Here is a 71,685-nt window from a genome sequence, read left to right on the forward strand (position 1 = left end):
CCGTGAACCTCTTCGTCTGGTCTGGCAGTGTCAGGACTGGCGCCGTAGTCAACCTTTTCTTCAGCTCATCAAAGGCCATCTGACGCTCATCAGTCCATATGAATGCCACATTCTTCTCTAGCAAAGAAGTCAAAGGCTTCGCGATCTTGGAGAAATTCTCAATGAACCTCCGGTAATATCCTGCTAAGCCCAAGAAAGATCTGACCTCCTTCATTGTCTGCGGTGTCTCCCACTCTAGCACATCCTTCACCTTGCTCGGATCAACAGCAATGCCTCCCTGAGAGATAACATGACCGAGGAATGGGACCTCGTCAATCCAGAACTCGCACTTGCTGAACTTGGCATACAACTGATGCTCTCTCAATCTCTGCAATACGAGTCTCAGATGCTCCTCATGCTCTTCTTCTGTCTTGGAGAAGATTAGAATATCATCAATAAAGATCACCACGAAGACATCCAGATAATCCATGAAGACCATGTTCATCAGATGCATGAAGAAAGCCGGGGCATTAGTCAAGCCGAAGGACATGACTGTATACTCATATAGCCCGTACTTGCAGGTGAATGCCGTCTTCGGAATATCCCCAGGACGGATCCTCAGCTGAAAATAACCCGAACGAAGATCAATCTTCGAGAATATACGAGCACCTCGAAGCAGATCGAAGAGATCCTCAATACGGGGCAGTGGATGCTTGTTCTTGATAGTAACTGCATTCAGCTCCCGATAATCCACACACATCCTCTTCGAGCCATCCTTCTTATCTACCAGCAACAACGGAAAAGCCCAAGGAGAGAAGCTGCGACGGATATAGCCCTTGGCTAGCAACTCATCAATAGTCTTCTTTACTTCTTCATGCTCTATAGGTGCCATACGATAGGGCCGCTTTGCAATAGGAGCTGTGCCAGGCAAGAGATCAATACAAAACTCAATGGCGCGTTCAGGCGGCATACCTGGCAGATCATCCGGAAAGACATCCGGGAATTCAGACACCACGCGAATACCGTCCGTGGGTCTAGCCTCCATATGGTGAAGAAACCCAGAAGGCTCTGAAGCACTAACTGTCACCTCTTGGCCATCAGATGCTGTCAGGTGAACTGCTCGATGAGCACAATCAATTCTGACTCCCCACTTGGCAAGAGTATCCATTCCCAGAATCACATCGATACCCTTGGTGTCCAGCACCCTCAGATCAGCACTGAACATTGCCCCCCTTATGGCTACACTGACTCGGGGGCAAACAATATGGGATCTCAACTCCCCTCCCGGTGAAGAAACTAGCAGACAGTTCTTTAATGCAGTGGTAAAGAAACTATGCTCCTCAACAAATGACTTGGTGATGAAAGAATGAGTAGCACCAGTATCGAAAAGCACTGAAGCTGGATGGGAGTTGACCATGAACGTACCAATAACCACGTTGGGAGCCTCGGCCGCTGACTCGGCCGTCACGTGGTTCACCCTGCCCTGTGCTGGCGCCCTGGGCTGAGCTGGGCGCCCCTGCTGTCCCGCCTGCGCCTTCCGGGGGCAAGTGTTGGCGTAGTGCCCCGGCTGGCCGCAGTGATAGCAGACGCGAGGAGGTGCTGGAGCCTGCTGTCCGGTAGGAGCTGCCGGACGTGGAGCCTGCGGTGCCGGTGGAGCTGGTAGAGCAGCACGAGCCGGAGGTGCCGGTAACCTCGGGCCCTGACCTGCCTGCTGCTGTCGAGGCGGGTACTGCTGCGGTGGCCTCTGCTGGTACTGCTGAGGAGGCCGGTACTGCTGCTGGTACGGCTGAGGCTGCTGGAGTCGTGGACGAGTGTTGCTGCCGGAAGCAACGGGGACAACCTTCCTCTTCTTGTCCTCCATCTCCAGGTGCTTACGCTCAGTGTTGAGCGCACTGTCAACCAGATGGTTGAAGTCGTCGAAGCGGAGGTTGAGCAGCGCGTACTGGAGGTAGTCCTCAAGACCCTCCATGAAGTGCTCCTGCTTCTTGCGGTCATCCGCAACCTCGGCAGGGGCGTAGCGAGCCAGCTGAAGAAAGCGATCACGATACTCCGTGACCGACATAGTCCCCTGAATTCACAAAGACAGATGGATATCGGAAGATTAACTCAAGATTCATAAGGATAGAACAAGGGGCATTAGCTCAAAAGAAAACGCTGAATGATTATACTTAAGATTACCTGCTTCAGTGCAAGGAACTCCTTCTGCTTCATCTTCATAACGCCCGCGGGGACGTTGTGGCTACGGAAACGCTCCCTGAACTGGAGCCAGGTGAGAGCCTCGCGGTCGTGAACTGGGTGGGACTCCCACCAGTCCAGAGCTGCCCCTCGCAGCTGTCCTGCTGCGTACAAGACGCGCTCACGGTCATCGCACTGGGCGATGTCCAACTGACGCTCCACTGCACGGAGCCAGTCGTCAGCCTGAAGAGGGTCGGACGTGTGAGAGAACGTCGGTGGGTGACCCCTCAGGAACTCAGCACGCCTGTCGCGAGGCTGCGGCGGTGGAGGAGGCGGAGGCTGAGTGTGAGCCTGCTGAAGAGCCTGAACAGTGTTGTTCAGGGTAGCCATCATCTGCATCTGGAGCTGGAAGTACTGCTCCGGAGTCAAGGGTGGAGGCATCGGGATCCCAGTACCCTGGTTGTTCTGACCCTGCTGCTGGCCAGAACCTGAACCGGTGCTCCTGGTGTTCACCATCTGATTTGACCAAAAGATTTCACGAGTAAGGATATTGCAGGAATAAATTCAGATGGATATGATAACTCTTTGCGGAAAAAGACTCAGCCATGATAAAGTAGACAGGATAGAGTTGACTGTTTTACCCCCAACGATCTAACTCATTTTATTAATTAGTTAACTTTAACATCTGAGTGATTTTCTTTAAGCAAATTTAAACTACTAAGCTATGCAATCATTCAAAGATCCAAATCAAACATGTAGCATAATAACAAGCAGACAATTTTCACGACTTAGCCGAGTTTGAGCAATAGACTCGACTAACACAACGCGTCGCGGAACGTGCTATCGTATTATTATAAAAAGGGTCACCTAGCTAATACTCATGGTGGTCAGATGATTGATTCAGGCCAAATCTACGAAAACTATTCTTCAGAGAGAGAAATCAAGGCAAGAAGGGTAAAAGTCATAGAAGTCAAGGGGTATAATAGTAAAATAGTTTCAGCAGTCAAGGATTGGAGAGAAGAAGTCCTAAAACTCGACCAGTTCTATCTAGGCTTCGTCCTACAGTCGATACGGCTCTGATACCACTCTGTAACACCCGGTTTATAAAAGAACATAAACCGAGTAATCATATACGTGCCAGGATCAAGTCACACGTATATACAACAGAATGAACAGTATATCATAGCACATATCACGTAAAAAGATATAATAAAGCGAATACGAATGTTATTTATTACAATAATGACAAAATGTCTGATACAGCGGAAGCGAAGTACAAAATACGATAAAGCTCTCTGAAGCCGAAGCAGGGCGCCACAGGGACGTCGACTGGGAGACGAAGCACCTAGAAGTCCTCGTAGTCCTGGTAGCGCTGGACGAACTCCCTCGTGTCGGCAGGAACTGAGCAGCAGTAGCGTAGCCAAGAGGAAAAAGTAGAGAAGAGGCAAGAGTGAGTACACAACTTGTACTCAACAAGTATAACACAAACTATGAGGCTCTAGGCTGGCTGACTCAACTGCATTAGCTTTTAAGTGTTGGCAAAATTTTATTAAAGCTATTTACTACGAGTTGATGAATCACCATTAACCCAGTTACATAGTAATTAATCAGAATTAATTATGATACTACTGAGAAACATACCAAAACCAAGCCACCAAGGTAAACCCCGAGAAGCACCTCCCTCGTCGGAAGAAGATAACTTCACTAATCAAAAGGAGGATCTGGGCCGCTCATAACCGTGAGCACGGCTAGTATACCAGTTTTACACTCTGCAGAGGTTGCACATCTTTACCCACAAGTCGTGAGCTACGCCAGTTGTTCATCACACTTCCTTAGGTGAGATGACTAGCGACTCACTACGAGGCCGTTACAAAGGACACGTTGGTAAGGTGTAACCGCTAAGGAATCAGGCTCCGCAACGATGGTAACCACCTCGAGGGGGTACAAGACACACAGACCAGCCTCGTAGCCTGGCCACCATTGAAGCTCACCACCCCCCATGCCCCGTCGGTAAGTTACTCCCGAACCAACATGGCCTAATTAGTAAGCCAAGACCGTCCCATTCCAGTCTTGTGGTAGCGCTGTTGTCCCAGGTTGTCGCTCTATGAACCGGTCCTTATGGAGAGTGGCCAACCAAGCACTAAGCACCGTGCTGGCCCCCTAAACCATGTTTCTAAAAAAAACATCTTTTAACGAGAAGTGAGCCACTCAAGCCACACAGAGTGCCACTCTCAGAATTAAGTTCAAGTCAACCATTAATCAAATTAATTAAAAAGGACCAGAGTGTGTTATAGCGCAGCAACCTAGCACAACTAACCAAAATGCAACCCAAGGGTATATTTAAAGGATATAAACTGGCTAGGAAATCCTTAAAGGCATACAGTATTAAAATGCAGTATGGAATTGTATTTAAAAGTGATAGGTTGTTCATGTTATACTTGCCTTCCTCGTACTGCTCCTGCTGCTGCTCAAAGTGCTCGGAAGACGGCTGCTCCGGGTACTGGTACTGGGGCTCCTCAACTGGATCAGCGTCTACTCACGAACACATGGCCAAAACAATGCACAACAATAAGCATACAAGCAAACTCTAACAAAAAGCTAAAGAACAGTACATCAATACATAACAACAGCAAGAAAAACTAAGCTAAAACTATCCTACTCGTTACAACGATCGCGTGGACATAAAGAACGCTAAAAACGGAGCTAAAACGCATTTTCTGGGCTAAAAACAAGGTTCAGGGGCTTATTTGCGAGAAAACTAAGGTTCCAGGGACTTTTCTGCTAAAACCGAGGGCTAAAACATAATTAAACTAAAGATCTAGGGTCCAACGTGCAAAAACTACAACTCTGGACCGCGGGTTCGATATTTAGAAAGATCAGGGGCTTAAGTGAATAAAAACAGGACCTCTGCGTAAATATTTCTGAATAAGCTCGGACTGCGGGTTGATTTCAACAGAACCGGGGGTCTCTTTAGAAAAACTCCAGGCCGAACCGGTATCCACGCACGTGGGCCGCTGGATCTGGATCTAACGGTTTAGATCGGATCGGGCCACGATCTAATCGTGACCGCTGGGCTCGGATCGGAGGGCCCAGGGTAAAGGGGGCGCTGGGCGGCGGCGCTCAGCCGCCGGAGCAGAGCTCCGCGGCGGCGAGCTCGCCGGAGTTGGCTAATCGGCCGCTCCGGGGCTCGATTCGGGCGGGGCTTTGGCCTGGGGGGTAGCCCGCCGCATGCGTAACCCACTGGGAGTGGTTGCGCGGGCTATCCAGGGCCGGAGCAGCGGTTTCGGGTGGTGAGGTGGCGCTATGGCGGCGGAACCCGCCGGCGTGCGGTGTTCCAGGGGCTGGGGTGCGCTACGGCTAAAACAACGGGCGCAAAAACGTGGTGAGGAACCGGGGTGCTCACCGAGCTGTGTATTGAAGGAGGTGGCCGGCGTAGGGTGCTCGGCGGCGTCGTCCGGCGGTGGCGCGTCGGTGGAGCTCGCGGAGGGAGGTTGAACCGGGGTTGGTGTGGGTCGCAGCGGAGGGAAACGGCTCGGGGAAGACCCGAGCGTCGAGGCGGAGCCGGCGTGCTGTTCGGCCGGAGCTCCGGCGTAGCAGGGCGGCGCGGCCGTGGCGGAGCAGAGGCGCGGCTCGGCGGGGGTGAGGCGGCTAGGGTTTGCGGCGCTGGAGTAGGATGGGGGGGTCCGGCTTGGGCGTTTAAAGGGGCCGGGCGGAGATCGCGGCGGGGCGCAGCGGGATAAGGATCCCGGCGTCCTCGCCGGTGATCTCGGGCTCTGTTTCGCGGCGGGGAGGAAGGAACGGGGGAGAGGGAGCTGGCAGGCGGGCCCGGGCTGCAGCGAGACGGGGTCGGGCGAGCGGAGCGCTGGTTCTGGGCCGCGCGGTTGGAGGGGAAAAGGAGGCCAGGCCGCTACTGGGCTGGGGCGGTAGCGGGCTGAGAGAGAGGAGGGAGCTGGGCCCGCGGGTTGGGTTGCTGGGCTGCCTGGTGGATTTGGGCTGGGTTCTAGGGGGGAGTTTGTGGGCCAACTGGGTTTGGGTTTGGGTTGCTTTGGGTTGGTTTCAAGTTTGGGGTTTTGGGCCGGGTGGCAAGAGTTTGGGTTGGGCTCACATGCTTGAGTTGGGTCTTTCCTAATTTCAAACCAACACAAACTTAGATGAATTCAAATTCAAATTTGAATTCACGACTAGCACTCAACCAACAAAAGCAATGCACCAGCATGTATGCAACAACACAATTAAATCTAAGGAAAATTTTAATTACTTATGCACCAAAATTAGATTAAATGCATTACTAGCACAATAAACCTTAGAAATTTGAATAAAGCCAAATTAAATTTATTAATAAATGCTGAAATTTAAATTAGGGTGTTACAGTGTCTTAGCAAAGCCCACTTCCCAAGAGGACCGGGTTATACCCCGACAACCGCCGCCCCTCTTGCCCTTTCGGTAAGACCGCTTCAAAATAGAGTCTCTAATTAATCAGCCAAGACCAGAGCCATGTGGTCCTTGTGGTTGTACTGTTTTTCTGGGTGGTTCTCTATGTTTCAATTAAGTCATATGATCTTGCAATTAAAACAAGTATAACAACATAAATAAAGCATGATTAAGAATTCTTAAAAGATTATAAAATAACCATTCCCAAAGTTAACCAACTAAGCATTTCTACCCAACAGATATATTAAACCCGGTGTTCAAGGTTTTGGGGTAAAAGACTATGTAAATCCTTAATAGGTGTCCCATCAAATTTATGCAATTCAACAATAAAGTAAAGTGAATTATCATGCTATTATTTGAACAAAACGGAATATGCAGAGGGAGAAGTCCACTTGCCTTCCTTGCCAAACTGCTGATTCTCTTCTTCGAATTGTTGCTCTTGATTTCCCTTGAACGGCGTGTCGTTTACACGATCACACAAGAAAAACATACAACAAAATAAGGAACAACACAAAAAATAGTAAAAATAGAGGAATATAAGGTGATAAAGATATTGTACGCGTTGCAAGGATCGCGTGAGCGCGAGAATAGCTGAAAACGGACTTGAAACGAGGAAGTTATGGCCAAAACAGGGTTCTAGGGACTTATTTGTGAATGATTAGAACTTCCAAGGGTAAGTTCTGAAGAACCAGGGCTAGAATGTAAATAAACCATAAATATAAGGCTTAGATTGAAAAACAAAGGCTAAAGGATAGCGGGTACAATTTTAAAGAAGTTCAAGAGCTAAAACAGAAAATAAAGGACTTGTTTGTAATTATTTTTGAACTGAGGTGGAGTGCAGGTTGATTAAGGAAAAGTGGAGGGGCTCTTTAGCAAAAGTGCCACTGGTTGACCGGTACTGACTTGGTTTAGATGGCTCTGATCCGTCGGATCTAAATCCAACGGCTCGGATCAGGTAGTGGCGGCTCGGGATGGCTTGGCTTGGCTCAAGCGGGGTGACGGCTCAGCTGCCGTGCTGGGCGGCTCTGCAGCTGGTGGCTCAGCTGCGAGCAGGGCTCTGCTTGGCTCTGCTCGCGCGGCTAGCGGCTCGGCTTGGTGGCTCGGGCGGAGCTGGTGGAGGCACTGTGCGCCGGCGACAAGCGAAGGGGCCGGCGGATCACCGGAGTTCGCCAAAAACGGCGGTCCGGCCTCGGTTCGAGCTGGGATTTGGTGCAGAAGAGAGCGGAAGCGACGACGAGTGTGATGGCGTGAAGCGCCCCGACCCGAAGATCAAGGCTAAACCATGTATTAATTACCGAATAAGGTCTCCGGCATAATACATGTTACATCAAGTAGAGTCCAGAGTCATATAGAGCTTTATTCAACACGTACACGAGGGGTAAAGTGACAACACAGCGCTACACAGAATAACCACAGGATCACAACTAGCATAACGACATGCAAGACTAGCTCTTCGTCCATCCCGGCTCCACTCGATCACCTTGGGTGCGGACGCGATCTACTCGTAATCTTCAGGCACAAAGTCAGGATCCTCTGAAAAAAAATGATCAACAAGGGTTGAGTACGAAAGTACTCAGCAAGTCCCACCTCACCCTTACGGGGAGGGAGTTACAGATTAATATGCGAAGGTCCATTAATCAACTAGAATAAATAACAAATATAGTATTAAAGGTAATCCAACCAGTCATCCATCTCATAGGCTAGGTGGCTCAACTAGTTGAGATGTCCACACTGTAACCTGTCCAACCCGTGGACACGGACCATTCGAATGGATTGTACACTCTGCAGAGGTTGTACGCTTTACCCACACGCACTTCACCGTGGCTCAACCCCGACTAGTCGCCCACAAACCCCCGGGGTCTTGACCAATCCGAGTATCACCCCAAAATATATCCACCACGGACGACTATCAGGTTAGCCAGTGGGATTAGACTAATGTTTGCCCATACAAACTCATGTGGTCGTACTGAAAGTAGGTTTGGTGAGATGGCAACACAACACACGGTCCTTAAGGTTCATCAGGGCAGCCACAACCATAACCAACCAAACCCGAGATGTCACCACGACAGAGCTCGGTCGCATGTCTACAACCACGGTAGCGCATGCACCAACACATCCCATACTGCCCTGATCTCATTATCAACCCAGTTTCATCATTTAACAAGATCTGATAACATGCAGGTCTGGCAGTAAATCAACATGCAACATGGCTTCATTCAGTGGTTTCTCTCATTCTCTCAGTGTTTCATCTCATGCCATCCCTATGTCTATCAAGTTTTATTTAACCTCACTTAGGATCAAACATGGTCAACGTAAAGGATCGATGAGACTTGCCTTCGCTTTCGTACGCGTCGGTGGCGGCGGCTTCCTGGTCTCCTGGTTCCTCCGGACTCTCCTCCGGAATTGATTCTATTTCGACAGAGTCGTGCGCAAACAATCATACAAGCAAAGTAAACATACATCAATACATCTCACAAATATTGTTGTATTAAATAGAGTTTGATTTTAAATGAATTTAGAAAAAAGAATTAGATTAATCGGAGTTACTATGTGGGAGTAATTGATTTTACAAGTTTGATGATTAAATTAATTACGAAAATAATTAGTAATCGGTGGCTGGATGGGTCACGTGGGCTGTTATCATTTTAGGCTTCCTGCAGGCGTGGTGTGGGATTGGAATTGGTATTTATTGGGTCCTAACGTGAGAGGCTTGGGCCATATCCTTTAATCACCAGAGATAGCTTCTGTTTAGAACACAATACAGGGAGGTCAGGGGCAGAGAGCTCGTGCCTCTCCCTGGCAGCTGCCATGGTAGAGCTCGAGGCTCAAATCCGTTCCTCTAGAGGGCAAAGGAGAGGTCATGGGGTGGGGAAAAATAATCCTCAGGCCACGGCACATCTCTCTCGGGTGGAAAATTTTGGGGAGGAGCGCGGGGAAGAGGTGCTGCTCTGGCGCCATGGCCATGGGTGACTGGAGCTCGAGGAAAGCTACTGGAGGTGGGAGAAGGGCTCAATTGAGTCTAGAGGAAGGCGATTGGTGTTGGGGTCATGCTCACCTGCAGCTTAATCGAGCTGGGGACGAGCTGCGGAGGGAGATCGATGGTGCTCTGTTATTTGGCTAGAGGAAGAAGAAGGGTTTGGCCTGGCTATGTGCTGCAACGGCAGTGACTGGGAGTTGAGCGGGGCGCGACGGCGAGACTCAGCTCGATTTATAGAGAGCCAAAGGCGGTTCGCACGGGAGAAAAATCTCGGCGGTGCACTGTGCTCGACGACCGCCGCACAGAGCGTCCACGGCTTCGACGCTCGGCAGGACGACGCGACCCGTGGTGAGGTACCCTTCCGGCGTTGATTGCGGCAGCAGTACAAGCGACGGGGCGGCTCGGGCAGAGGCCGAGCGGCGCGCCGAGCATCCCGCGGCGCGCCGAGCATCTCGCGGCGCGTGGGCATGGCACAGGGGTGTGCTGCAACGCAGCGCACCCCACAGGGGAGGGGCATGCGTGAGCAGAGAGGGAGAAGAAGGAAGAAAGGAGAAGGGAAAAGAAAAAGGGAAAAGGAAAAGGAGAGAATGGAAAAAGAAGAAAAAGAGAAAAAGAAAAAGTGATGCCGGCGGAATTCGCGGCGTTGGTCGTGAGCTGAGCGTGGCGTCGATGAGAAGCGACGCGCACGAGAAATGAGGAGAACAGGGAAAGTTTAAACGATATTTGATTCCGGTGTCGGGACGGAGATTTGATTTTTGGTGTCCGGGCGACGAATTGCCGGATAATAATCGAGCTCGGCGATGAAAATATTTGAAAACATCTTTAGCGAGTAATTTATTTTGGGTGAATCATTTTGGGATGTTACAAACCTACCCCACTTAGGTTGAATCTCGTCCTCGAGATTCAGCTTCACTACTAAAGAGACTGGGGAACTCGGCTCGGAGCGCGTCTTCTCTCTCCCAAGTTGCTTCTGCTTCCGAATGCCTGCTCCACTGAACTCGGCAAATCCTAACTTCTGAGTTGCGGGTTCTTCGTGTCACAGTGTCCAGAATCTTTACTGGTACCTCTTGATATCTGAGATCATCCTGCAGGTCGATTGTCTCTGGGGCCACTTGTTCTTCTGGTACTCGTAGGCACTTTCTGAGTTGGGACACATGGAATACATCGTGCACGTCTGATATCTCTATTGGCAACTGAAGCTTATAAGCTACCGCTCCCACTTTTTTGATAATTGGGAAAGGTCCAATGTAACATGGGGCCAACTTCCCACGCACTTGGAATCTGCGTGTGCCGCGAATTGGGGAAACTTTAAGGTACACATGGTCTCCAACTTCAAAGCTGAGGGCTCGTCTTCTTTTATCAGCGTAGCTTTTCTGACGTGATTGAGCTGCCCTGATATTCTCTCTAATTTCTGCTATCTTGTCTTCTGCCTTTTTAATAAAATCTGGGCCTTCAATAATGCGGTCACCGACTTCGGTCCACATGAGAGGTGCGCGACACTTCCTCCCGTAGAGGGCTTCAAACGGTGACATCTTTAAACTTGACTGGTAGCTGTTGTTGTAAGAGAACTCTGCATATGGCAAACTGTCTTCCCAATTTTTACCGTACGTAAGAACACAGGCTCTTAGCATGTCTTCAAGGATCTGATTAACTCTTTCGATCTGGCCATCAGTCTGAGGATGATAGGCCGAACTAAAGTCCAACTTTGTACCAAGTGCTTCATGTAACCTACTCCAGAATCTTGAAGTGAACTGGGTGCCTCTATCTGACACAATCCTCTTAGGTACTCCATGCAACTTCACAATACGCTCAATATATAATTTGGCTAATTTATCACCTCCATAAGTGGTACGCACTGGGATGAAGTGTGCCACTTTAGTGAGTCGGTCAACAATCACCCAAACTGAGTCATGACCGTTCTGGGTCCTTGGTAGACCGGTGATAAAATCCATACTAACTTCATCCCACTTCCATACTGGGATCGGCAATGGCTGGAGTAATCCACTAGGCTTCTGATGCTCTGCCTTAACCCTATTGCACACATCACAATGAGCGACAAACCGAGCGATATCCCCATTCATACCATTCCACCAATACTTCTCTTTAAGGTCCAAGTACATTTTCGTAGTGCCGGGGTGAATGGAATAGGCTGAGTTATGGGCTTCATCCAAGATGGTCCTGCGGAAATGACCTTGCTTAGGCACACATAATCTCTTCTTGAACCACAGGACTCCGTCTTTATCTACTCTGAAATCTGGGGCTTTGCCTTCACTGTTGCGATCTTTAATCCATACCAATCTTTTATCCTCCATCTGAGCTTCCTTGATCTGGTCATCCAGGATGGGGCGAACACTAAGGTTGTAGTTACAAGAGCGGCGTACAACCCTTAGGTTCAACTTCCTCATTTCTTCACTCAGCTCTGGGGCTTGTGTGACTAAGTGATGCAATATGCTTTACGACTGAGCGCATCAGCCACCACATTGGCCTTTCCAGGGTGGTAATGAATTTCCAAATCATAGTCTTTGATCAACTCCAACCATCTTCTCTGCCTAAGGTTGAGATCTGACTGGGTGAAAATGTACTTCAGACTCTTGTGATCCGTGTAGATTTCACACTTATTCCCAATCAGATAATGTCTCCAAATCTTGATGGCATGCACCACTGCAGCTAACTCCAAGTCATGGGTGGGGTAGTTCTACTCATGTGCTCTCAACTGTCTTGAGGCATAAGCTACAACTCTTCCTTCTTGCATAAGCACACAACCCAATCCTTGTCGGGATGCGTCGCAATAAACGACAAAGCTCTTCTGATTATCTGGCAAGACTAGCACTGGGGCAGAAGTTAGTCGCCTCTTCAACTCTTGAAAGCTTCTCTCGCAAGCTTCAGACCATGCAAACTTCGTGTCCTTCTGGAGCAACTCGGTCATAGGCCGGGCTATCTTAGAGAAACCTTCGATAAATCTCCGATAATAGCCGGCTAATCCCAAGAAACTCCTGATCTCCGAGGCTGAGGTTGGTTGCTTCCATTCTGATACTGCCTTGACCTTTTCTGGGTCCACTTCAACTCCTTCAGCTGTTAAGACATGACCCAGAAAACTGACTCTCTGCAACCAGAATTCACACTTACTAAACTTGGCATACAACTGGTGTTTTCTGAGCTTTCCCAACACAACTCTGAGATGTTGTCCATGCTCCTCAGCACTCTTAGAGTAGACCAGTATTTCATCTATGAATACCACAACAAAACGATCTAACTCCTCCATAAACACCTTATTCATGAGGGTCATGAAAAAGGCAGGGGCATTGGTCAGACCAAAAGGCATCACTGTGAACTCATACTGGCCATAACGGGTCCTGAAGGCTGTCTTAGAGATGTCCTCTTGTCGCACTCTGAGCTGATGATAACCCGACCTCAGATCTATCTTGGAGAAGAACTTAGCTCCCTTCAGCTGATCAAACAGGTCATCAATCCGAGGCAGAGGGTACTTGTTCTTGATGGTGACTGCGTTCAGGTCGCGGTAGTCCACACAAAGTCTCATGCTTCCATCTTTCTTCTTCACAAAGAGCACTGGGGCTCCCCACGGAGAAGCAGCGGGTCTAATAAATCCCTTTTGTTGAAGCTCTTCAAGCTGCTTCTTCAACTCGGCAAGCTCTGGGGCTGCTAACCGATAAGCATTCTTTGCTATAGGCTTGGTTCCAGGGACTAAGTCAATAGTGAACTCCACATCTCTTTCTGGAGGCATACCGGGTAATTCATCTGGAAACACATCTGCGAACTCCCGAACCACTGGCACATCTTCTGGGGATTCTGCTTGGATGTGGTTCACCATGGAGTCTGACAGGCTAGGCTGGATTTGGCATGTGACTGTTAACCCTTGGTGGTTGGTGACTGTCACCGCTCTCTCAGCACAGGCTATGTTTCCGCGGTGCTTGGTGAGCCAAACCATACCGAGTATGACATCTATCCCTTTGGAAGTAAGGACTACTAGGTCGGCAAGAAATACTACCCCACTTAGGTTTATAGGGATATCTAAGACACCTAAGTGGCAAGGTATATGACCTCCAGGTGAACGTGTTATTAGCGGCCTCTTAAGGGCTATAGTAGGTATATCATGCTTTTCTACAAAGTGGGAGGATATAAAGGAATGCGACGCTCCAGAATCAAAAAGCACTGAGGCTAGAGCTGATTGGACCAGAAACTCACCGAGAATCACTCCTGGTGCATCCTCTGCTTCTTCAGCGTTCACATGATTCACTTTTGCCATGCCGAAGGACTGTTGCTGGCTCTTAGCTGGTGTTGCACAGTTGGCTCCAGTCGGCTGCTTTGGTCCTTGAACAGAGTTGGAGAAAACAGAAGGGGCGGGCTGATTGAGATACGGACAGTTGGCCTTGTTGTGTTCGGCTTCGCGGCAGTGGAAACAGGTCTTCTCATTAGTTACTTGACTTCCGCCAGACTGTTGGGTGCGGAAGGTACTCTGGGTCTTCATAACAGGAGCTGACTGAGCTGGCTTCTGGAAAGAACCGGGGTGCGCTTTGAATGAAAAGGCACCCTGGCTCCTTGGGCCTGAGTGAGCCGGATACTGGGTCCTCTGGAACTTCTCCAACTGCTGGGGCTTCTTGCTTTCAAACCGACGTTTGCGCTCACTGAGTTCTGCCTTCCTGTTTCTCTCAGTGGTGATGGCCCTGTTGACCATAGCATTAAAGTCACTGTGGGTGGTGACTTCAACCAAGGTCCTGATTTCAGGGTTAAGCCCACCAAGAAAAGCTTCTTGCTTCTTCTCGTCATCATTGATATCTTCTGGTGCATAACGAGATAGCTCTGTGAACTTATGAAGATACTCCGTTACAGTCATACCACCTTGACAAAGCTTTCTGAACTCATCCCTCTTGAGCTTCATAACGCTGCTGGGGATGTGATGTTCTCTGAAGATCTTGACAAAGTCAGCCCATACCATCTCGTTAGCGTTTTCATTTATTTCCCGGTAACTCTGCCACCAAGCAAGGGCTGGTCCCCTTAACTGCTGTACTGTGAGCAAAACCTTGTCTCTATCATCAGCATGGACCACTTCGAGCTTCATTTCAATCTCTCGCAGCCAATCATCTGCCTCGATCGGGTTATCAGATCCTCCAAACTTAGGTGGCTGCAGGCGGTTGAAATCTGCAATTCTGCTGCCATTGCCATTATGTTGCATTGCAGGTCTATTGTTGCCAAGATTGCCTTGAGCTTGAGCTGTGAGAGTGGTCACAAGAACTTGAAGGAGTTGGTTCTGCTGCTGCAGTATGGCTGCCAAGTAAATGGTTGCTGGGGCACGGGGAGGTAGCGGCGGTAGTTGTCCATTTTCTGGTGCTTCTGGGGCTGCATTCAGAGCGGCTTGGTTTCTCGGGTTGACCTCGTCACCGTCTTCCTGAGCATGGAGTCCCTGGACTCGGCTCGAACGACGAGACATCTACGGTCAAGGAGGGCAAGATTAGGTGTCTCCCCTAGTATATTGCTGGGGTAGACTAAATAATAGCACACAACACAAACGAATCATTCAAGCACCACACAAGCATTCATTCAAACAAGCAGGGATACATGACACGATGGATTACAATAACGCGGCTCGAGTTTTAAGGGTCGGCCGGGACGACTCGGCTACTGAACTCTACAACACGGTCTTCGGGGTCACTGTTTCCGGGATCTCGGGGAGATGCGGGAGGCGTGGGCGGCACTGATTCACAAATCCTCCTGCGTGGTTGGGACGAGGAACATAGCGGAATTCCCTCTAGGATTGGCAGCTCCGCGGCAGTCCTGGGATGGCGTTCCTTGCGCTTGGCACAGTCCACTAGGTAGACACCCCTAAGGAGCTGACTGTGGCGATCTGCTTGCTCCCTAAGGTTCTCTTCGGCCATGGCAAGGCGGCTTTCAGCTTCGGCTGCTCGGGCTTCTGCCTAGGCTACGGCCAGTTTAGCCCTACGCCAACGGGACTCCGCTTCCTCAGCACGCTGGATTAAATCTCTCACATGCTGATGCAGTTGGTCGCACAAATCGTCGAGGCTAAGCAAATAGCCAGACATAGCGACAACTGTGGGGTTCTTCTCTGTCCCTGCGGGGCTCTCCAGGTTGCGGATCCTCGCCGCCCAAGTAGGACGGCTACGGTCCAGCGGTGGAAAGTACTTCATGGGAGTGGAACCCAAGTGCCATTCAAACATCTGGCACAGGTACCGCAGCGCCTTGCGAGCTGCAAGTTGAATGGTGTCAGGCATACGGGCTCCAGTGGCGGTGACGCTCCAGGGTTGCATCTCTAAGTACTTATCACTGGCGCCAATATGGATGGTGACCTCACAGCTTTCGGTGCCATGCTCCATGAACTCGCGACCCACGTACTCCGGTCATTCCGGAATACCAAGTCGCACTGTGGCAGCATAAAGCACTCTGGGGAATCCATCTTCGTTGATGCAGTAGGTGGTGGTCCAGTCATCCGCCATCTGATTTTCAAGGGTAGGGTTAGCATAACAAGGACAAAGTTTAAGGAGTAATATATTTTCAAGGATTGACCATCCTAGGGCTCCTACGGTCATCGTTTACTACCGGATCGCGTCCTACAGCCAAGCATGGCTCTGATACCACCTGAAGCGCCCCGACCCGAAGATCAAGGCTAAATCATGTATTAATTACCGAATAAGGTCTCCGGCATAATACATGTTACATCAAGTGAAGTCCAGAATCATACAGAGCTTTATTCAACACGTACACGAGGGGTAAAGTGACAACACAGCGCTACACAGAATAACCACAGGATCACAACTAGCATAACGACATGCAAGACTAGCTCTTCGTCCATCCCGGCTCCACTCGATCACCTTGGGTGCGGACGCGATCTACTCGTAATCTTCAGGCACAAAGTCAGGATCCTCTGAAAAAAAAATGATCAACAAGGGTTGAGTACGAAAGTACTCAGCAAGTCCCACCTCACCCTTACGGGGAGGGAGTTACAGATTAATATGCGAAGGTCCATTAATCAACTAGAATAAATAACAAATATAGTATTAAAGGTAATCCAACCAGTCATCCATCTCATAGGCTAGGTGGCTCAACTAGTTGAGATGTCCACACTGTAACATGTCCAACCCGTGGACACGGACCATTCGAATGGATTGTACACTCTGCAGAGGTTGTACGTTTTACCCACACGCACTTCACCGTCCAGAGACGGCTCCGTCATAGCCGACACCCAGCCGTGGCTCAACCCCGACTAGTCGCCCACAAACCCCCGGGGTCTTGACCAATCCGAGTATCACCCCAAAATATATCCACCACGGACGACTATCAGGTTAGCCAGTGGGATTAGACTAAGGTTTGCCCATACAAACTCATGTGGTCGTACTGAAAGTAGGTTTGGTGAGATGGCACCACAACACACGGTCCTTAAAGTTCATCAGGGCAGCCACAACCATAACCAACCAAACCCGAGATGTCACCACGACAGAGCTCGGTCGCATGTCTACAACCACGGTAGCGCATGCACCAACACATCCCATACTGCCCTGATCTCATTATCAACCCAGTTTCATCATTTAACAAGATCTGATAACATGCAGGTCTGGCAGTAAATCAACATGCAACATGGCTTCATTCAGTGGTTTCTCTCATTCTCTCAGTGTTTCATCTCATGCCATCCCTATGTCTATCAAGTTTTATTTAACCTCACTTAGGATCAAACATGGTCAACGTAAAGGATCGATGAGACTTGCCTTTGCTTTCGTACGCGTCGGTGGCGGCGGCTTCCTGGTCTCCTGGTTCCTCCGGACTCTCCTCCGGAATTGATTCTATTTCGACAGAGTCGTGCGCAAACAATCATACAAGCAAAGTAAACATACATCAATACATCTCACAAATATTGTTGTATTAAATAGAGTTTGATTTTAAATGAATTTAGAAAAAAGAATTAGATTAATCGGAGTTACTATGTGGGAGTAATTGATTTTACAAGTTTGATGATTAAATTAATTACGAAAATAATTAGCAATCGGTGGCTGGATGGGTCACGTGGGCTGTTATCATTTTAGGCTTCCTGCAGGCGTGGTGTGGGATTGGAATTGGTATTTATTGGGTCCTAACGTGAGAGGCTTGGGCCATATCCTTTAATCACCAGAGATAGCTTCTGTTTAGAACACAATACAGGGAGGTCGGGGGCAGAGAGCTCGTGCCTCTCCCTGGCAGCTGCACGGCAGAGCTCGAGGCTCAAATCCGTTCCTCTAGAGGGCAAAGGAGAGGTCATGGGGTGGGGAAAAATAATCCTCATGCCACGGCACATCTCTCTCGGGTGGAAAATTTTGGGGAGGAGCGCGGGGAAGAGGTGCTGCTCAGGCGCCATGGCCATGGGTGACTGGAGCTCGAGGAAAGCTACTGGAGGTGGGAGAAGGGCTCAATTGAGTCTAGAGGAAGGCGATTGGTGTTGGGGACATGCTCACCTGCAGCTTAATCGAGCTGGGGACGAGCTGCGGAGGGAGATCGATGGTGCTCTGTTCTTTGGCTAGAGGAAGAAGAAGGGTTTGGCCTGGCTGTGTGCTGCAACGGCAGTGACTGGGAGTTGAGCGGGGCGCGACGGCGAGACTCGGCTCGATTTATAGAGAGCCAAAGGCGGTTCGCACGGGAGAAAAATCTCGGCGGTGCACTGTGCTCGACGAGCGCCGCACAGAGCGTCCACGGCTTCGACGCTCGGCAGGACGACGCGACCCGTGGTGAGGTACCCTTCCGGCGTTGATTGCGGCAGCAGTACAAGCGACGGGGCGGCTCGGGCAGAGGCCGAGCGGCGCGCCGAGCATCCCGCGGCGCGCCGAGCATCTCGCGGCGCGTGGGCATGGCACAGGGGTGTGCTGCAACGCAGCGCATGGCACAGGGGAGGGGCATGCGTGAGCAGAGAGGGAGAAGAAGGGAGAAAGGAGAAGGGAAAAGAAAAAGGGAAAAGGAAAAGGAGAGAATGGAAAAAGTTCGCGGCGGAATTCGCGGCGTTGGTCGTGAGCTGAGCGTGGCGTCGACGAGAAGCGACGCGCACGAGAAACGAGGAGAACAGGGAAAGTTTAAACGATATTTGATTTCGGTGTCGGGACGGAGATTTGATTTTTGGTGTCCGGGCGACGAATTGCCGGATAATAATCGAGCTCGGCGATGAAAATATTTGAAAACATCTTTAGCGAGTAATTTATTTTGGGTGAATCATTTTGGGATGTTACATGGCGGGGTCGGGGCAGCGAGTTGGCGTGGTGGAGAGAGGCGCTCGGCGGTGAGATGGCCCGGCCGGACTCCGGCGAGCAATTGTCGGCGAGGGAGAGGGAGAGGGGAAAAGGCACTGGGAGGTTTCTCACCACGGCGCGGAGCTCTGACGGTGGTCCAGGACGATGAAGGCGTGGCGGACAGGGGGATCGACGGCAGCGGCGGTCGGACTCAGTAGCGGCGGTGCTCTGCGAGCGAGAGGGAGCAAGGAGTAGGGAAAGGAGAGGGCCAAGGGCTTGGGCGCAAGCTTTATAGGCCGAAGAAGAGGAGAGGGAAGGCCGGCGGGGAGGGGAAGGAGCGGCGAAGTTGGACGGCCGGCCATTAGTGGCCTTCGGTGGAGGCAGACGTTACTGGCGCAAAGAGGAAGGGGAGGCGAGGAGGTTGCGGCGGTCCACTGAGCATTGAAGGCGCGCCGAAGTGGAAGGGGAGGGAGAGGGAGGCGTGCGGCCGCGGGGACTTGGGCGGCCGGTGGCGCTTGGCACTGCAGGGAGGCGAGGAGACGGGATGTAGGAGATGGAGCTGACGGGCGGGGCCCGGCTGGCAGTGACAGAGAGGGAGAGGAGGCGGTTTGGGCTGGATACGCCGGTTGGACTGCGCAGAAAAGGAAGAAAGGAGGGAGAGAGGAGTGGGCTGGGCTGGAAGGGGAAGAAGAGAAAGAGATGTTTTTTTACAAAAGCAAAGATCTTTTTGAAATGAAAACATTTCAAATTTGAACAAAATTTATTTTTTTCTCAATTTCAAATAAATTTTAAATTCGGGTGTTACATTTTGAATGGCATAAAAAATGATGGATCCTCTATCTGCTTATTTTTCAAGTATTCCAGCAGTGTTTGTGCATCATTGGCCTCTAAATACTTCTTGCGTTGTCGACCAATCTCATTATTGCAATCAATTTTTGAGAATGGCACTTCGTCAGCTCCACCATAGAATTACACCATAAACTCATACACCTGGGCTGGCTTCATCCCGCCCTCCATCATCTGGCCAATTAGCTTCATGTCTGCTTCTTCAACACTTCGTTGGGATCTCAATTTCTGCCTTTTATTTGGACTAGCAAGGTAATGGTTGTGATTAAGTACAACCTTTTGCACTGTCCAAACCCCTTCCCTGCTGATACTAAACTGAACACGAGCATTGCAACCAGTCCTTGTAGTAGTCTTGGATGACTTGTTTTTTGGATAACCTTGGCTACTGCAAACTATATGCTTGTTATAGATAGTTCCATCTTCTCGTTTCTTTACATCACTTTTTCTAATATTGAACCCAACCTTACCCGCATAGGTGTTGTACATAGTCCAAGCAGCCTTTTCTGATTCAAAAGACATTCCAACTTTAGGAATGATCGGAGTTTGTGTAACTTTATCAGCCACCTGTTGTATAAATTAAACAAAGGAGAATTAAAAGTGCCCAACCATATGAAATATTATGATATATATATTTTGAATTTGTCATTAAGTTGCTTCAATTACCTCATCTGTTGTTTCATTCGATATTGCTTCTGCCGTGATGGACTCGGTGTTCTGTACTACCTAGCATGTGCTCACAGATTAGTACTAGGCGGAGAGTTCATATCATCAAATCACAGAAGAAAAATAAACAACTATACCTGTGTTATCTGTTGGCCTTCAGTTCCAATATCCCCAATGAAATTGCCATGGTCATGCACAACAGGGACCAACAACGGTATCGGATGAGATGAGGGCACTGCAAATCTGGTGGTTGTCTCATCTTCCTGGGATCCTCCTGCCATGCAACGAGGATTTAGTGTCCTATGGCATATGTACCCATAGCAAATCGCTGCCGTCGATGAATACTCCAAGATGCGTGCAGCAACGAGCAGTTAAGCTACGGCGTTCAATAACTTAGGGTTAGCCTGTTTGCTTATCCAGAGTTTAGAAGACGCGTTCACACCACGCACCGCAAAACCACTGTAGTAGCATTTGTTGTAGGACTGCCGACTTGAGGAACAGCTCGAGGCACTGTACATCTTCCCGAAAACTCTTCTTCTCCTGGAGCAACTCACGCAACCCTCCCCCTCCCCTTCAGGGGCCAACCCGCGCACTCCCCCTTCCCCAGCGGCTCTTCCAGGCCCCCAAAGCACACTACACCGCCCCTCCATCGAAGCCGCCCCGCAACCATGCGGATGGCCTCCAGCTTAATTCGTTCGATTGAATGAAATTGAACCCGTGGCTATTTTAGTGAGTACAAATAGGATAGGGTTATAATTGAGCTTTCCGCAAATCTGAAAAGAGGAAATCTTAAGAAGATATGAGGAAAAGCAATCCAAAGTCTGGCGGATCTACTGCACGGAGCTCTGCTACAGACGAACCATATGGAGCTCTCGAGGTATGTTGTGTAATATTTCTATTATAGATTAGTATCAGTACGGTCATGCTTTCATTTACTTACTGCAAAACAATTGTTTAAGAGTGAGTGAAAAACAATGTAATTGCATCGCAGCTATTCCCTTCAAGATAGCTCTACCTCGAGTTTAGTGGATTTACCACTGGGGAAAATGAAAGAAGATTACATTGTTGCTTCAACTCGGTCATCAATTAAGCAAATATATGATGTTATATCATGCTTCGATGAGAGGAAAAGGTCTTTAGTTAAGTCAATTGGATTTGGTGGTTTGCTGTTATTCCCCTCACTAATAAGGCAAATAAACCGCCGGTTTACAGTTGCAGCTTGGCTGATGAGCAGAGTAGATCCACTCTCACAGACACTTGGTATTGACTCCACAAAACACATTAAGTAGAAAAACAGATCTTCAAAAAGTATTCGGAATATCATGCAATGGAAAGAGTATATCTGATTGCGGTATGCCACGGAAGGATATCATTGCAACTGTAATGGGGTTATACCTTAGTACAGAAACCCAGGAAAACTGGAGTATAAAAGCTTCACAAGAAGTTTTAGAAAGAAAATATGGCAATGAAATGACACAATCTGACCAGGATGCGTTTAAAGTAGCATTTGTCATATATATAATGTCAACATTATTATCACCTGGCTCCAAATATGACTATGTGTCAGTGGATTACTGGGATGCTCTTGTGGACCCATCAAGCATCGGAGATTTCGATTGGTCAGATTATATAATAAAGAAGCTATTCCAGGCAGTCGTCAAGCTAAAAGACTGAGCTTCAGCTTAGCAACAAAGTGTCAAATATTACAGGATGCTCCATTTTCCTGCAGGTAACCATATAATTTCCTTCACATATACCATGTACTAATCATTGCTGATATTGTTTAATTCAAACGCAATAAAATGGTATAACATAATTCCGGAACACCTTTTAGGTGCTTTACCTCGACAGTATGGATATTGGAGTGATCAGTATGGAGCATTCATCATTCTCCACGCATTAGACATTTCTCGGCAGAAACAATGAAGTCTATGGTGCTTGCTGATAGTTTGTGCAGAACTGCAGACAGTAACGAGTTCGAATTTGGCAAGAGTCAGGTTAGCATTCCATTGGAGGATTCAATCAAACATGCTAGTGAAATGTTGGGAAATAAGTACTATATTTGCCCAATTTAATTGTATCCTAAGTACACAATACTTACAGACATAATATAATACAGTGATAGTGTTGATATTGTCGTAGTTGGCCTCGTTTCATACATGCAATCCTGAAAACAATGGATCAAATTTATCTAGTCACCATGAGAACAATGAAGACCATGTTTTAACAGATAGAAACAGCTACATTAGAAAATTGCCATTAATATCACAAGTAGCAGAGTAGCATGGTATTCTTTATAGATTTTCCTAAGAAATTTATCAGAATTTGCACACCAATATCTATAAGCATTGATATTGATATTGTTGATTCTAAGGAGGCTACAAGACTGTGACTCGGAATGTACAACTCAATGGGACTGGTAGTGACTCTTCCACAACTATAATTGAACGCAGATCAGGGGAGTCTGGTAATGGTACCACACCAACACTATTATATGAAGGTAATAAAAGAATGTACATTTATCAAGCGACAGTGCAAACCATTTGAGCAAAATCATCGAAAAAATAATAATTATGTTTGCATCGTGATACATAATTCCTTCTGAACACATACTTAACTGAATATTGTCCATCAGGTCTCAGCAGCAAGACTCTCCCCATACAATTTGACATTACTACTGCTACCGCACGGCCAGCCGAAACAAACTTGGTTGACCTGGAGAATGCGTCCTGTAAGCTTACTTGAACCAATATATGTCTTGCACCTCAACTATTGGTCGCATCAACGTAACTAATGAGAACCAATATTGATATTTTGTAATTCATGCAGTTGGACGGAGCAACACAAAATCAGCGTCTGCTCCTGGTCCAGCGAAATACGACACGTCCTTCGGCTGCTCGAAAAAACGACCTAGAGATTGACAAAGCATTTCAAGTCTAACCATATCATGGGAGAACACCGCACCAAAAGAGATTTAGATACTGCAAATAAACTTGCAATGTAGTAAAATTAGATATAATCCTTCTTTTACCTTGAACGGCAGCAAAATGCAATAATATTGTTTTTTTAAGGGACTTCCACATGTTTTTTAGAAAAATCATGGGGACATGCCCCCCCCCCCCCGATAGGTTTTGAGTTATTCATGTTACACATTTCAGAATTAAAAATATATATTATATCAACTCCAATTACAGAAAAGTCTGATACACTCTTATAGGCAAGCATGCACTATCATAAATGAGTCGTCCAAATTTCAAAATAAACTATACTACATTCTTCGCCTATCAAATATCAATTATGCGCCGGGTCTTCTTCCTATCAGGCCTCTCTTCCTCAGGCCAGTCTTCAGCTAATGGATCCCTTGATGAACATTCTGAGATCCTTTTCTTATCGTTCCTTGATAGCCACGCCTTAAGTCCAGTACTAAGTGGCCGGCCACCTTTCATTGTCCTTTCAGGACAAGAAACAGGGAGCTGCTCATGCTCAATGTCCATGCTACTCATGCCAGATTGAACAATTACTCCATCGGTGCACTGCACTGCAGGAAGAGCCCTTAAAGCTTCCATAGCATTCCTGAACATCTGCTCGTCAACAGCAGTAGGTCCATGGACTAACTGAAGTGTCTGCATCATCAGCAAAGCCTTCTTTCTCATTTGATCTGCATCTGATCCTATATCACTGTCATGTGCCTGTGATTTATATTATATACAATTGCCTCCTTTGTCCATCTTTGCATTATATTAAACTTTGGTATTTCTTGCCTGTCCAAATGTAACAGCACCTGCCACCAAAAACTTAGAATCATCAAACTCGATATATAGTTCATTAGGTGCCTGGAACATGATTACGTGAAAAAAATATAATTAATGAAGCTGTTACGCCTAGAATGCTACAAACTCTACCAATGCTTACATTGTTGTCTCTTTGTTTCTTGATAATACTTGGTTGCATCTATCATTCTGTGAGAATTCCATTGTTTCTTCTCTGCATACCCCTCGGATAATTTGTGGTTGTGGCTTGTGTTCACTCGGCTAATATACCATCCATGATCACACTAGTTCTAAGCAACCTTATCATCACTTTACACCCAGTCCTTACAGAAGCACAATTGCTGATCCGTGATGAGCCCTGTTAAATATTGCCAATAGATTACTGATTTGCAGCTTCAACCTACCGTTCAGCACCGGACAAACCACCTAATTACCTTTAAATTAAGAAATACAAACCTCACATGAGCAAACAATATCTTGCCTTGTCCTATAACCCTTGTTGTTCTTGTTACTTCGTCCGTAGCGAACACCAAAACCAATTTCTCATGAATAAAGATTAAAAAAAATCTCTCACCTCTTCACAGCTATTGAAAATTGTACCCTCTGACGGGTAGAATATTGGGCGACCTGGATGCTATCCTGCTTGAGGGACAGAAGAAAGCAAAAGAAAGACTAAAAGGCAAAGGAAAAGGCACTTCATCTTCTCCATTGGGGAACCTGCCATCTCAAAATATAGTGTTGTACAATGAAACTATCAAGATTAGAGCTGAAGCATTATTGAAATCAGCAGAAGCACAAGTAGAATCGGCCAAAGCAAAACGGGAAGAAACAAGGATGAAAAAGTGGTTGGAGTCCAGAAAAGCTGAAGAGACATGAGGTTGCGGTGCTCAAATTATCTAAGAACTCGAAGACCAGTAAAGAAGTTATCTAAAGAAGTTAGCTATGTATGGTTAATGTACTCTTTGTATGGTTAATGCTTAATGTATGCTTAGTTTATGGTTAAAGCTTAATGTAATTGTCTGCTTGTACTAATGGAATATCGATAAGTTTTATGTGTTCACAAATATTGTAGCCAGACTAAACTCCAAAAGATAGCTGATAGAATATTGACAAGCACGTATGAACAAGGGCCATTTTCCCCGCAAACAGCAGGACTTCACCACGGACCTATCTATGGATTTGCATATGTACTAGAGAAAAATAGTGAGATTTGAGATCGACAGACCCATCGTCGGCTCAAGGAAGATTTGATAGAGCACATATGGCAAAAATATGGCGCCGAACAAAATTAAAGTTCATTTGTTTCTTGTCGATTCTAAGCATTACTAGTTTATTAGTGTTTCAAACCTTGTACTATACCAGTTTGTATTCAGGTCATATTGAACTTTTTTATTATGAATAAAAGGCACAAGTCTTTTGACTACATCGTTAGTTCTTATTTTTCTACTAATGATAGAACTAGTACTTGCACTGACTCGAGCAAGCAAATCTCAACACCAACCACATCGGAGGCCAAACCAAATCATTCCAGGAGCAGGGAGATAGGAGATTATTATATTACCTGCTCTCATGTCGCGGGACCAAGGCCATGCATGTCCCGTTCAGATCAATGGTGGAGGGAGATCTCGTACGAGCGGAGCCCCAGCGCGGCGTCCCCGGAGCGGACGTCTTCGATGGCGACGCCGGTGGAGCCGTGGAGGTGAGCATCGCCAGCACCAGCCGCTGCGGGGGTGGCGGCTCCCAGAGACACGCCGGGTCTTGTTTCGCCCCATCGGGACCCCAAGCTTCGTTCTCCTCGCATCCCGGGGCCAGAAGTCCACCCGCCGCGCGCAAAGTCGCTCTCTTCGACTCGATCTGAGCCCGCCATGGCTGGGGAGCAGGAGGCAAGTGCCAATCGCCGGATCCGATTGGAAGGGATCGAGGATGGCGGCGAGTCGGCGACGGACTGGATAGGGTTTGCAAAATAAGCCTAGCCGATTTCCTATTTTGTTTATTCCTAACATTATTTCTTTATAACCGGTTCGTCCAGCTTCGACTGTGGCCGCGTTTAGCTCCCAAAAAGTTCCCAAACTTTTCCGTCACATCGAATTTTTCAACACATGCATGAAGTATTAAATGTAGTTAAAAAAATAACTAATTACACAGTCTAACTGATTATCACGAGATGAATCTAACGACGTTAATTAATTAATGATTGGACATTAATTACCAAATAAAAACGAAACATGCTACAGTGTTGTAACCCAAAAATTTTCGTGATCTAAACGCAGCCTGTGTGAAAACGGATGAGGCTTATCAACGTATCTGTTGACTTTTTAACGCGCAGTCTGTCAAAAGGATAGTTGATCTCGCCGTCACATTTAACGTCCGCGTGAATCTAGAAGCTCCTTGTTGCGGCGCCCACATGATCTCCGGACCGTCGATCAAGGTGGGTACGTACGCCATAGGACACCAAATCATTTGGGTCCTGCCATGCTGCGGCCCTGCGTCGTGCTGTCCAGAGTGATGGGATCGGAGTAGCGGCGCCTGGCGGCAGCGGCAACTCGCGGCAGCGGGCGGCGGCGGCGGCAACTCGCGACAGCGGCCAGCGGCCGCGGCGACTCGGAGCGGCGGCCGGCAGCGGCGGCCGGTGGCAGCAACTCGGAGCGGCGGCCGGCAACGATGGCGATGACTTGTAGCGGTGGCTGACACGGCGGCGTGATCGTGCTTGCGTCGGTGTAGTGCCGGCCCTAGCATACGTGTTCGTCAAGATTTCTATATGTTCATGCCCCGAACGTCGGCAGCCAGGGAAAGCGTCCACGTCGGCAAAAAAAATCAACGTCGTCCATCTCAGCATAAGCGGCAGCGATTTGCTTCCCAGGAAACCGTTCTCGTGGGGCAAACTATGGAGCCGGCTGCCGTGGCGAGATCCTATTAACTCGAACGTTCTAGTGCCTCCAGCTCAGCTACCCCCCACGTCGGTTGTCCGCCCTCTTGGATAAGGTCAAAGTCCGTCTCCTTCCTTGCACCATCTCCGCGTCCATTCGTCCGTTGCCGCCGCAGCCCCTGGGTTGCTCCCCGCCAGGCGGCTTCGCTGGTTACCCTCCTCCCAGCCGCGAGCAGAACTGCCGCTACACCTCCTCCTCCTGCCACGGGCGAGCTGCCGTGGCTACTCCTCTGCTGGTGGCCTGCTCCGCCCCTGGCTAGCTGGCTGTGCGCTCCTGGACCGCGCGCTCCCACGTGCGTGCGCAGCGCGGCTGGGTCCCTTGCCCGCCCTCGCGCCCAGCTGTGTCGCTGGCCGCCCGTTCCCGCTCCGTTCCCGTCCGGAACCCACGCCGCCCGCTGCTCCCGCTGCCGCGCACGCTGCTGCCACGCTCCGCCTCGCCGCTCCTGCGCGCCGCTCGCCGCCCGCGCGTGCGCACCTCGCGCCCCGCGCCCCGCGCGAACCGCTGGCTCCCGTGCGCCGCGAGCCCCTACTAGCTGTCGCTTCTGGCTCGCCTCCACTCGCACGCCGCCGCGCCGCGAGCTGCTCTGCTCTGCCTCCAATCGCGCGCCGCCGCGCCGCGAGCAGCTCTGCTCCACCGCGCGCACTACGCCGAGCCGGGTGGAGGAGAGGGAGGGGCTGGGGCGCCGCCGAAGGTGGATGGGGAGGCGCCGGGATCTGGGCAGAACGGGTTGCCGCGCCTTGCCGGGCCACGGGCCAGCCCCGCCAGCCGCATGGCCGCCGCGGCGCGAGTGGCGCCCGGAGATGCGGCGCACGGGCGGCCCGCTGCCACCGACAAGCACAAGACCTGGAGCCGTCAACGGCGGGGTGGCGTGACGCACAGGGGCACGCGCGGGGCAGAGGTGGCAGCTGCGGCGTCGGCCGCCGAGGAGCCGCGCGGGGCGAGACTGCGCGCCGCGTCGCCAGCCGGCGCGGCCGAGGCCCTCGCGCGAGGCGGCAATGCGGTGCGGTGCGGGGCCGCATCCTGGTGCAGCGATGGCGTCCGCCATGCGCGGGTTCAGGCGAGGACGGCGCTGCGGCTCCCGCCTCCTTCGCGATGCTCGGACCACCTCACCACACCACCGTCGCGGAGGTCCTCCGCCCCGGGCCACTGCCACCGCGGAGGTGCTCTGCCCCCGGCCACCGTCACCGCGGAGGCCCTCAGCCCCTGCCGCCGCCGCGCAGACCATCCGCTACGGTGCGCCGCACCACCGTCACTCCGGCCATCCTGGTCCGCCGCGCCCGTCACCCAAGTTCTCGATCCGCTCGCTGCGCGTTCCAGACGCACGCGAGACGCGCGAGACGCCGCGCATATGCATCCACCGCTGGCCAAGGCGCGATGGCGCGTGCACTGTACCACCTCAATTTAGGCAAATGCTAATGAAAATATATTGCCACACGGAATCAAAGAAAAATTTTACGCGCGCGATGGCGCGCGCACTGCACTCGTTAGAAGCTAATGAGCCGAGCGGAGCGCGCGTGCGTTGGGCGCGAGCCAGCAGAGCCGATTCCATCTAATGTTTTTCCTCCACGTGGCAGGTATCTAAGCGGGGCTGTACAGGCGCTGGTTTACAGCGCTGTTGTACCCATTTTTTTTTTCCGCGCGAGGCCCGACACGTCAAAAGGGCGCGCGTGGGGGCTAGCCTCGTTGTCCATTGTTGTAGCTGCCTGCCTGCTGCATACATCGTCGTCGCGCGTAAAGCTGTCTGCATTCGTGGCATTTTATTTTCATCTGCATTTGTGGTATTTTATTTTCATCTTCTAAAAGAAATATTCCAGTCTGGTCATCAAAATTCTCGCATCTATATTCAGTTTCTCCGTACTCATTAATCCTCTATATCTCTTCTCTATACTAACTACTATGGAGTAGGACCCGCACATCAGTTCTTTTTCCCCTCACCCGAGGCCCTCCCTCCCCGTTCTCTCTCTTTCTATCGGTCTGCTCTCCTGCACCCCCTCCTCCCGGACCGCGCCGCCTCCCCTGCGCACTACCATGGCGGCGAGCGGCGGCGGGCGTCCGCTCGACGGCAGCCCACATCGACGGCGGCGCGCGTCCCTAGCGGCGAGCGGCCTGCATGCGGCGAGCGGCGTCCGCGACGACGGGCGGCACGCAGCGAGCGGCGGGCTAGGAGGCGCAGGCGCGCGGGCGGCGGAGCAACACGCGCGTCGGCGCTCGCGTGGCGGCAGCAGTTGGGCCGAGCGTGCCAGGCCCAAGGGGGGCCACCACCGCCGCCGCCGGTCGCAGGTGGGGAAGGTGAAGGAGGAGGAGGACGACGACAAGCAGAGGCGCACTACCACGGCGGCGAGCAGAGCAGAGCTCGAGCTCCGCGTGCCGAGTTCGGGCCGATCTGGGCGCCGCCCCTCCTTCCTCCCTCCTCCTCCCCTCTCCCGAGCTCCCTCCGGCGGCGGCGGCTGCCTCGAGCTTGGCGGCGCGGCGGAGGCCCGCCTCGAGCTCGGCCTGACCTCGCGCTGCCCTCCCTGCTCCCTACTTGGTCTCGATTGGATCTACGCGGTCGCGCAGCTCGGTTGGCCTCGACCTCGCCGGCCTCGGGCACGCCGGCGGCCGTCCCCGGCATCGCGCTCCGCCCCTCTCTCCTTCCCCTGCGGCGGCAGAGGCGACCGTCCCTGGCGTCGCGCTCTGTTCCTCGTGCGGCCTCGCCACCCTCGCGCCGGGCGGTTGGGGCGCGCGCGGGCGGGCGGGCCCTGCGCCACCGCGGCGCATAGCGGGCATCCGGGATTCCACTCAATCTAGCGGAATCCAGCCGCTCCACAAAGATAGCCTGAGCTATGGAGTACACCGCTGCAGAAAAAAAAAACGGTAAAGGTTTACTTGAAGGAACCTTTACCGTGCACCGCTGCGGGCAGCCTAAGTCGTGGGCCGAGACCTCGCCACGCCATGCCCATGCCACCTCGGCGGCTGACGTTGGCCGGGTTCCCTTCCGAGCCCGGTAGCCACACAACAGCTAGCTAGGTGAGGTCGTAAGGACAATGGGATATCGGCATATCGCAGACGGCGCGCGCGGCTGCAGGCCCGTCAGCACACCCGACCCGCCCCCGTGCCGGAGCCCAAGCCCAAGGTTCAGGCGTCGCGCTCCACGAGCAAAACCAAGTCGTCGTTGCATTAGGTCCCGACACGAGTGCATCATCGCGAGAGGGGATGGAGGCCGGCCGGTGCTGCGATGCGAGCTAGTACTCCGTAGTAGTAGTAAGATTAAGTTTAATAAGAGTGGCATACGACTTTCATGAGTATTAAATTTAATAATATAGCATATTCATTATGAAGAAGAGAGTAAGGAGGGAGTGTGTTGACGCTGTTTTTTAACACGTCTAAGATAGATGTTGGAGTGGAAGGAGTTACAGATCTGGAAGGGAACGGCACATATAGCATGAGAATTGGCGGATGATAAATTGCTGATAAAGGTGAAGATTTTGTTGACCGGCGAATGATCAGATTTGTTCGGATTCCAACAAAGTTTTAATTTAGTTTGGGTCTGTTTTTATTTTAGGAAGCCTTTTTTCTTTTGCGTCAAGCTTTATATTTGTCGTAAACGGCTGCAACTCGGTTAGCTTAGGGATATAAATATCAGCTGTAAGAGACCTAGAAAAGGTTGATACACATTCAATCAAGCAAACCTAGCCGATTCGTCATTTTCTGTATCGGCAGTGCTTACCGATATACGCTGCTCGCATTTATATTAGTTTATCTCAATCGCTCTGTCGTTTTCTGCATCAGCAGTTCTTGTCGATACGATGCGTGAGAGACATTCGGAAATCCAACCGATACGCCCTCGAATTTAATATTTATCTATTTCTTATTAATTTACAGGTCAAGTTGAATGGCCCGCTTGGTTCGAAAGATTTGTAGTCTGAGTTTGGCGAACCGTGCCCTTAGACTTCATTGTGTTGATTTTTGCATCAACAGAGTGTTATGAGATATGAAAAATATATCATTATCATAATACTCCTTCGACTGAGTCATCTAATTTATAATCTTAATAACTGTACGATGACACTTCTTACAAAGACTACCGTAACAGTTGATCGAGCTGGTAGCGGTAGCGCAGGAACCGGGAGACTGCTCACTGCTCGCGACCCGACGTTGCGACAAGCCAACAAGCAGCGCGCGTCCTTCTCCCAAGCATGCTGCTTTGCCGGAAGCGCACGAGGAAGATTCGGCAAGGGATCGACACCCAGCGCCAGTGGCAGTTTCTGCTTTTTCAGGCTGCTGGTGTTGACGTGTTGTTAGTTTCAAGCAACAACTAGAATACCGCGTGCTGGTACGCTGTTGTTTTTTCGCCCTCCTTTTTTTTCTTCCCTACTCATCGATCACTCTCCTAATCGCTTCAATGATCCATCCCTTGCTTGTAATAACGGTAGGAAACTGCCATTAAACGGACGCTCGCGTCCGCGTCGTCCCCGTGTGGGCGACACGGGCAGACCCCAACCCGCCGCCGCCAGCACCTCCATCACTCTTCCCTGCGCCGTGCTGGCCGCCGGAAGTCCGCGCGGGCTGCGAGGACGGCGGCGGCGGGGCAGCCTCTTCCCTTTCCCTTGTTCTGGCGGGCACGACCACTACAAACGGGCGGAAGGCAGCGCTGGCGAGGATGGCTGTGGCAGCGCCGGCTACTGGATTCGGTGACTGTGCTGCAATATTCGGTGGCCACGACACCGGATCTACATGCAGCTGGTCCCGTCGCGTCGGGTGCTCGGCCGTGGCTGTGGCGCACGTGGGGCCGCAAACCCGGCGGCTGTGGCGCACGTGGGGCCGCAAATCCGGCACGGCGCCAGCCGGATCTGGTGTCCGTGCTACCTTTGCGCGTGCGTGGTGGTGGTTGCACCGGCTGGCTTCGGGGCCTGGCGGCGATGTGGGCTGTCGGCCGGCGAGACGTCAGCGCGGGTGCGGTGCCGTGCGCTAGCTGGGTGCCGGCCTGCGGTCGCCGACAACGGAGTTGGAGGCTCGCGCGTCTATGGTGGTGGCCCAACCATTCTGGAGCGTTGGGCGGCGATGTGCATGCGGCGGCGGTCTCCTGTGGGCGGCAGGCGAGCTGGGGGGGCGACGACGTGCCCGGCTGTGGGGGTTGCGGCCAGCCGGGTCGAGGATGCAGCTCTGGGCCGTGTGGCGGCGCAGCCAAGGGTGGCTTGGTTCTCGCTAGCGACACCAAGGTGGCGTGGCTGGCGTAAGCTTGCGCGCTCCAGCGACGCCATGGTGGCGTGGCTGGCTGTGTGGGGCCATCTTTGCGGTGCAGGCCCTGCGGAGATGGTGGCAGCGGAGACGTCGGGGCACCATGAGTTGCTGCGGCAGTGGTGGACGGGATCTCGTCATGGTGGTGTGGTGGACGGGACTCCAAGGCGCCGCGTGAGGCCGCACACGGTGGCCGTCGGCGGCGTGAGGCGAATTGGCGGTGGTATGCGGCACCGCGACTGTGGGTTGTGCGGCGCGAGGAGGTGCGAGTTGGCCACGACGCATGGTGGCACGTCTGCGCTGCCGGCTCCGGGGGACTTCTTGTGTTGCCGGGTTGTGGACGTGCAGATAGGATGTGATTCTCCGGGCGAAAGCCTCGCCGGCTTCCTGCCGGTGGTGATGACAATGACGTCCGAGGGCGTCGTTCTCCCTGTTTGGGGTGTCATCGAGCCTATCCCTTCAGCGCAAGTTTCTCCGGGCAAAAGCCGTGTCCACTTGTTGGACGAGCGACGGCGGCGCTTTTGGCGTCATTACCTTCTTGAAGGCGTCGTTGGTGGAGACACTTCTCTGGCAGGCGGTGGAAAGCCTGCCGGTGGCTTGGCAGGGCGGCTCGATGTAGGTGGAGAACTCGAAGGGGGTTGCCTAGCTCTTGTGGCGGTGACCAAAATCATACTGGCGGCTAAGAGTTGTCACAAGGATGTTGGATCTTGCTACTTGCAGCGGACTGCAGCGGTTGACATTGCTTGGCAATTATTAGTGCGGCGTGGGACTGCGTCGAAACGCGGCGCTTGCGGCACCATCATCGTGGGACGGCTTGGCTTGCAGCGGAATGCGGTAGGTTGCTCAGCTTTGCTCGGCAACTCCGGTGTGGTACATCGTCGAAAGATGGCGCAAGTGACAACTTGGCATGCTAGTATGGCGGCGGAGGCTGTTGCATGGGTGGCGCAACGTGATGCGGTCGTTCGGCGAGCGCGGTTTGGCTATTTGATGGGGATCTTGAAACACGGGGCAACACCATTCATCATCCTGATGGCGACTTAAGGAACGGATCTGCGACATGGAGTACTATGGCGGACGTGGCGAGGCCCCCACGTGCGATGTATTCTATATGGCAACAAGAGCGAGGAGGTGGTCCAGCGGTGGGTGAGGCGAGGCTCCCGCGCGTTGTGTCTTCGCGGTGGTGACGGCGAGACAGCATGCGTGAGGTTCGGATTCGGTGGTTTCACTCTTTTAGATGGTGTTTGGTGGGGCAACGGCACTACGGCGACAGGTCCTGCATAGCGGTGGTCTTCTTGGTGTGGTGCGGTCTGTTTTCCTCGACTTCTTATCGACACAGGATTGTGTTTCGACGGCGACTTCCTAGGCTGGAGGACGTTGACTGTGGTGGCAACTTGGCTTGCTCGGCTGCCGTGACTTTGCAGTTTTGAGTGTTTACTCGTGTTGATGTCCCAATCCAACCGGGTGAGAGTTGAGGAGTGGCGTTTCTCAGCAGAGTCGAGTTGTGGAGTTCCCCGTGTTGACGTCCCAATTCAACCGAGGGTATCTTCTTTTTTCGTTTCTTTTCTTTTTTCCCTGTCTATGGTCTCCTAGGACTGTAGTCTTGTATTTTTCTGCTATATCAATAGAAACTCGCACTATCTTGTGCGGTTCATCAAAAAAATAACGGTAGTAGCTGACGCATCGTTGTACTGTACGCGGATGTAATCAACCGATGCTCCGTGACGCCTGACACGCCTGGCGCTGTACCACTCCGAGAGTGTGTCACGTACTAGCGCAGTAGCACAGTTAATTTAGTTGTTGCACGTAGCTGTCCAAATTAAGTGCGGCAAATTAAGCGCGCCACGGGGAACAAATAAATAGGTAATGATTTCTCTACAGCCGGCCGTATTTTGTTCGATTGGAGCAGCCGCCTGAATCTATCCAATATCCAACAAAACATTTAATTCGAATCGCCCCACCCACCCACTCCTCTCCCCATTCCCCTACCCCCTTCTTCCTCGGCAGATCTACCGCCGCCTCCTCCAATGGCGTCCCTGCGCTCTCCTCCGCTCCTCCACGCCACCACGTCCTCCCTAGGCTCCCCTTCTCTCCCCTCCCCACCCCACCGCAACTCCTTCCTCCCCTCCTCCCCTCGTCCCCCAACTTCCTCCCTCTGCGGCGGCATGCGCGGGAGGACACGGCGATGCGGCGTGGCGAGGACCGCCCTCCGCGGTGGCACGCGGGCATGCGCGTGAGGACATGGCGGCCCGGTGCGACGAGGATCTCCCTCCACGGCGATGCACGGGAACATGAGCGAGGACACGGCGGTGCGGCGCATCGTGGTTGAGGCGGCGATAGGGACGAGGACCGGTGGCTTGGATGCTACTACGGGTGGGGCGAGGAGCGGCACAGATCCGTGGGTGCTGCAGCGTGGGATGGTGATGCCGCAGCGCGTAGGGGCGGTGTTTCACCTCATGATTATCACCGCCAGGTAATGGTCCTCCTCCCCCTTGCATCTCCTTGATTGAGGCATGGATAGGTTAGGATTTGAAGAATTGGAGCTAGGGGTTGGGTGGGGGTTAGGCACAGAGAGGCGCTCTAGCCACTAACGAGCTCGACAACGTCAAGGCCAAAAAGGCTTCCACGTCCTTTGAGCCCCACCCTCCTTCTCGCTGGATCTAGCACCCCTACACCAGCATGCATTTTTGGTCATTTTTTCTGAGCAATTTAGTGTATCCATGCTAAGCATTTACTGCAATCTCTTGTGCTGAAATAGTTGCCTGTTGTATACATAATCCTGCAATAGGACTCATGTATTTTTCTAGTGGCAGTAGGGGGGTTGGTAGAGTTCGTGCCTAGTTGCTAGATTGAGTATAAGGAATAGGGTCAAGTTTTAAATACAATAGAGGATGATAACTAAGATCAGTAGCTTAAGAGTTAGTGTATTGATATTTAGACATGTTTTTTTCATCAGAAGAAATGAGTAGCTTAACTGAATGATAGCTAGAGCTAGAGCTAGAGCTAGATAACTGAATACTATATTATCCTTATCTTTAGTTTCTTTTTACAAGTGAAATGGGTTAGCTTAATAGTTGTTTTCGCTGATGTAGGTTCTAGCATTTAAGTTGAAGCCAAGCAGTTTAGTGATTATTTAATACCAATTTAGTAATCCAGTATAGGCAATAATATTATATTTATTAGGCAATAACATAATTTATTAACTAAATATTTGGTTTACTAGAATTCATTTGTAGGCTGTATATATGTTAAATCTACAAGCGGATTGTGCATTTTTTAGTCTACCATTGTTTTGTATGAAAATACCATCACGGAAGATATGTGTTAAATATTTGTGAAACACTAACTCTGCATGCTGAACCTAATCTTAGCAGCTCTGTGTAGTGTGTTTTCTTTTATTTTGGTGAAATTATTTTGGTGCGGGTAACAAGTCCACTGTTTTGCTTTTTTTTTTAAGTAAAGCTCACTGTTTTGCTATGTCTATTTGTCTTAGAGATATACTGGTGTAACTAGCCCAATTTTTCCAGTGAAATGTGTTAGCTTAAAAAAAATTTCTGCTGTGGTGGACATTCTAGCAGAAATTTGACTGCCACCTATTTTCTGAATCGCTTGGATATATTGCCTATGCAGAATCATATAGTTTTTCTTTATAGTTGTGTATATTGCATAGTGCAGACAACGCATTAATGATTCACCTGAGAACCTAGTTAATGCTATTCAAATAACCATAATAAGTTACAATGACAAGAGGGCAGAAGCGGCGGCATGGTCGTGCTGCCTCATCTAATGTGGTATATCAACCTCTCTTTTTTCTGCTTCTTGTTTTCTCAGTAGGCAACGATACGTTTTAGTATATGGCATTTTACTTTGTTAGGAAATAAAAAAGAACAGCAACTTCAGAAATAAATATGGTTCTGGATTATCCAAAATAATATACTTCATTAGGCATTAATATGGTTCTGTTTAGGCAATAATATGGTTCTTAACTAGGCAAAATAGTTTACTTCATTAGGCAATGTTTGATTTAAAATTTTTTAATTCATTTTCATTGGCTGTCTGAAGTACAAGGTAATATACAACCATCAGCACTGCTATTTAACACAGTACCTAGTTCCTTAGCCTAACCACATGAAAGTTAATGCTGTGTGCAGTCATCATGAGAGTACATATTCAAAATTCATTGGGGTACAATATAGGCTAATTTAGACAGATATGTGGTTCTTAATTAGGCACTAATATAGCACTAAAAAGGTAATATAGTTTACTTGGTTAGGCAATGTTATTGGATATGTAATTTTCAATATGTTGTATAGAGATAACAGCATTCCCAATAGATTTAAAAGCAAGTTCTTTAGAACTATTGTTCAGCTTTTGAAGCATGATCTGAACTATTGTCACATAAATAGGAGCTTTCCTACTAGATCCCATCTGTTGCTCTTTTCACTAGACTTGTACTTCCTTTTTCTCTGTATGGAGGGGTAGCAGGCTCTTTGGCAAACATTTATGACAACATGGGTAAAATTTAGTTCACACCGTCATACTTTTTTTTTCAAGCTCACTTCCTAATTTGTATACAAAAACGAATATCTGGTTGTTAGACTATGCAGCCTTATTTTCTTTTTCTATACACATTATGCAGCCAGCCTACTCGGCTCTTTTTATCCATATCACTTCCCTGTAAAACTGCAGCTACTAGTGCACATTGGCATTACACCTTTTCTAGGTAATTATAGAAGTCATGGTCATAAGAAAATATTCTTATGCAGTAACAAAGTAGTTTAATAATATTGAATTGGTATTTAAATAGTACTGAGGTAGTAAGTTAATAATATTTGGTAAGCAATTTTAAAATGGTCAGACCAAGCATTTAAATAGTACTTAGCTATTCCCTGCTCAATTGAACAATTGTATTTCTTGACTCAAATAAAGCACTTGTATTGTATATAGATGCTCTAATTCTGTGCATATGTGCACAAATGTCCTAATAGAGCTATTATTTCATCTACAGGGAAGGAGGCTGCCCAAACGATTTGTGAATATCTAAAGGATGAACGATGGTTTACATTAATCTAGAAGAAGATGCAGATGCAGTAAGACTTGATTTGAGATTTTGAAGAATTTGCTTGTCCATACTCAAAGCTCCAGAAAAGAAATATTTTTGCTGCAGGCAAGATATGAATGAGCTCATACAATGACGTGATAGTCAAAACTAGTGACACTTCACTTTGCACGGTGAGCTTCTCGAGAAATTTTAGTTCTCCTTGGTGACCAACATCTTAAACTCTTTGTAATATGCTCATAATAAGTAATATGGTGACTAATATTATCTTTTTTCACCCAATAATATAGATCATTCATGACAAGCGGTGGTGGGTCGCCTCACCTCACCTTAATGCTTTAAAAACACTGATTTCTTTTGCAGCCCCTATAAATCTACATATCCTTCCCTCTTTTAATTATGTTGTTTGCTTGATGCTCTTAACTCCAAAATGCAATTACCTCCACAAAACAATGATGCCTCAGATACTTTTTATGCAGGATAGTTATGTCAGATCACCAAGCAATTTGTCCATTGTGGTGTCGCATTTTTGTGTTCTTGTTTTAGCAATATTTGATATGTTGATGATTTTTTCTATTTTGGTTCTACTGATCAATTTCTAAAGCTAACATTTATTTTTAGTTAAGCATCTTTTCTAGTTACAACTAAGCATTTTACTTTTGGCTCTTTAGCAACTTTTAGACTAATATATTGCATTCTGCAATTATAGCTAGGACTTTAGCATTTCTCCAATAACAATTGAGCAATTCATATATCATGGTTTAGCATTTTTGCAATTGAACCATGGAGATAAACCTGATGAAATATTACTAGAGGTATTTGTTAGGACTCCCTCTCCTAGAACTGAACGTCGTTAAGTCCAGCTGCCCTAGTTCCTTTGAGCAATTTTTTTTAAAACTCATAAGGTTGTTTGTGTAGTTTACTGCCGGTCTGTCAATCAATTAGGTTTGTTTTCTGATTGAGTTCAGCAGCTACTGTTTACTAATAACATTTTTCTTGTGTACCTATTGATTGTCCATTGACTATTAGGATACATAAGCTAGTTCTTGCATGCTATAAACTAACTGATCTGCTTCTCTTTTTTCTCATTGTATGACAAGTCATAAAAAAAGATCATCAGTTATGCAAGTACGACGATAACGTGCATTTGTAATACTATGTTGGTAGATCTCTTTTTAGTAACATACATGCACAGCACCATGAGTCATGGATGTTTAGTTTTGCGTGTGATGTAGTTTTGGGTTTAGAGAGGCAAATATGTTTGTGTAAATAACCAATTATTACCCAATTTGCAGGATTTACAATCATTTGCAGTTCAAAATCATGTGTTGTATATCAAGACATGTACATTCTGATATGCCTATGCTTTTTTTTCTGGTCCTCAATCATCATTGCATTTGGGCTGCGGTGTTAATTTTTCCAAAAAGAGTAAGCAGTAGCTGGTCTGGACATTCGGTTGCCAAAAAGGGATAGGACGTACGGCTGGCCTAATTTACGGCCGGCCGTACGTTAGTCATGTCCATAAAAATAAGAGGGGGCTCGACGTGTACCGATCCTGCGTTGGAGCAGGTGGCATGCAAGATTCTACAGCCACCATGCGATGCTATCTTACTATTATTAATTGGAGACTTTAGACCTAGGATCCTAGGTGGGCTCATTTGAAGTCTCCATATGAAGCCACCCAGAATCTTAAGTGGACACTCTAAAAAAAGAAAAAAATTCTATAAACTCTCACAAAAATTAAAAATATCTAGCCATCAATCTAACAACTCTAATTATAATAGCCATCGGATCTATTATATTTTCTTATAAATTATCCACCTCTGCCATTATGTAAATAGACTAAAATAACTCCCTAAAAATGTATCTAAATTGCCAACATCTGCCATTATAAAAGAAATCTAAAGTAAACCCCCTAATCTTCATGTAAATTACCCACCTATGCCATTATAACACAAATAACTCCCTAAATTTACATATAAACTATCCAATTATATCATTATTAGAAGTTAAATTACTCCTAAATCTAAATATAAATTATATAATTATAGTAAAATATTAAAGTGTGCCTAAATCTAAATATAAATTATATAATTATAATAAAATATTAAAGTGCATCAAATATCGGCCGCTATTACGGCCTATGCCCGGATTCATATATTCCCATATATTTCCAGGGAGGATTGCTATTACACTGATACAGATAGTATGGTCACAAAATCCCCTCTTCCAGAGGAAGATGTATCTCCTACTGTCTCATAGAAGTTCAAACTCGAAAGAAAGATTAAGAAAGCTATCTTTTGGCGCCTAAGGCGTATTATATATACCCGAGTGGGGATGATGAAGAAATCATCAAGCATAAGGGAGCTGGTAAAGCGATGGCTGACCGTGAATGGTTCGAAACCATGCTGGAGGTGGACACTCTAAAAAAATAAATAAATCATATAAATTCTCACAAAAAACAGAAACATCTAGCCATCAATCTAACAACTCTAATTATAATAGTCATCGGATCTATTATCTTTTCTTATAAATTACCCACCTCTGCCATTTTAAAAAAAAATCTAGAGTAACCCCCTAATCTTCATATAAATTACCCACCTATACCATTATAATACAAATAACTCCCTAAATTTGCATATAAATTATCCAATTATATCATTGTTAGAAGTTAAATTACTCCTAAATCTAAATATAAATTATATAATTATAGTAAAATATTAAAGTGCATCAATATAAAATTCTAAATTACTATTTATATTATTCCTAATATACTACACACGAAATTTATATATGTATTAGAATACATGTGAGGTGTGATGTAAAATGAAATTTATTATAACTAGATAACGATCAATATATATTTTAGAATATGTATTAGGATATTTAATTGATAAAAAAGAGCATGAGATACATAATTATAATTCTTGAACTCATTCTTATATTAATTTTAATTAGCCCGTGTGGAAGCACGGGTTGATAGGCTAGTAATAATAACATTAATAATAATATTAGTATTAAGTAGCATTATAGTTAGTGATGTTACTCGCATAGTAATATAGTATGTTGGTTCCCTGGTCATTATTGTACTTTGCAGATTTCGGCGATGCAATAATGCCTCGGTTGATGTGACTGGATCTGTGGAACAACGGGGGGTGCGAGCTTTAGATCATGCACAAAAAGAAGTCACCGGCAGTTAAATGTGAAATCAGCAGGAGGTACTGGTGTTGCAAGTAAAAATTGTACTTCCTCCTCCATCCAAAATAAATACACTTTTAAAATTCAAAATTTTATTTTAAAATATGTGTACATCTATAAATAAATAGAACAACCTATCACTAGTTGCATGTAATTTGTCACGAGCATTGATTAAGCACCCATAGCAGCAGTGGCACTGGCACGTCGGTTTGCCGCAACACAGTACGCCGCAGGGCGGATGAGGAATGTGCAGCAGATCGACGTAGAGACTCTTGCATGCATGGTACTACTAGGCCAAGCTGCGCGCTCCGCCGCGCTGGAAGGGCCAGGCCACACTGCCTCCCGGACAGCGACGGCAGCGGCCTCTCCAGCGACGGCAACAGAAAAAATAGCAGCAGCACAAAAAAGAAAAGAAAATGAAAATGAAAAGAAGGGGAAAAAAAGAGACCCAACCTAACATACGGCTCAGACCATAGAAACCCTACCCACGCCTTCTCCTCCCGTCCCCTACGCCCACACGCCGCCGCCACCAGCGTCGCCGAAGCCGCGCATGACGGGGATGTTCGGGCACGATGGGTAGGTGAAGTCAACGCTCCTGAGATCCAGGTGCCCCTTCACGGCAAATGGACAGGCATAGGAACACAGTGAGCATCGAAAGAGAAGACCAGGAAGCATAGGGGAAGAAGAATAGTGAGCATCGGAGACCCAGACCCAAGGCAGAATGTAATGAAGGCAGCGCATACTCATGGGAGAAGAAGGGAGCAGGAGTGTCATCCCTGTCTAGCTAGCTTCTCTCTGTCGAGTCTTCGAGAGAAAGGGCGAACGAAAGTGCCAAATTCCATGGAGTGGCGTTGTCGCGTCCGTCGAGGAGATGTGGAAGCGGAGTGGGAGTTGGAGGTACGGTGGAGCCACCGACGGGGACGGGATCGCGGAGCCACCCGCGTTGGGCCGGCCGCGCCGCCGCGCCATCAAGTGGAGGGGGAGGGGGAAGCGGAGGGGCAGACTGAGGGGAACATGGAGGTGGAACCAGCTACGGAGAGGGGAGGGAGGGGGAGGGCAGAGGCAGATGGGGAGCGGGGAGGGGAGCTGAGGAGTAGGCTGAGAGGGTTCTTTTTGCAAAAGGACTGGACCGCGGGTTCAATATCTTGAAAAGTCAGGGACTTTTTCGAAAAACGACCAAAACGGACTCGCAATGACACGGCTCAACGCTATGCGCCGCAAGCGAGGGCCAACGACGCACGGCTCGGCAAAACCAAGGGCCGCGTCGCGCGTCTCTCTCCAAGCGGCACGTGTCACTCTGTGGACAGCCGAGCGCTCCCAGGCTTTCCTCTCCACGGTGTATAATATTTAGAGTACTAGTACTACGGTGCGCCAGTATTATTTGCAACGCTGGCTGCGCTGGGCTCAATGGCAATGAGGCATTGAGGCCACAGTGTTATTATTATTGGCTCCGGCAGCAACGAGCTGGAGAGGCCGCACCTCTGCTTCGTTTACCCCGCATCCCGCAATGATCTCGCAAATTATTAGACGCATCAGGTATTCAGATCTTCCTCCCTTCCACCCAATCTTTCTCCTAGCTGAGCTGGGGCGTTATTGTTTCTTGTTCCACCACACGGGAACCGAACTCTGATCGACCAAACTATATATGGCCGTTTCTCAATAAGCGAATTTGTTAAGTTGGCACTACTAGCACGCTTGCGAGAATCTGCATACAGGTCGTCCAACTTGCTTTCGCCGCAAAGTTTTACACTTTTACTAACAAGATGCATCGCCTTGTGATGCAGTACTAACTACGAAAGACGTGTCAGTATGTGTACTAACTACGAAAGCAATGCATCGGCAGCAGTTGAGCATGCACCCGATCGATCGATGCTTGCATGCAATGTACATATATACGACTCCGGCCCGTTGCCGTTGCTTGATGGAATGGTTGTTGGATTCAATCCATGGAATAGAAGGCGACCGCCCAGGGGGCGATCTAACGAACTCCCTCGCTCTCTGGGGAAAACGAAAATCCAACGACCTGCACGAACGTACGGTTACTTCCTCCTCCTCCTCCGCCCCAATTAAGCCTGATCGAAGCAGCTGCTAAGCTAGCAGCACCACGACTTGATTCCGTGTACTACAGTACAGAGGCCACAGACTAAACACAACACCACACGCTCTGCTCGCACCGGTCGGTAATGTTGCTTACTTGGTCCTGTTCCTTAACGCCTCCATATGGCTACCGGAAGATTGTTGCCGCTGCTAGAACGCTAGACGAATTATAGCCAGTTAGCCACCATGAGCTACAGCTTGCGTACTAGCTAGCTAGCTAGCCCAGGCAAGTCCTCGAAAACAAAAACAAAAAAAGGCGCTGCTAATGAGAAAAAAGGCGCGCGACCCGAATTAGGTGGGGGTGGGGGAGTTAATTAATTAGTGCACGGTTTGGTTGGCAACTTTGCATGGCTTGAAGAGGAGGGAGCCGAGCCGCGCTTTTCTCCGTTGTGGCGTTGTTGGCTAGCCTAGCAAACGGCTCAATCATGCAGGTTACTCATGCAAGGCAAGTGCACGTCACGCCATCTTCCCTTTCCTGACGGCGACGGCCTCTTTCTCCCCCCTCCTGGCTCCTCCTCCTCCTCCTCGCCGTAGCCACCAACCACTCTACGACCTCCGGCTCCTCTCCTCTCTCTCCCTCCTGCGTGCCGCGCGCGCGCGCGGGAGAGAGGAGCGAGAGGAGGCAGCGGCCGGCCAGCAACGTGTGGCTGAGCCGGCCGGCCCGTGCCGCGTAATCCGATGTGCAATGCGGCCACCGAGCTGCGTCGCTTCGGGCTCGCATAACTTCAAAGAGGAGCCAAGCCACCATGATGCGCCCCGGCTCTCGTTCATTCCCTCGCTAGATTCTACTTACTACTACTCCGGTACTCCTAATAGTCCCAGGGTTGCCACCTTTTCCTTTTGCTCGCTCCCTCGCTCTTGTGCTGCGCGCGTTTTGCTTTCCTTTCTAGACCGAGGAGGCAGCAGGCATGTCAGGATCATCAAGGACCTCTTTGGTTCGTTCTATTCTAGGAACTTCTAAAAGAGAATCTTACATGCATGGAGTACTAAATGGAGTTTATTTACAAAACTTCTTCACGAATGGATGTAATTTTTCGCGATGAATCTAATGACGTTAATTAATTAATGATTGGCTACAGTGATACTACAGTAACCATCTTCTAATCACACAGTCAAAGGCCTCATTAGATTCTTCAAGGTTACTAACACAGGGGTTCTGGAGTTAGTTTTGTAAACTGTCTTTATTTAATCTTACTATTACTAATTGGAGGGTCCTTTGAAGTCTCCACATGAAGCCACTTAGAATCCTAGGTAGACACTCTAAAAAATAGAAAAATTCTATAAATTCTCATAAAAATCAGAAACATCTAGCCATCAATCTAACAACTCTAATTATAATAGCAATCGGATCAGTTATCTTTTCTTATATATTACTCACCTCTGCCATTATGAAGATAGACTAAAGTAACCTCCTAAACATGTATCTAAATTACCCACCTATGCCATTATAAAAAATCTAAATTAACCCCTAATCTGCATTTAAATTACCCACCTATGCCATTATAATACAAATAGCCCCCTAAATTTGCATATAAATTATCCAATTATATCATTATTAGAAGTTAAATTACTCCTAAATCTGAATTTAAATTATATAATTATAATAAAATATTAAAGTATCAATCTTACTATTACTAATTGGAGGCTCCTTTGAAGTCTCCATATGAAGCCACCTAGAATCATAGGTGGACACTCTAAAAAATAGAGAAATTCTATAAATTCTCATAAAAATCAGAAACATCTAGCCATCAATCTAACAACTCTAATTATAATAGCCATCGGATCTGTTATCTTCCCTTATATATTACCCACCTCTGTCATTATGAAGATAGACTAAAGTAACCTCCTAACCATGTATCTAAATTACCCACCTATGCCATTATAAAAAATCTAAAGTAACTCCCTAATCTTCGTTTAAATTACTCACCTATGCCATTATAATACAAATAGCCCCTAAATTTGCATATAAATTATCCAATTATATCATTGTTAGAAGTTAAATTACTCCTAAATCTGAATTTAAATTATATAATTATAATAAAATATTAAAGTATCAATCTTAATATTACTAATTGGAGGCTCCTTTGAAGTCTCCACATGAAGCCACCTAGGATCCTAGGTGGATACTCTAAAAAAATAGAGAAATTCTATAAATTCTCACAAAAATCAGAAACATCTAGCCATCAATCTAACAACTCTAATTATACTAGCCATCGGAACAGTTATCTTTCTTTATATAATACTCACCTCTGCCATTATGAAGATAGACTAAAGTAACCCCCTAAACATGTATCAAAATTACCTACCTATGCCATTATAAAAAATCTAAATTAACCCCCTAATCTGCGTTTAAATTACCCACCTATGCCATTATAATACAAATAGCCCCCTAAATTTGCATATAAATTATCCAATTATATCATTATTAGAAGTTAAACTACTCCTAAATCTGAATTTAAATTATATAATTATAATAAAATATTAAAGTATCAATCTTACTATTACTAATTGGAGGCTCCTTTGAAGTCTCCACATGAAGTCACCTAGAATCCTAGGTGAACACTCTAAAAAAATAGAGAAATTTTATAAATTCTCACAAAAATCAAAAACATCTAGTCATCAATCTAACAACTCTAATTATAATAGCCATCGGATCTGTTATATTTCCTTATATATTACCCACCTCTGTCATTATGAAATTATGAAGATAGACTAAAGTAACCCCCTAAACATGTATCTAAATTACCCACCTATGCCATTATAAAAAATCTAAAGTAACCCCCTAATCTTCGTTTAAATTACCCACCTATGCCATTATAATACAAATAGCCCTTAAATTTGCATATAAATTATCCAATTATATCATTATTATAAGTTAAATTACTCCTAAATCTGAATTTAAATTATATAATTACAATAAAATATTAAAGTATCAATCTTACTATTACTAATTGGAGGCTCCTTTGAAGTCACCTCATGAAGCCACCTAGGATCCTAGGTGGACACTCTAAAAAAAATAGAGAAATTCTATAAATTCTCACAAAAATCAGAAACATCTAACCATCAATCTAACAACTCTAATTATAATAGTCATCGGATCAGTTATCTTTCCTTATATATTACTCACCTCTGCCATTATGAAGAATTGAAGATAGACTAAAGCAACCCCCTAAACATGTATCGAAATTACCTACCTATGTTATTATAAAAAATCTAAAGTAACCCCCTAATCTTTGTTTAAATTACCCACTTATGCCATTATAATACAAATAGCCCCCTAAATTTGCATATAAATTATCCAATTATATCATTATTAGAAGTTAAATTACTCCTAAATCTGAATTTAAATTATATAATTATAATGAAATATTAAAGTATCAATATAAAAATCTAAATTACAATTTCTATAATTACTAATATTATTATTTATATAAAAATACTACCCATGATGTGTCACCATGTATTTATGTATGATGGAAGAGATAAGACTACCAATTTACGAACAAATAGTTCAACTAAATATATATATCGAATACATGTGGAGGTGGGATGCAAAATAAAATCTATTATAACTAAATAATGATAAATATATATTCTAGAGTATTTGTTAGAATATTTAATTGATGAAAAAATGTGAGATACATAATTATAATTATCGACTTTATTCTTATATTAATTTTAATTAGCCCGTGCGGAAGCACGGGTTGATAGGCTAGTACTCCTAATTAACGGTTAAAGTGTTTTCTATGATCTTCTAGGAAGAAACCAAATGGGGCCCAAGCCTCGCGTAATGAGAGAATCAGGCAGGATGATCTGTCCTTTAATTTTTGTTTTCCCCACAACAGGGACACGCACTCGATCACCACGGTAAATCATTGCTGGTTATTGTTATTAGTGGGGCAGGATCATCAAGGGACATGCATGCACGATAGGATTCTTCACCCTTAGCTACCACCATGTACACGTACTCGCAGACGTGATAGCAGCTCTGATGAAACTCTCACACTGATGAACTGATGATCCATGGTGGTGGCGCATTCCCATAATTTCCTTCTTCCTTTCTCTTTCGACTACGTGTCTGTCTGAACTCCGAAGGAGCGTCAACGTCAGATACCCAGGCGTGCCAGCACGGCATGCATGCCGGACGTCGTAGCAGTTTTTCGTATCCGGGCGCCCCGGCTACCAGCTTGATCGGTACTGAAACTGGAGTTCCCTTGAAGGAATAAACAGATACGAAAAGGGAGAGGGCGACGTCTAGATACACCGACGCAAGTTGTGTCGAGCGCATTATACGTGTCGTTGTCGCCCTTTCTTCCGATCCCTCCCTGCGCTTTTTTTTCCCTTGCGGGTGAAAGAGGCCGGCCGGTTTGTCTTTTAACCACTGTTGCTACCTCGAGTGAAAGGGACCGGAAAACCTAGCTGCCTGCTGCCATGGTGAGTGAGAGACTGAGAGGTAACTTCCCGGGCAGAAGATCTTCCGAACGGTATCTGTGGACAGTATCGGATTCGGCGACATGTTTTTTTTTTTACTTTAGAGGAAGTATTATGATGGTCTATACACATGCTGAATGTTGAGGTGGAGGAGAGAGAAGAGAAGAGAAAGAAGTGGGCTATAAACTTAGTCAATTTCGACATAAGAACCAAAAAATTTTGTGAGATAGACAAGTAGGCCATGTATTAATAGTGGAGAGGTAAACCACTGTACTAGTGGGCTGAGAGATGAGCTGCAAAGACTCTTGCAGCCAGCAGCAGGCACGTTTAGTTTCCAAAAAATTTCCTACAGTACCCATCCCATCAAATCTTCGGATACATACATGGAGCATTAAATGCAGTTGAAAAAATAATTAGTTACACAGTTCAATTGTAAATGACGAGACGAATCTTTTAAGCCTAATTAGTTCGTGATTGGACATTAATTGTCAAGCAACAACGAAAATACTACAGTACCCAAATCAAAAAAAAACACGAACTAAACAGACCCTAAATCATCAGCGTTGCTCTTACTGATATGCATGCCTTGAGTTTCACTCATGAAGCAGGTTTATTACCAGGCGAGATGTCAATTATTGGTGAAAGCTTTCGCACTTTAGCGGGCATCATATCTCTAGTGAAGTCAAGATTCTCACTGAAACCCATAGAAATTGTCACTAATAATCATCGATCTGACAGAGTACCATGCATTGTACCCCAAGCATTATTCTCAGCCATGCATCCAAACCACTCCCAGCCCTCTGAATGAGGGGGGGGGGGGGTCAGACAAGCATGAGTTCCATGCATGGCCGGTATCCTTTGCTTGCCTGCTCCAGCATGTGTGCCCAAAATCTCCCAAGAAACAGGTCACCTGTCTAAAGAGTGAGTTAATGCATGGGTACTTTACTTCACTGTCCATGCATGCAGTTGCAGCTGAGATGAGAGCAGATCGAGCACAATGCTGGTGCACGACCGTTAGGGGCTTCTAGTTCTAGCTAGGAGAGTACCAAGCTATGGCTAGCTAGACAGGTCCCCAACTGAAATCTAGCTAGCGAGCAGTGCGGAGAAGTACAGCTGCAGCAGGCTGGAGACGCTAAGCGCGACCCTGATAGGCCACCAAACTCCCACACGGCCCGTGGTTGCAACCTCGGGTGGATGGTCTCCGTGCTACGCTAACCTGCATGCTTTCTCCAACGCACGCTAGCTAGCCCTTCCCCCGTCCCGCTACATCATTGTCGACGATCCCTTGCGGTTGCAGGCCTCCTCGGCAACTCTCTCTCTCTCTCTCTCTCTCTCTCTCTCTCTCTCTCTCTCTCTCTCTCTCTCTCTCTCTCTCTCTCTCTCTCTCTCTCTCTCTCTCTCTGCATACTATACTATACCGGTACGGTGGTTGTCACCATTTGGCACTAGTCTTCAAGTTACACTAACGAGGGGTACTTACTAGTACTAATCCCGGTACTCAGCTGCTGCTTAAACAACTAGCTACAGTTGCCCGTGTATGTTTCCAGTTTCCCCTCGTGACAACAATGCACTCTATTGTCAAGAACAAGTAACAATAATAGTGTCGTCTGGTCATAACGAAAGAGAAACTAAAGAACTCTACCTCCCACGATACGAGTTGAGTTTCTTGCACCCACTGATTAAAGAACAGGAAAACCTCCCAAAAAGGTCAGCACACACACGAGCTCCACCATGCACGCTGCCACCTTTACCTTGGCGCTTTGTTTCTTTTTCTGGCGTGCGAGCCAAGTGCGGATTCTCTCCTGCATGATCATGCGGCTGGCTTTGCTGTATGATCGCCCCAGCACGGCCCTCATCAGCTCGCTCGATCGCTTTTAGTGTGCTGAACGCCTGAATGATTGCGCAATCGATCGATCGCCGGCGTCCGTCCGATCCTCGAGGCAACGACCGATCGGTGGTCCGTACGTAGAGCTGAACATCTGTATCGCGCTTTTTCCCGTTCCTTTCTTGCTGGTGGTCGTCGTACGAATACGATTGCTATTGTCAGGTGCGCGCGTATGAACTGCTAGCTAGATAGCTGCTTGTTCTTCAGTGATGTGGAGTATCCATCTGGGACCCTCCGGTGAATTGTTTGATTTTGTGCCGGTATCGATCCATCGATCCCTTTAAGCTAGCTTTTCTTGCAGCTGATGAGACCGGAGCGGTTATTATGTGATTTTCACCGAGCTTTCAGGCTTTTGACAAATGTTTCTAGAACTAGTACGTTGGTTATTACACCATGTTGCCATAGCACATTATTCCCAACACGCCCACGAAACTGCGCCATTTTGTTCTTTTTATCCAAAACACCTCATTTATTTGTACACCCTAAACTGTCTAAATTGGTAAAATCATTCATTTTTTTTAAACGAACCAAGCAGGAAAGCTGCCGATTATATTAAAAAGAGGAAGAATGCCCAGACTGGGCAAAACCATTCATGATTTAGGCTAAAAACTAAGGTTCAACTTCACATACCATAAGTGCATAATTTCTATCTAAGATGTGCAATAAGATTTTTTTTATATATGTGTTTCCACTCTTTATTGCGTAAGGTCTGGTATCTTAGATTCCTGTCCTACACACGCCAAAAACGATCAACCTGCATCACATCATGATTGGGCTGGCGAGGGAAAAATTTCTCGACCAGAAAAAAAACGAGAAACCCGATGATCATGTTTATCGGTGGTGGCCGATTTGTCGAAAATTTTCAGTAATTTCGCATCCATGCTGATCCCCTCCCTCCATATATCTTCTGATTTCTATACATTATCATATCTTATTTTTCTTGTTAAATTGTTTGGAGATAATCTAGATTATTTTGTGTACAGTTTGAGAATTTTTTTTTCAAAATTTTATCCAAAAAATGGCAAATCCGATAAATTTCCAAGAAATCCGATAAACATGTTCATCGGCCATCTTTAGTTTTTTTCCCTTACTGGTAAAGTTTTTTTTTTGATGAAAACCATATCTGTATTACGAGATAAGGAATACGTACAAAGACACATACGAATACAGATACGGGACTACAGGATACAGAGGCAGCTGTACCACCAAACACGCAAAGAAGGCCCTAGAAAAAACAGAAATTACAAGAAGGACCCTGGCCTCCATGCGCTCCATCCTCAACGGCGAACTCCGCCGCCGGCCAAGACCGGCGCCCAGAGGTCCCGAAGCCCAGATCCGGAGAAGCCCCATCGCTAAGAAGCTTTGAAACGAGCCGCAGTAGTTACCCGTCACCATGGGCGGGAGGAAGCCGTCGGCGAAGGCACATCGGCCGAGGACGTCCCCCGGACCTCTCTGGACTTGGATCAGCACTCGCCGTCGACAGAAGCCGAGGAGAAGTCGAGGCCGATCCACTCTCCAAACCTCCGCATCTCCCGCAGCTGCCACTGCCTGCAAGACAAAACGCGTCGCGAGCAGCGCCTCGTCGCCAAGGCGATGCCGACGCACACTCCTATACAGATGCCGGCAACGCCGGACTCCACCTCCACGAGCTCGCCGGCAACACCGGAGATAAGCGCTACCGGGACGAGGACAAGCCCGATAGGACTTATTCCCACACAGCGTCGCCGCCGCCGCCGTCTCACCGCCGACGCCGGGAAACGAAAACCAAGACCTACCAGGATCCGAAGCTCCACGCCCTCCATCGACCGGCGCAGGCGCAACGGTCCCCGCGACCTCCAGATGGTCCTGAGGCCACTGGAGGCGGAGGGGACCGCCGGCCCCGCCGGCGGCGACTGCGTCGCCCCTTCTCGGCTCTCTGAGCTGTAGCAAGACGAGAGGATTTGAGAGACTCCACGAAAGGGGCGTGGCCCTTACTGGTAAAGTTAACCCTACGGCGATCACAATCACATTGACCTCGCGACATTTTCCCTCTCCCATACCGAGCTTCCGGACAGATTCAATTTGGACCAAGATACGGTGGCACGTCTTGAACAAAAACGCTCAGAAATCCGACACCATTTCCTGTGGTTTTCGGCATCCTCCGACGACGCCCGACGCCACGGGTGGCTGCTGGAACTGTCGGCGGCGGCACCGCGCGCGCAGTATCGGCACCCGGATCGGGGAGACAGTGATCTCGCCAGGCTAAACCCCTTCCGCCTCCGGGGAAAATCAGCGCTGCTTTTACACGGCGGAGGCCGACCCCGATCCCGACCGCCGGCCAGCCCGACGCCGATCGATCAGGATGGGACGCGACCAGCGACACACCTGCTGGGGTGGTGCCCCGGCTGGCATGCTCTCATTCTCATCGCAGGCAGCAATAGTGGTGGTAAAGGGGCTAACATTTTGAACTAGAAAATTTAAGGATCGGTCTCTAAAAGAGTCGGGCTCTAAACATATGTATTTTTGAACTAAAAATTTTAAAGGCTTTATTGGGCTGTGAAGAGACCACTAGGGCCATGGCCCATTACCACCCCTAGGCAGCAACGTAAGCGCGGGCGCGGCTCGACCGACGTGGCGGCCGGGTTAGTTAGTTACTACCAGAGCAGCTGGGGAGCAGTACTACAGGTGCTGCGTTTTTTCGTTGCGCCCTGACCGAGTGACGAGGGAGCTTACCTCTTGTTTAGTTGCATCCAAAATTCCAAAATTTTATAAAATTTTCCATCACATCGAATCTTTGAACGCATGCATAAAGTATTAAATATAACTAAATAAAATAATTAATTACACAGTTTGTCTGTAATTTGCGAGACGAATCTTTTGAGCCTAGTTAACCCATAATCGGATAATAATTACCAAATACAAACGAAAGTACTACAGTACTAAAAATTCCAAAAGTTTTTGTAACTAAACAAGACTTAATGGTGGTGGTACGGCATGTCACAATAAAACCGTGTGCCGTGGCGGCAAAAATCTCCGTCATATCCCCAACTAACCCCCGGCCTGTTCGATTTCCTCCGTCTTCTCCCGTCCCCTGTCGGTGCGGTCCGCAACGCGCGACGCCAGCCAGCAACCTCTCTCTCTCTCTCTCTCTCTCTGCACTCTGCTGCTGTTACACAACTCGCTTCCTCCAATCCTCCCTGACTCTGCCTCTCTCCCTCCCGAGGACACCGCGCCATTTTTAATCCCACCTTCTCCCACAGACCGGAGGTATCTTAAGCTCCAATCCACTGCTGCTGTGCAAGCTAGCAGCTCTCTCTCTGTCTCTCTCTCTACTCGGCCGGCTTGCTTCGAACCCACTTGATCGCTGCGTCGCCTCCCTCCCCTTCCAACTCCCTCCTCCCGTACGTGCGCAGTTCTCGGCACGCTTCCCCATATATACCCCTCCGGCCGCTCTCGGCGGATAGAGATGCACAGGCAGTGACGCGCACGCATACCGACGGACGAGGTAGCTGCTCACCACCTATCCTTGTTTCCCTCGGCCGCCCGTGTCGGGCGGAGGCGGACTCGTGCGGGGAATGGGACGCCACGCCCACGCGGGCTCCGCCGCCGCCGCCGCCGGCGTGCAGCAGAAGCTGCGCAAGGGCCTCTGGTCGCCCGAGGAGGACGACAAGCTCTACAACCACATCATCCGCTACGGCGTCGGATGCTGGAGCTCCGTGCCCAAGCTCGCGGGCCTCCAGAGGTGCGGCAAGAGCTGCCGGCTGCGCTGGATCAACTACCTGCGCCCGGACCTGAAGCGGGGCAGCTTCTCGCAGCAGGAGGAGGACGCCATCGTCGGCCTGCACGAGATCCTGGGCAACAGGTAGGTGCCCCGGCCGCCACGCTTGCGGGTTGCAATGCGGTTGCGAGAATCCAGCGACGCCGCCGCCGCCAATACCGATGAATTGATTCCGGTGGGTGGTGCAGGTGGTCGCAGATCGCGTCGCACTTGCCGGGCCGGACGGACAACGAGATCAAGAACTTCTGGAACAGCTGCCTCAAGAAGAAGCTGCGCCAGCGCGGCACCGACCCCACCACCCACAAGCCCATCTCCGCCGACGCCGCGGCGGCGGCGGCGGCATTGGACCAGCCGGCGTCGCAGGAACACAAGCCGCCGGCCGCCGACGCCGGCGGCTTCGCGCCGAAGGAGCAGCACCAGCAGGTGTTCGACCCGTTCCCGCTTACCGACAGCTTCGGCGGCGGCTTCGACGCGGCCGCTGGCGCCGCGCTGTACGGCCACCTGGGCGGCGGCGGCAAGCAGGACGCGGCCGCGTTCGTGGACTACAGCAGCGTGCTGGACGTGTCGGAGAACATGGGCTACGGCGAGAGCTCCAGCAACAGCAGCAACTGGAACTGCGCGCCGGAGGCGAGCAATGCGCTCGACGGCGGCGAGGCGGCGCCCCTGCACTGGGCCTCCGGCGAGGAGCAGTCGCTCGAGCACAAGTTCCTGCTGCCCTGCCACGGGCAGCAGGAGCAGAGCCTGCCGCATTTCGACTTCGACATCAGCCGGGGCGCCGTGGTCGGCGACTTCAACCTCGAGTTCTTCTGAGGTTTATTTCAACCTGTGAATTCCAGCGATATAAATTACTACCGTATATAAACTGTTCCTAAAGGCATTTCACACAGACCAAACGGAAGCTTATTAGAGACTGTGCTTTGTTATTAATCCCCCCCTCCCTTCCTAGCCGTCCTTGTTACTCCTTCTCCTTAGTCCTTAACAATGTTTTTTTAACGTTTCTTTGTTCTCCTGTTTTCAGTATGGGTAAAATAAGGGCATATACAAATATAGTACAAATGTAAACACAGTGTAGTTACTATATATACAGTACTGAGGTTTTGTAAGAATAAGTTTCTTACTTTCTGTACCCAGTCCAGTGACTCTTGTCTAGTTGTCTACCACTGAAGGACACTGTATATTGTTGGCGTTTGCTGCATTCCCCATCTGAACCAAGAAAGAAATCAGAAGTGAACAATGCATGTGTCCGAAAATTCGATGGGATACTTACTGTAGCAAAATTTTTGGAAAGTGAACGGGGCCTAATTGCGTGGGGCAGGTCGCCATCATGTTCCTCAGCTTTCCTTGATTTGTGTCCTACGAAAGCAATGAGGACAGCTACGCTGCTGGAATCAGCCATGCGAGGTCAATTTCAACTGTTTGTTTACGTGTGTACTAATGCCTCCTTTTTCTCCCGAAACAACAATTTCGTGGCGTCGTTAATGCTGCTGTTAGCTTGTAATCTAATCTTCCCTCCGAACGTCACCTTTCGCAAAAAGGTACCACGACGACATGCAGGCACCACTGCCGTGGCACTGAATAATGCAACTCAGCACAACACCTCCTGGACTCTGGTAGCCAAAGAAAACTCGACTGGACTGAATTTAATTAAGAAGGAAGCAACCAGCATTTCCGGACGAGAAAACCCTTTGAACTCTAATCACGCCAGCAAGAAGAATTTTTTTAACCCCAATCTAAAATTTGCTCCCCCGTAGAGTTGAAATCAGAACCTCAAGAGTGTTACTACACCCGGAAAAAAAAAGAGTGTTACTACAACCATCTAACTATTCAGCTATAGGTCCGTTCACCTGGTAGCTAAGAAAACATACAACATTTTTAGCCCATGCGTGATTGCAATGGCTGCCATGAGTTTAACTTAGTGATGGAGGAGAATTTGCTAAGTTTACTGCTTCCTCAGGTTTTGAATACATGACGTTTTTTGATTAAATTGATTACTTGTTCTAGACATCATACATTAGAAAACAAAGTGAGTACGCCTTTTCTTTTCCCCCCTTGAAAGCTTCTCTTGTTGGCAAATGAAAAATATCGTACCGGCCTGCAAGCCACTGGAGCCCCCCACAATTGCAATGACTTGTCTGCATGTAAGAATCAATCTCTATTTCCTTGTTAATGCTGGTGTTTGCGTCTAATCTAATTCTCCGCTCCGGAGGCCACTTTTGCTGAAAGGTCCTGGTCTCTGGTACGTGCACCACTGCCACTGACAGACACTGAACGATGTACTCCAGCCGTGTTCGAAGAGAAACAGAGGACGAGCGCAATTAAAGAAAGACGTCAACTACCTTCGCTGGAGCGCAATTAAACAGAGGACGAGCTCGCAGGCATGAGCAGCGCCGACGGCTGCCATGGGAGCAGTTACGGTTTGCTCGGGACGGCGTGCGGCACTGAACATGGAAGCCCAACTTTTCGCTGGGAAATCATTGAGTCGTTCTAGGCCGCCGTGGATAAGCCGGCAGGCAGAGCATCTCGGCTGATCTGTCTTGCCCTACTGTCCGGGTCATTAACAACGACAATCAAGCCAGGGGCCCGGCCCGGCCCGGCCAGCCAGACCGGGCAGGGCATGATGGTGAGCGAGAGCGCGAGAGAACACGAGGGGGTCAATGATTGGGGGCGGCACAGTTCGGCCGGGCCGCGCCGCGCCGTGGAGTGCCAGCCAGGGCGGGCCCGATCGGTGGCGCGGCGGCGAAGAAGACCGACCGCGCGCACGCCAGGCGCGAGCGAGGGAGAGGAGTCAGAGGACTAGAGGAGGAGCCGGCGGGTCGGGGCGGCTCCGCTCGCCGCCGCGGTGACTGGTCGATCGGGACGCACTGGGAGGAATGAAGGCCTCGCTCGGGGCAGCCAGGCCCTGTCGCGCATTGAAGAGCGGCGGTCGGCGGCAGGTTGGCGCGCGCTGTTCTGCCGCCGTACGGCGGCGCGCGTTGGCGCGACATGGAGGCAAACGCATGGCCGCTCTCCTGTCCTGCGGCGAGGCACGGCACCGCACGCACCAGCGAGGCAGGCGCGCGTGTCGCTGACGCTGGTGCTCCGATGGTGGCGAGGCAGCCTTGGGGCGGCTCGGCGCCCACGTTCCCATGCTGCGATTTCCTCTCCAGTCGGCCCGCCCCGGACCGCGCGGCTTGGATACACTGCTTCGGAGCAAAATCGCAAGCAGTTCACAGGCTTAACACTAACCTGACAGTCTGACAGAGAAAAGCCAACATCTCGATCGATGACTACAGACACGACGCATCCCCGAAATACCTCGAACCAAACCTAAACGAAATTCTTACGTACCCAAATCCTTACAAGCAGCAGTACACATATACTATTACGAACTAGTGCGACAGATCAGAACACACGCTGCACGCATAAACACGAGCACACGGCAGACCGACCGAACTTGGACATGATACACACACCCCTAGCGACATGACGCTCCCAAACCCAGCCGACGATCGCTCAGTGGTGGTGTCCCGGGAGCTTCTCCTTGATCTTGTCCATGAGGCCCTTCTTCTCGTGCGCCCCCGCTGCATGCGTCCCCGTGGCCGCCGGCGCCGCGTGCTGCCCGGCCTGCTTGCCGCGCTCCTCGTGCCTGTGGGTGCCCGGGAGCTTCTCCTTGATCTTCTCCTTGAGGCTCTTCTTCTTCCGCCGCCCGCCCTGCCCGTCGTCCTCCGAGGACGAGCTGGAGCTGGAGCTGGAGCTGCCGGAGCGCGCCGGCTGCAGCTGGGCGCTGCCGAACGTGATCTCCTCCACCACCACGGCCGGCTCGAGCTGGCCTCCCATGCCCGCCGCCCCCGCGCCGCCGCCGCCGACCATGCCCTCGTACGCGAGCGCCGGTTCGCCGGGCGCGACACCACCACCGACGCCCTCGTGCGGGTACGCCCCCGCGCCGTACTCGCCCGGCGCCGCCGCCGCGTACCCCGCGCCCGCGGCGTCGCCAGCGCCGTACAGGGGAGCACTGCCGGCGGCCGGCTCCCTCGGGACGGGGTTGCCGTACTGGTCCACCGGCGGCACGGGGTTCCCGTATTGGTCGACGCGCGGGTACGGGTGCCCGTACTCCCCCTGGTACTCCGCCATTGCTGCCCCCTCCCTACCCTACCTCTTGCGACGAGCTTCTTGCCCCTCCCTCTCTGTGCGGCGGACGGCGAGCGTGCCGGCGACTGTTGTTTTCGTGGCTGTGCCGGATGGGAATGGAGGCGAGATGAATGTGCCCGTACCGTGTATATGTACGAGGAACAGGGCGACAGGTCGGCACGTGCGGGAGGACACGCGCGCACGCATGCAGCCGCCACTACTACAAAACAGGCCTTTGTTCCTGGCCATTTGTCCCGGCAGCCTTTGGGCCCGGGACAATAGGTGGCTTTTGTCCCGGGTCCAACGGCTAGCCGGGCCAGCGGGGGGACGGGGGCCTTTTGTCCCGGTTGGAGACACCAACCGGGACAAAATGTGAGCCTTTTGTCCCGGTTGGTGGTTCCAACCGGGACAAAAGGCCCGTGTAGCCTTTTGTTCCGGTTGGAACCACCAACCGGGACAAAAGTTCCCCCTTTTGTCCCGGTTCGTGCCTCCAACCGGGACAAAAGGCCTTGCGCCCCTTATCCCCTTCCCTCTCCCCCCGCCCGAGCCATTCAGCTCACTTGTTTTCTTGCTGTTCTTGGCTCGGGATAGAGGAGTTCTTGCTCATTTCTTCACCACATTTGTGAAGATCTTTGATTCCCCGTCCATCCATCTGCTCTAAAGGTTTGGGGCTTGTTTTTCTCTTCTTCCTTGGCTTGTATAGCTCATTTCATACTTTAGAAATAGAGAAAATGTGTAGCTAGCTCATTTCTTGGACATTTAGCTAGCTAGATTGCATATGTAGGTGTAATTTTCTTTTAGATTTAGATGAGTATATGGATAGTAGAAATTTTTAGAATGAGTGTAGATACTTCATGTGATGTACTTGTATATATGACCATATTGTGGATAGTTGATTTTTTTATTCGTGAATGAATTAATGAAATGAGTATATTATAGAATTTTTTGTATTATGAATGGATTATTTTGACACTCTAGTGATGTATTTAATCAGGCTCACATTGAAACCATCTAGAAGCTAAAAAAATCTTTATTTCGAAACAAGTATACGTCGTTAATCTCCATCCAACGGTGATGGCACTACCTTTCAGGGATACACGATGCGCTATAAGGACGTCGCAAATCGGTTGGTCGCATCACCAGCACTTCCGATTGATAAGAAGACAGCATTTGACGCAGTCAGCATGCCGTTGTTGTACTGAGAGCATATGAACGAGCATGCTGCCTGTGCCAAGTGCTGTGCCTATTAATCGTAAATGTTGGTGCTGCGACTAGCCGATTGGTGACATCCTTGTACCGCACCGTGTCCCCCCGAAAGGCAGTGTCATCACCGCAGGGTTGAGGTTACTGACATATACATTTTCATAAATAAAGGTTTATTTTTTTTCTAGAGGGTTTCTGGATATTGAAAAGAGTGTACTCCTGGAACTGAAGGGTGTCAAAGTAATTAGAAGTTATAGAGATTTCTTTCAATTAATTAGAGATTTCTTGAGGATTAATGATACATTTCGTCTTTTTTTATATAATTTCATTGTTATTTGCAAGAGTTATTAATCTGATCATTGTAATTGTAATAGTAAATAATTTTTGCTTTGTAATGGTAAGAATTTATAATTTTGTGGAAAATAAAGGTATTTTTCAGTAAAATATGGCTTCAGCAGCTGGAGGGAGTGGCGCCGGTGGGGGTGATCGTTGTCCTTCTGGAGAGAAGGGCACAACTCGAGTAGGTCGTCGGTCCAAAAAACCTAGTGCTTTTCATAGGGCAGCGCTCCGTTATTTGGAAAAAGAATATAGAGAATGCATGGCAAGGGGCGAGGAACCTCCGTTTGATCTTGAGGATTTATTGCGGCGTTACGGTTCGTCACCACCAAACTCGGAGGTTTCAGCTCCGCCATCTTATTCTGCGCCAGCAAGAAATCCGTTAAAACATTCTGCGTTCCAACGCAAGGACGGTTGAAAACCTATGTGTTGTTGACCGAATTTTTAAATTTCATGTATAGTACTCCTTTGTTAAGTTCTGTAATGGATTAAGTACCCCTTTTAATTAATCAAGATGTATGATAGATATTGCATATCTTTTAATTATTCATGTTATGTTACATTTAGTTTAATTTAGGTTTGATATATTTTATTTATTCGATACGTGTAAAGAATTCAAATCGATTTATTTAAAATGCAGATGGACCGGCAATGGATGTACAATGCTGACCGACGTTCGAAAGAATTCATTGATGGCCTGCATTATTTTTTGTCTGTGGCTGAGGCAAACAAGCAGAATGGTTTTATGTGCTGCCCGTGTGTTCATTGCAACAATAACAAGGATTACTCATCTTCAAGAATCCTACACAGCCACATTTTCGCAAATGGTTTCATGAAAAAGTATGTTTGTTGGACGAAGCACGGAGAACAGGGGGTTACCATGGAAGACAATGAAGAAGAAGATTTTGACGACCACTTTCCCGGGAATGCTGGAATCGGTGCATTCGATGACGATATTCCCATGGAAGAGCCCGAAGTAGATGTAGCAGAAAATGATCCCAGCGACGATCTGGGGCAAGCATTGCACAATGTGCAGTCAGACTGTGAGAGTGAAACGGAGAGGTTGAAGTTCCAGAAGTTGTTAGAGGACCACCATAAGTTGTTGTACCCAGATTGTCAAAATGGATTTAAGAAACTTGGCACCACCTTGGAGTTGCTGCAATGGAAGGCGACAAATGGTGTATCCGACAAGGGATTTGGTGAATTACTCAAACTTGTTAAAAAAATGCTTCCTAAGGACAATGAATTGCCTGCCACAACGTATGAAGCCAAACAACTTGTTTGCCCTTTGGGACTGGAAGTGCAAAAGATACATGCATGCCCCAACGACTGCATCCTCTACCGAGGCGAGTACGAGAATTTGGATGCATGTCCCGTATGCAGTGCATTGCGTTACAAGATTAGAAAAGATGATCCTGGAGATGTCGAGGGGGAGCCTCCCCGGAAGAGAGTTCCTGCGAAGGTCATGTGGTATTTGCCTATAATACCACGTTTGAAGCGTCTGTTTAGAAATAAAGATAATGCTAAGTTGATGCGATGGCACAAAGAGGAACGCAAGAAAGACTCGATGTTGAGACACCCCGCTGATGGGTCGCAGTGGAGAAAAATAGATAGAACGTACCCTAAATTTGATTTGGATGCGAGAAACATAAGGTTCGGTTTGAGTACGGATGGCATGAATCCTTTTGGTGAGATGAGCAGTGGTCATAGCACTTGGCCTGTGACTCTTTGTCTGTACAATCTTCCACCATGGCTCTGCATGAAACGAAAGTTCATCATGATGTCAGTGCTTATCCCAGGTCCAAAGCAGCCCGGAAATGACATTGATGTGTACCTAAGACCATTGGTCGAAGAACTCTTATTGCTCTGGGGCGATGAAGGTGTACGGATGTGGGATGAATACAAACAGGAAAACTTCAACCTACGAGCATTGCTGTTCGTAACGATCAATGACTGGCCTGCTCTTAGTAACTTGTCAGGACATTCGAACAAGGAATACAAAGCATGCACACACTATTTAGATGATACCGATAATATATGGTTGACTCACTGTAAGAAGGTTGTATACATGGGTCATCGTCGGTTTCTTCCCATCAGGCATGCGGTACGAAAGAAGGGCAAGTATTTCAAAGGCCAAGCGGACCACCGAACAAAACCGATGCACCGTAGTGGTAAAGACGTCTTCAACATGGTAAAAGATCTAGAAGTTGTTTTTGGAAAGGGATCTGGTAGCCAACCTGTTCCGAACGAAAACGGAATGGCGCCCATGTGGAAGAAGAAATCTATATTTTGGGAGCTACCATATTGGGAAGTCTTAGATGTTCGTCATGCAATTGATGTGATGCACCTCACGAAGAATTTTTGCGTCAACCTGATAGCATTCTTGGGAGTGTACGGAAAGACAAAAGATACAGTAGAAGCACGTCAAGAATTGCAACGTATGGAAGAACGAGATGCCTTACATCCACAACAGCGAGACAATGGACGACAATACTTAAGTCCTGCCAGCTATACTCTTAGCAAGGAAGAGAAAGAAACCATGTTTGACTGCTTGAGCAGTATAAAGGTTCCATCTGGATACTCATCCAATATAAAAGGAATCTTAAATTTGGCAGAGAAGAAATTTACAAATCTCAAGTCCCATGACTGCCATGTGCTTATGACCGAACTTCTTCCGGTTGTGCTGCGGGGGATTCTGCCTGATAACGTCCAGTTAACCATCGTGAAGATATGTGCCTTCCTCAACGCAGTTTCTCAGAAGATAATTGACCCGGAGAATTTGATAAAGCTGCAAAACGATGTGGTGCAATGTCTTGTTGGTTTTGAGCTGATATTTCCACCATCTTTCTTCAACATCATGACACATCTTCTAGTGCACCTTGTCAAAGAGATTGATATTCTCGGACCAGTATTTCTATACAACATGTTCCCATTCGAAAGGTTCATGGGGGTACTCAAGAAATGTGTTCGTAATAGAGCTCGTCCAGAAGGAAGCATCGCCAGTGCCTACGGAACTGAGGAGGTCATTGACTTTTGTGTTGACTTTATTGATGACCTTAAACCGATTGGAGTCCCTGAATCGCGATATGAGGGGAGACTAACTGGAAAGGGTACATTAGGAAAGAAATCTTGTCTGCACAGATGATTTCTCATTCAAGAAAGCGCATTATACGGTTCTTCAACAATCATCCTTGGTTGACCCATATATCGAGGAACACAAGAAAATTCTGCTCTCCAATTTCCCGGAAAAGTGTGAGGCATGGATTACACGTGAGCACATGAACACTTTCTGCAGCTGGTTGCGGAAGCATCTAATGCATAACATGGATATAAGTGAACAACTGTTCTTATTGGCTAGGGGACCATCTTGGAATATCTTAACATACCAAGGGTACGAGATAAATGGAAACACATTTTATACGATAGCCCAAGATAAAAAGAGTACCAACCAAAATAGCGGTGTTCGTATGGATGCCACGGACAATAATGGAAAAAAAGACACATATTACGGCTACATTGAAGAGATATGGGAGCTGGATTACGGTCCCAATTTCAAGGTGCCTCTATTTCGTTGCCAATGGGTTAAGCTATCTGGAGGAGGGGTAACAAAAGATGAGTATGGGATGACAACAGTTGATCTCAACAATCTTGGGTATAGAGACGAGCCATTTGTCCTAGCCCAGGATGTCGCTCAGGTTTTCTACATTAAGGACATGTCCAGCAAGCCAAAGAAGGGGATCAACAAGCAAAAGGATGAGCCTAAGCGACACATAGTTCTATCAGGAAAGAGAAACATCGTTGGAGTGGAGGACAAGACAGACTTTTCAGAAGAATATAATAATTTTGTTGCCATTCCACCTTTCGAAGTAAATGCTGATCCATGCATCCTGCTAGCCAATGATGATGCTCCATACTTGCGCCGTGATCATAATCAAGGGACATTTGTGAAGAGAAAGTCTGTTACCGCTAATCCTTCATGTACTTGAATCATTTTATATTATTGTATAAAAACATAATCGCAATTCGAATACTTTTATTATATATGTACTGTACAATTATACTTTATGTGTTATTTATATTATTTTATATATTTTTCACTTAATTACTAGACTCAATTATAATTTTCATTCAATAATGGATTACTCAACTAATATATTTTTATCTAAAATTCACTTTTTAAACGTTAATATCGTGATAGAATCCACTTTCTATCGAAAAGCAACAGTTTGAAAAAAAAATTCACCTAATATATTTTTGCATGGTCAAAATAACAAATATGATTTCAAAAAAGTTAGATATTTCATTGACCCAATCACTTGAATGAAAATTAATTATTTTTGTTGCGTGTATCAAGTTTATATAGAGATAAGAAATTTTTGTTCCATAATTTTTGGAATTATAATTTTATTAACTGAATTAACAAATGAAAGCCAATTTTAAAAGAGAAGTAAAAAGAAACAAAAACAAACATAACATCAGGCGGGAACGAGGGAAAACAGGCCCCTTTTGTCCCGGGTGGTAGATCCACCCGGGACTAAAGGTGGGCCGCGGGCGGGGAATTTTCCCGGCCCGCCCAAAAACCCCTTTTGTCCCGGGTGAAGCCACGACCCGGGACAAAAGGTCCTTTTGTCCCGGGTGGTGGTTTCGCCCGGGACAAAAGGGGGGGCCTTTTGTCCCGGGTGAAGCCACCACCCGGGACAAAAGGACCTTTTGTCCCGGGTCGTGGCTTCACCCGGGACAAAAGGCCCCCCCTATATTTCCTTCCTCCTTCGCCCTTCTCCTAACACTTGGTTTCTCATCTACTGCGCCCGTCCTGCTCCCCCCACCGCGCGAGCCGAGCACCGCCGCCATCGACGTCGCCGCCGCCCAGAGCCCCGACCTCACGCCGCCGCCCAGAGCCACCGCCGCCGCCGCCACCGTCCTGCTCCCCCCACCGCGCGAGCCGAGCACCGCCGCCATCGACGTCGCCGCCGCCCAGAGCCGGCCCCGACCTCACGCGTGCCGCCGCCCAGAGCCGCCGCCGCCGCCGTAACGCCCTCGCCACCATCCCCTGCTCGCCGTCGACAGTATTTAAGCTTCAACAGTATTTCAGTTGTTTTCTTTGCTTGTTGGCAAATAGATCTTGCTATTAATTCTGTGTTTGTCTCTGTTAGAAATGCGATAGAAGTGTGTTCAATCAGGGCACATTAAATTTCAGAGGCTTTCAGTTTGGATTTATATGCATATATCACTGTCATTATTTAGAAACGGATGTTCAATCAATGCCTTCTGATACAAAATTTGCCAGTGAATAGTAGATGCACATGTTTTGTCACAGTGATAAGTGAGAAACAGCCTCTTCTTTGTAGCTAATCGTTAGATCATAAAGCCCACGCCGCGTACCCAAAGGTAGAGCTCGATCTCGTCCCCTCCAACACAGAAAAATTATGATCTGCATGAGAGAAAAATTATTGATAAGTAATTGACATGAATCTATGAATTTACTATAATAACAATATTCAGGGTCCAACTTAATTGACGTAAATTGCTGACTTCGATTTACTAGAAAGAAAACTCTTGGCAAGTAAGTAACATGGATCCATAAATTTTCTATAACATTTACTAATAAAAAAACTTTTAGTTTCGTGCTACTTAGACCTAAGTCCATAAAATCAACCACAACAAAAGAACCTGATGAAATCGGCACAATTCAAAGAAAGTAGCAAATTATATGGTTAATTTAGCATTGTACACAATCAATGAAGGATCAATGAAGGTCTAGAAAATAGATGGAATCATACTGGAGAAAGGCCGAATCCCACTGCATTTGACACCGATGTTTCATCTCCTAAAAGATCGTCCTACTACGAGAGTCCCCTCAACACCTTCTCCATTCCATTGAACCCCAGAACCTCTCGCTACGTTGGGAAGCTCCTGCCTCTGTATATATAGTTCCCCAATGTTCTTTAATTTTTAGTTCTCAGAGTGTGTCGAGTACTGTTTGCAGCACTGAGATCGACATCGTCGACCAATTATGGCTCATTTTCAGTAGCTAGGAAGCTACACTCATGTAACTTTGGGACATGCTCATAATTTGAAATCATAATTTAGAGTTCATGTTATTTAGAGTGAAATCATAATTTGTTGTTAAGAGTGAAATCATAATTTGTTGTGTAAATAAAGGTATATTTACAAATTTTTAAATGTATGAATGTATGTATGTATGTATGTGTAAAGTGAGTTTAAATTTCTTTTAAACATTTCATGTATATTTCTTGAATTACTTAGTGAAATATTTCTCGACCTCATCCATCGATCGGTACTTAGTGAAATTATCGATAGAATATTTCAAGTTCATTTCTTGAATTACTTAGAGAATATTACTCGACCTCGTCCATCGATCGGTACTTAGTCAAATGCTCGCAAATATGTGGATTATTTAGATAATTTTTTAAGGGTTTTATTTGTATTCATATTTTAGTTACGATGGACCCGCGACACACAGACGCGGAAGACGAACAGTTCTTGTTGAATATGATTGGCGAAGGTCAAGGAGATGTCGCTGAACAAGCTGATGATGGCAGCAATACCGACATATATTTGAATATGTCCGGTGATGGAATTGAGGCACCATCTATTCAGGATGACGCTGCTGCTGAACAAAGTACTAATGTACATATCACAACTATAATTATTTGTAGTGACAATCATATTTTCATCTGAATCTATATGAATACTATGAATGTTTTTTTATAGCCGTCTGGATCATCGTCGCAGCAGAAAAAGACGAAGCGAGGCCCAACAAAAAAACTGGAAGGGCGGTTCATTATAACGGAAGTTGGTCCAGATGGCGAACCGATCGCTCCAGAAGCTGCCGCCAAAAAATTCATAAGACAATCCGGATGTATTGTCAGGGACCACATCCCGATCAGCTTCAAGCTCTGGAAAGCTTCCAATCCAAGCGAGGAACGGGATGCGGTACCCGAAAGAGAAAAAGAATGGTGCTGGCGGGAGCTTAAGAAAAACTTCACGGTTCCAGCTGAATCCGAAGAGATATGCAAGCACTGGACCCTGAGTAAGATGGCCGAACAGCTGCGATCATTCAAGAAAATTTTGACGAAGAAATATATCAAGACCGGGACCACACCCGTATTTACCGGCGAGCTCGAAAAGCTCAGGGGTCACTGGGATGCATTTGTAGAATACAAGTCTTCAGAGCTTGGGCTTCAGAAGGTGCAGAAGGCCAAAGACAACGCCTCGAAGAAAGTGTACCATCACACTCTAGGCCAAGGAGGCTACAAGCTTGCAGTACCCAAATGGGAGAAGATGGAGCAGGATCTGCTTGACAGAGGCATCCAACCTGCGACCATGAACTGGCCTGAAAGGTCAAGGACCTGGTTTTATGGTCACGGGGGAAGCTTGGACCCATTGACTGGTGACTGCGTCTATGGGCCAAACATCCAGCGAGCAGCCCAGAGACTACAGGAGGCCATACAAGCAGCGGCCGAGGGAACATCAAGCCGGATAGAGAGAGGGACGAGCTGACTTACGCCCTTGGGAATCCAGAGCATCCGGGCCGCACAAGAGGCAAAGACGTGGTTCCGTGGAAGTATGGGTTCAGGGATTACATTGAGTCATATAGAAGCCGGCAAAGAAGAAAGAATGATGAGCGGGAGCACTTGCGAAGGCTAGAGGAACGGCTCATGTCACACGATCAAAGACTGGAGGAAGAGGTTCAACGCCAAGTGGCCGTAGCAATGAGCCAGCAACAGCAAGCGCAAACGTTGCCTCCAGAGCCTAGTGTCGCAGCCGATCACCTGTCTCAGCGCAAAAGCAGCTGCGCTTCCACAGACGTCGCCGCCGCCGAGCCCACGGGGATCCAGGCCGCAGTTGAAGCGTCGGCCCCGCAGCGATTTCCAGTGGATGAGATCACCCACCGGACACCTTGTGACCTGCAGACTGCCGTTAAGAACTTAATGTTCACTGTTGCGTACGGTACCGCCATGCCAACCGAACCAGGCGACGTGTACCACGGGCAGCAAATTCCGCCTAGATACACAAGAGTTGGCGTGGAGCAGGTGTGCCAGGGTTGGGAGACGCTCGAGCTTGATATTCCTGGAGGCGATGGGGAGAGGACACTAGCAGAAGCCATTCATGGCTACATCCTATGGGATAAGCGCTACATTGTCCTAAAGTCGGATGATCAAACACCAAGACCGGCATCTCAGCATGCCTCTCCAAGACCGGCATCTCCGCAAAACTCCCCAAGGGCAGCACTGTCTCGGCAAGGTTCACCGGCACATTCTCCATCACCATCATCTCATGCGCCGATGAACACTCAAGCGTCACCGTCGCCTCCATGGTCACCCCCTCCGCCGCCGGCAAAGAAGCAGAAACGGCCGCCGGCAAAGAAGGTAGCTGCACCGGCTAAGGAGCCTCCAAAGAAGAAGGAAAAGAAGAAGAAAACCAAGGAGGCTCCTATTAAACCCTGGGACATGAGCCTTGAAGAATGCGATCGGATAACTCAAGAAAGAGTTAAAGAGCACTTCAAGCCGAAGCCGAAGCCGGAGCCCGAGAAAGTGATAAATCCGATAGATTTGAATTTTTTTAAGGGAATGTGCGAAGCAAATAAGAGAAAATTCATTCCGAGAGACCCCCCTTCAGACTACGAACGCACAATTATCAAAACTACTGAGAAAAAGAAGAGACAATCAAAGTCGTCGTCGTCCGACGTTCCACAGCTCGGAGCCCAAAAGAAACAATCAATAGAGCCTCTCGTAGTGGGACAGACGACGCAAGAACAAGACTTTGTTACATTTTTGAAAGAATCAAACCTGACGGCCACTCAGATTGCAGGGGGAGAAGATATTCCAAAGGCCGATGTGGTCGTCAAATGGACGTTTGAGATCGGCAAAACTCTTGTACCCCCCGAAGTAGTGTCTGTGCTTCCAACGCAAATGTATAAGCTGCACCAGCACTACATGCGTGCGATGGCCGATTGCATCTTCATGCAGGGCGCAAAGATTAAAGATGACGATTTCTTACGGGGGGAGGCCATTCTATGGATAAACTGGGAAGAAATTTACCAACTATTCCATCAGGAGGCCCTCGACATCTCTCCATCAGGAGGCCCTCGACATCTCTATGGTCGCCTTGTGGGTTCTGTAAGTATTTTACTCACCTTACGTATTGTTTTGCATGATCTCAACATACTGATCTCTTGATTTATTCGGTATCATGTAGAATGGAGATACATACTTGCAGAAGAAAGGGATACTCTCACCTCGGCTTCATCGACCCAATTACTTGTAATTGGAGGCTTCTACGCGACAATACCGATGAGATATTCCAAATGTTGTTCAAGTACATAAGCGTTTATCACAACAAGCAAATGATATTGTTTCCTTACAACTTTGCGTGAGTGATTCCTTCCGTCTAACTCTTTCTATTCTGTAATCGAATTGTTTAAACCTTAACTACCAAGAACTGCCTCCGTATAATCTTGCAGTGAACACTGGATCCTAATTGTCATAATTCCCGAGAAGAGCCTACTCGTGGTTATGGACTCATTGAGGAGACCTCCAGAACAATACGAAAATCTTCTTAACATGATGAAAAAGTAAATCTACCACTACTCCGTCGGTGACTGATAATTTGAATCACTTTGTTACTTGACTATAATTGTTCTAATCATGCACAGGGTTTGGAAAGAATTCGCTAAAAATCATCCAGGCAAATTTGACAAGGAATTGAAGATCAAGACAGATTTTCCAGTACGCGCTTGGATGATTCGTTGCACGATTCATTAGTTTTATTATATATTCATGTAAATACCTGATAATTTCTTCTCTCTTAAAGTGTATGAGGCAGAAACCAGGCACTGTATTGTGCGCATACTATGTATGCGAGAACATCCATGGTCTGGTAGGTCCTCCAAAGGGCTGGACAGATTGGGAGGATGAAGTAAGTAAAAAATTTGTTAATATTTGAACTCGTATTTTAATTAGTCGAAATTAATTATCCCCTTTTTCCATAGGTCGGGGAGATGCGCGATAAACTCATACCGGAGGAAAAGATTATGGCGATTCAAGAACAATTCTCCGGATTTATTGTTGAGCAAGTCCTCGATCCAAAAGGCGAATTCTACTACGATGGAATATCTAATATTGACAATCACAGCAAATATGACAATATACGCGTATATATGTAATTAAGAACGAATATAACTATGTAAATATATATGTGTGTCTATGTATTAAATTTCTATTTATGAGTATGTATGTATGTATTAAATTTCCAAAAGGCGAATTCTACTATGTAATTAAGAACGAATATACCTATGCAAATATGATGGAGTATGTATGTATTATATATATAAGCACTCCAATAATATATATGTGTATATATATATTTATATAATATTGGTCCTAGACATTTTCATATGTAAAGGAATTCACATGTATAGATATGTGTATACATATATATATATAAGTGAATTAATTTATATATGAAAACTATCTAGGACAAATATTATATAAGTAACTATATATATATGTATATATTAGTGGAGATCATACACACTGAATTCCAATACATAAGTTTAATTGAAATACAAAAATATAATTGAAATAGAAAAAGAATTGAGAAAAGAAAAACATGAAAAAAAAAGAGACCTTTTGTCCCGGTTGGTAACACCAACCGGGACAAAAGGGTGCGCCAGCCACGTGGGCGCTGGCTGCACCTTTTATCCCGGTTAGTGTTACCAACCGGGACAAAAGGTCCTCTTTTGTCCCGATTGCCACACCCGGGACAAAAGGGCGCCCCCTTTTGTCCCGGACAGGCGTTCCCGGTTGGGAAATCGGGACAACAGCGGTTTCCCAACCGGGACAAATCAACGCTTTTGTAGTAGTGCGCGTAGGGGCGCGGCGCCTGACGAGGCAAGGGCACGTGTTCACTGGCGTGCCACGTTGCCTTTGCTTCTCGAGGTCACCGAATTGTACACAGCAGCAACGGCATTCGCACCCGGTACGAGGTAGCAATACAAACAAAGTCGAGCTGCTCACGTTGCTGCATTTCGTAGCGAAATCCAAGGTCGGTGGTCATGAAAACCAGTACGACACAAAAACACTGAATTGATTCCAAGGAATTATACACATCGATATCGACCGTGTCGCAGGATAAAGAGTGATGCCTTCATCGATAAGAAGGGGGAGATACCTTGCATTGATACAGTATACTAGTAGTATACCAATCTTCAGACAATGTCAGGGTCCAGTGATGGGCGTTGGGGGCTGTTGCTGCCTCGGGGAGAGGTGGCAGAGCTATCCGAGCGCAGCCGTCCTCACTGCGACGGCGCCGCCTCCATCGTCGTGCCTTCTTCGACCCGCAGGCTGTTCTCGCGCCGGTAGTGTGACTTGGCGCCCTGGGTTCACAACGGATTCCAAAAAAAAAAAGGAGTGGCATGCAATTACTCATAGAGGCAGTAGGACTCAAGCTAAGAGATGAATGGGTACCTAAGAACTGAATAAAACAGAGAAGCATGAACCTTCTTATTTTCTTTTCCTAAACGATGCGTGCAAGTTATTTTCCAAAAGGATTAATGCAAGAGTGCATCAAAGCTAACTAAAACATTGAAACATGCAAGTTAATTTCTGAAAGAGGAAAAAAATTAACAATAGGCAAATGCCCCAGCAAGAACATTCAAGAGTATTAAGATGTGTTTTCCAAGGTTACTGTTTCCTGTCTTAAGCGGTAGGCAGATTTTATAGCGAACGATGCGTTTGCTCTGGGACATATGAAAATGCTGAAAGACTGTCAATTGGAAATCATTTTCGTAATAGCAAACAATGAACATGGTGCGAATCTATTGATTCTATTCACATCAGAACATGCTTTCAACATAGATTTGCAGGATGACTCTAGGTTATGCGATAACAAACCATGCATAATTTCAACAGATTTTGTAAATAACTCTGAAAGTAGAGCCATATATAACTTCAGTGAAAAAGGGACTTGTATACCATAGTATTTGACCTTCAGTAGTGACCTAATAAATTAAAACCGGATTCAATGTTTGGCATATATAGTGTGGCTTACTCAAAAAAAAAATGGTGCAGCCAACTTCAGTCCTTATGAGCTAAGAGAAGGTAATAAAATGATATGCACATAGGACATGAAAGATTAATGCCATTCTAAGCTTGTTATTCCTTAGGCTTCAATCAATTCTTCCCTGACCTGCCAAACTATCTGGAAAACTTAAACGCTAAAAGAAAACTTACTTGAAAGATTGATCCCAGCTTTTTCAATCCTCTTGCTCTCAACTTCAGTACATCTCTGGGAATGTTATTTTCTTTCAAAACCTGGAGAAAGGGGCAAATAACTAAATGTGGAATGCCAAACACTATTCATTTTTCTACTCGAATGTTTACATTATAAAGGAGTTATAAATATACATACATGATAAAGTAAAGAAAGGAATGGCTGAATACAGTGCTTACTGCTTGGCAGACATGTGAAAGCGTTGACTCAATGTCAACCACATTAATTTTCCACAAAGAATTGAGCATTAAATCTTTTTTCTCTTCAATACTCTTGATAATCAGCTCTTCCTTGTTGTCGCCCTCCTCAATTTTTTTCATTCCTTCTTGTAGCTGTATCAGAGAAATTGCACCTATAGTAGGAGTATAGAAGTCACTGAAGAATCAGCTCATCTTTAACCAAAAAGGGGGTAACTCCATATCCTCGGATTTACCTGCAGCAGCATTAACCTGCGATTTTACATGGTGGCCCTTATCCCTTACCCACTCAGCTATGAATGGTACACCCATATACAGTTTGCTCTTTCCAAGTTCTCTTGCTGCTTGTCGAACATAAATGTAGCCAATAGTGTGAAGCATAGCCTCACCAAAAGCTGAAAAGACATCAGTGAAATCTTTATAATGCTCAAACCAAAGGATGCAAATGAACCCTTCTACATCCCATAATACGATTGCACAATTTGGAGTCCTAGAAGCATTATTGAAGCAACAGAGAAACGAAGGACTGAATGAAAATAACAATAATATGCATGCATATAGCAACAAAGTTGAATGAAAGTGCCTATGTGGAGATGAAAAATTGAAAACTGAGGATCTTTGAACTTACCAGCTTGAGACAAACGCTGAGCTTCTGCATTTGCCCAATCACCAAATTCCTCTTGGTTCCCATCAACATACGGCTGCAGCCGCTCCTTTAGAATCTGAGTAAGTTTTTGCTCTCTTTCAGTTTGCACGTCCTGCAAATCAATGAGGTTATGAAGGTCTGCGCTTAGAGCATCAATTCCTGAGCCTGAGGAGAAGGTGTGGGAAAACACCCATAATTACAGCAGGACCAACATACCTTTATCTTCTCTTGAACCCTTGTCCTTGCCTCAGGTGTAGTTGATTCTTCCTCAATCT

At 47.7% G+C, this 71,685-nt stretch overlaps 3 protein-coding genes and 2 long non-coding RNA genes across 6 annotated transcripts in view; 2 read left to right on the forward strand and 3 right to left on the reverse strand.

The window, feature by feature from the left end:
- Positions 1-20,594: 20,594 nt before the first annotated feature.
- LOC120676937 lies at positions 20,595-23,354 on the forward strand. Of its 2 annotated transcripts, none has more exons than XR_005676041.1 (6): positions 20,595-21,163; positions 21,278-22,015; positions 22,121-22,283; positions 22,661-22,786; positions 22,922-23,017; positions 23,116-23,354. It is a non-coding gene; the product is annotated as an uncharacterized LOC120676937 (long non-coding RNA). The 2 variants fall into 2 exon arrangements; XR_005676042.1 differs by having other exon boundaries at positions 22,664-22,786.
- Positions 23,355-23,431: 77 nt separating this feature from the next.
- Positions 23,432-26,058, reverse strand: LOC120674174. Its single transcript, XR_005675002.1, has 3 exons — positions 24,513-26,058; positions 24,199-24,414; positions 23,432-24,067 (listed from the first exon to the last, which is right to left on the reverse strand). It is a non-coding gene; the product is annotated as an uncharacterized LOC120674174 (long non-coding RNA).
- A 25,906-nt stretch (positions 26,059-51,964) lies between these two features.
- Positions 51,965-53,824, forward strand: LOC120675897 (myb-related protein Hv33-like). The gene is made up of 2 exons (XM_039957106.1): positions 51,965-52,708; positions 52,813-53,824. Exons 1-2 carry the CDS (start codon positions 52,422-52,424, stop codon positions 53,432-53,434), a joined length of 909 nt encoding a protein of 302 aa, XP_039813040.1. The 5' UTR covers positions 51,965-52,421; the 3' UTR covers positions 53,435-53,824.
- A 2,039-nt stretch (positions 53,825-55,863) lies between these two features.
- Positions 55,864-56,939, reverse strand: LOC120675520 (dehydrin Rab25-like). Its single transcript, XM_039956722.1, has one exon. The coding sequence runs from the start codon at positions 56,732-56,734 to the stop codon at positions 56,117-56,119; it is 618 nt and encodes a 205-aa protein (XP_039812656.1). The 5' UTR covers positions 56,735-56,939; the 3' UTR covers positions 55,864-56,116.
- Positions 56,940-69,381: 12,442 nt separating this feature from the next.
- LOC120673137 (chaperone protein dnaJ 10-like) overlaps positions 69,382-71,685 on the reverse strand; it is a 3,458-nt gene continuing 1,154 nt past the window's right edge. The window contains exons 4-9 of the mRNA XM_039953841.1: positions 71,627-71,685; positions 71,393-71,522; positions 71,001-71,159; positions 70,747-70,919; positions 70,528-70,608; positions 69,382-69,671 (exon numbers count right to left, since the gene is read on the reverse strand). The exon at positions 71,627-71,685 is cut by the window's right edge and continues 104 nt beyond it. Of these exons, the coding sequence (XP_039809775.1) occupies positions 69,591-69,671; positions 70,528-70,608; positions 70,747-70,919; positions 71,001-71,159; positions 71,393-71,522; positions 71,627-71,685 (683 nt within the window). The 3' untranslated portion in view covers positions 69,382-69,590. The remainder of the gene's footprint in view (positions 69,672-70,527; positions 70,609-70,746; positions 70,920-71,000; positions 71,160-71,392; positions 71,523-71,626) is intronic.

Source organism: Panicum virgatum, chromosome 5N, assembly GCF_016808335.1.
Source record: "Panicum virgatum strain AP13 chromosome 5N, P.virgatum_v5, whole genome shotgun sequence".
NCBI classification, from domain to species: Eukaryota; Viridiplantae; Streptophyta; class Magnoliopsida; order Poales; family Poaceae; genus Panicum; species Panicum virgatum.

Coding starts and splice junctions, on each gene's coding strand:
- LOC120675897 (XM_039957106.1), top strand. CDS start 52,422: ATGGGACGCCACGCCCACGCGGGCTCCGCCGCCGCCGCCGCCGGCGTG. Junction 52,709..52,812: donor CACGAGATCCTGGGCAACAG/GTAGGTGCCCCG, acceptor TGGGTGGTGCAG/GTGGTCGCAGATCGCGTCGC.
- LOC120675520 (XM_039956722.1), bottom strand. CDS start 56,734: ATGGCGGAGTACCAGGGGGAGTACGGGCACCCGTACCCGCGCGTCGAC.